The 72089-nt window shown below is 39.5% G+C and overlaps 1 protein-coding gene and 2 pseudogenes across 1 annotated transcript; 1 reads left to right on the top strand and 2 right to left on the bottom strand.

Moving 5' to 3' along the window:
• Nucleotides 1-13099: 13099 nt before the first annotated feature.
• LOC119542803 lies at nt 13100-14027 on the top strand (annotated as a pseudogene).
• Nucleotides 14028-35030: 21003 nt separating this feature from the next.
• On the bottom strand, nt 35031-46481 carry LOC119542802 (annotated as a pseudogene).
• Nucleotides 46482-57024: 10543 nt separating this feature from the next.
• Nucleotides 57025-57960, bottom strand: LOC119543129 (olfactory receptor 8S1-like). The gene has a single exon (XM_037847816.1). The coding sequence runs from the start codon at nt 57958-57960 to the stop codon at nt 57025-57027; it is 936 nt and encodes a 311-aa protein (XP_037703744.1).
• Nucleotides 57961-72089: the final 14129 nt, after the last annotated feature.

Here is a 72089-nt window from a genome sequence, read left to right as displayed (position 1 = left end):
CAGAACAGCTGAGCAATGCAGAACATCTGTTTGCCTTAACAATCTGTGCCCAAATTGATATCTGGAACTGATGATTGCTTGGGTCTTCACTGGAGAATGGAAATTCTGTTCAGAAATCTGCAATAAATTACAATATTGGGTCATGAGAATAAAAGGAATTTGTGTTGTTTACCAAAATATGAGGATACGGGGTGGTTTCCAACTAAGTGTAGAAGAGAAGAGATTGGAAGCCTTCTCTACTTTCTTGTACTTCCAATTTATTGATGCACCTTTTCCTACTAAGGCACCAATACCTTCAAATTGCCCTCTGGAGAATTCCTTTTTCACCACCTGTTATTTTCAGTAGCTTATCATATGACCAAAGAACAATTGAGCAAAAGAAATGTTTCTTAAAAGTCACTTGTAATATAACATTGCTTTTTTTCTGCATTCCTAAGATTTTCTCATATTTTAACACACATTTGTTAATTCTGTTGCCACAAAGACAATGTACATTACTTAATAGTGAGATTTTTTCCATCTTGCCTGTAGATGAAAGAACAAAATGTGTACACCAAAAAGTTTATAAATCTAGTTCACCTTATTTTTCAATGTACTTAATCATACCTACTGGTAATTGTAATGCTAATTAATAGGAATTTTTTTAGAAAAATTTGAATAGCATTTAAAATTATTAATATATTCCAACTTGAAAACATGAAAAATAAGAAAACAATTTCACACAACAAGGAAAATCATTATTAACTTTGGGAACATGGATTTACTCCCTTTTGTTTGTTTGTTTGTTTCCTTATACATAAGGTTTTAAATGCAATTGGTGTATTTAACAAACACATCATATCAGAATATAACTATGAATTGGTTTTGTGTCTTTACTCTTTTGAATATCTTTTTGTCTACATTGTTCACTTTTTACTTTGAGATTTGTTCTATTATTCAATTTTTGAAAAGCCCTTCATTTAAATATAAGGAAATCATCAGCATAGCTAACAGTTTTAGAATGCCGAGAAACTTATTTATTCCTGAAAACAATTATATCAGGTTGCCTGTATTACTCTCATTTTATCCTTCTGAAACTGAAGCTTAACATATCTTACTAAACTAGGCCTCAGTCACAGAGTTAGCATGTGCTAGAGCTGGAATCAAACACAGGCAAATCTAGATCCCGTACTTTAAAGCATAACACACAGTTGAAAGAACATGGAAATATTTTATAACTGATTCAGTTTACTAATGGCAGCTTATTTTGATCATAACCAATTGTATATTCTTTCTGTGATATTACCATCTTTGCCTGATACTCACATGATGGATGCCATGTATGAAAGGATATAGTAAGATTTTAAAGGTAGACAGTCGATTTGCTAATAGAGTCTTCATTTGGCTCTCAAGAAGGTTTTACTCCTTTGGCATCATGTTTCTCATATGAAATGATGTGAATGAGGCCATTTACCTTGCCTACCCAGTGATAAATTCTGCAGTCACTCGTAAGTACTTTCCAAAGGTCCTCTCTCTCCTGCTGAAAATAAAAAGACTGGAATAGGATAGAAGAAAAGAGTGAGCCCCTCTGTGACACAGGTATTCATAAGGTGATCAGTTACTGCTAAGTGATAGGGTCAACCCTTCTCTTTAACAAAGTAAATGCCTTGTGCCATCGAGGGAGGGGAAGCAAACTCTTTCACCCCAGGATGCAGGCAGAGATCCACTGCTGGGGGAGAAGCAGAAGCAAAAAATCTCTGCCCTTGGGAAAGTGCCAGAAAATATCTGAAGAATCAGGATTTTTCACCAATACTAGAAAATGGACAGTTACCCATTAGGGGAGGAAAGTAAAAAACAAGTACCCAATAACAACCACAGATACAAGGCAGAGTGCCAAATTTTCCCATTGGAAAAATTGAACAGGAAAATGAAGAAAGCCCCACCTGTGAGTCCCAGGCATATTTAGCCTGCCTAAGACTGAGGGTGCACTATGATAATCAAGGCCATCTCCTGCTGCTAACAGGAGACCTGAAGTTTATGGCAGCTTTATTCACAATTTGCAATGGGTGGAGGTGGCCTAAGGGTTCACGGATGGATGAACAGAGGGGTGATCTGTGGTATATACATACATCAGAATATTGAGTGGCTGCAAGAAGGACTGAAATCGTGAGGCACAAAACTAAAAGAATGAATCTTTATGGCATTACATGGAGGGAAATAAGCCAAAAATGAAGGGACAAATATTGTAAGTTGTGGAGAGCCGCTTCCCGGGTTGGGGCCTAGTGAACGAGCCGCGACCTGCTCTAGAGTTAGGGCCTGTTGGACACGCCGAGACCTGCTCTCGAGTTACCCCCGCCCATCGAGTGAGCCAAGATGGCGCCTGCATCCCGTTTCCGCATATGACGCTTAGGGCGGCGGCTGCCTGCTAGCCTATTGTACACGCTTACGTAGTGCCTGCACATTGGTTGTAACTATCGTATATAAGAAAGTGCCCGCGCTAGCCTCGGAGAGACAGCCCACAGGGAGCCGTGCCTGACGGCCGCATAGAGGTTGTTCTCCCACGGGGTGTAAAGCCTCGTGTGGAATATGTAACAGAGAAAGTTTTCTTCCTGGCTCCAGTAAAAGGCTTGCATTCACTGCCACTGTGTGCCTCAGGTGTCAGTTTGTCTGTGTCTCTCCCTCTTTCCCTCTGTTCTCCTTGCCGGCCGAGGACAGGACGCGTGGGACCGAGCGAGAGGGCGCCGGACAAGTGGTGGCCCGTACGGGGAATCGAATACTCGACCAAGCTCTGACCAGCTGAGCTGGTGGTGGACAGCGGACTTCCTGCGCCCGGCCAGCGCGAGAAGGTGAGTGCTCCTTTTACGTGAGAGTCAGGGCCCGTGGATTCTCAGGCGGTCCCGGGGACTCGGAAGAGCTCTCCGAGTGGTTGAAAGTACAGTGCCGACTGCAAGCATGGGGCAGTCTGAAAGTTTACCCTTGTTAGCTCCTTTAAAAGCCCTCCTGAAGCAGAGGGGTATTTCAGTTAGGAAAAGCTCCCTACAGAAGTTTCTTAATGATGTTGAAATTTTTGCCCCCTGGTTTCCCTCCTCCGGCAGCCTCGGTCTGCCTTCTTGGCTGAAGTTTGGTCACGATATAGATTGGGCGCGTCGGACTAACGTTTGTCTGAATCCACCTTTAGTCCCTATATGGGAGACCGTTCGCGCGATCCTTGAACTGGGGGTTGGCCGCGAGCCACCCGGGAGGCGAGAGTGTGTGCAGCCGTCCAGGCACTTAGAGGAGGAGAGAGCCGGCGAGAAAGGGTGGACTGGATGCAGATGGGAGCTCCCACCTGGGCAATGTTTCCTTAACATTGAGAACACACTGCTAAGGGCAGCCACATTCTTAGAATTGTGTTCCATGTGTTACTTGAGAAACTCTCCTTTCTTACAGTAGGCATTTCAATGCTGTTGACTGAAATGAATACATTCATGTTATAGTACTGCTTTGAGGAAAGACTACATAATTTTATTCTCAGGGAAACATAGTTCATGATGACAACCATATAGAAGAGGTGCTGAGTATATAAATTATATAAACAAAAATTTGATCTGGACAAAGGAGCCACGTCTTTCAGTTTGCTGTTGAATTGTACTATTAAGAAAATTTCCTATACTAGTAAATAAAACAGTATTTGTCTGCTCATACTTTTAACTCCATGTAAGACTGGTCGGGTGCGGTAGTGAGAAGGGGGGAGGGAGTGGAGCAGGGAGATCGGTCTGTGGCTAACTGTGAACAATCGATTGGGATGACTCACTGCCTTCGGACTGTCTATTTGCATAAGAGAAGGAAATGTCCTGATAAAGAGTTTGAGGTCTTGCTTTCCAGAGAGATGATTTAGAATTGTCTTTAAAACATAACATAAAACAAAACAAAAACCTCATTTTACTATCACAGTGCAAATCATTTCCATAACATGCACTGGAAAGTTTTTCCCTGATGGATTGTCTTTAGAGTTTAAAGGAATCTTATCATATAGCTGCATGCACTCTGTACTAAAATGGTGAACTCTTTTAATTTACAGATCTTTGTTTGATGATAATTTTATTTTGCAGCGGCATAAAAATTTAAGATTGTGGATTAAAAGAAACTCTATAAGGTGGAAAAGGAAAAATTTGCTCTGAAATAATATTAATTTGATTTAGAAGCATTTAAAATCTTTAGGAGACATAACAATTCGAATCAGGGCTCTGGTTCAAATATGATTTTGATATAAAGCACATGGTGAGCTTTCTGTTTGAAAACAACCCTGTGTTGCTCCACCATTACTTAGGTTTTAAAGCTATAATTAAAGGCCTTAGCCATGCCCCAGATTTTACGCTAGCCATCTTGTCCAAAATTAAGCTCCCCTTAATAATAACCTTTCCAGGGTAGAAGTCTCTCCCTGAGAAAAATGTTTTTCTTTTCTCTTCCAGCGCATCAATAACTCGTGCTATAACCCATCCGGAGACATCCAGTCCGCACACAACCGGAAGTGGAAAGCAGTCCTGCTTACAGCCTTATCCAGGCAGACTGCTCCGGAGGACCAGCCAATCCTCCGCGACCCCGTTGCCATCGGTCGGCTCGACGGCCACGAGGCTTTTCTCGGTCGCAAAAGCATCGCACCGACGCCGCGCTCCGGCTTCTCTGAACTGTTGGACTTTGAACCTCCCTCCGCCTGTGATTCCTTCACCTAGCCCGCAGCAGCTAAGCCATCGACAATCGACAAGACGCTTTGTCACTGCTGAGCCCCCGACTCGCTGAACTATCGTTGATTCCCTTTACTCCTCCCTCATATTGAACAGCAGGCTCTCGACTGATCGATCCCCTTCGGGGTGGGGCACTCTGGGGCAGGGTTCGCGGCAGAGTCCATAGCCATATCCCGGATTTAGCTGATAGTTCCAGCAGTCTCAAATTTTGTCTCAGGCGAGTCTCGTAGGCGGGAGCCCGGTGACGGCCGCACGGGGCTCTGGCCATTGCACAGAGATGCCTAGTGACGCCTTTGACGCTGGATGCCACTCTCCTGTCCCAACTATCACTACCCAGTTACAAGGCAAAGTCCGGTAGGGAGAGTCACGTCGTTTCCAGCTCACGGGCTCTCCGGTCTCTATATGAGGTAAGCATTCTGGTCGGTGCCAGAGGTTCTGCCGTGAAATGGCAGGGGCCTAGTCCAGACTCCCCAAAGCACCAAAACATGTAGTGGGTCACTCAAGCCCACGGGAGTACACTCATCAATGGAGACACTGGGTGAAATATATAAAAAAGGGGGAGATGTGGAGAGCCGCTTCCCGGGTTGGGGCCTAGTGAACGAGCCGCGACCTGCTCTAGAGTTAGGGCCTGTTGGACACGCCGAGACCTGCTCTCGAGTTACCCCCGCCCATCGAGTGAGCCAAGATGGCGCCTGCATCCCGTTTCCGCATATGACGCTTAGGGCGGCGGCTGCCTGCTAGCCTATTGTACACGCTTACGTAGTGCCTGCACATTGGTTGTAACTATCGTATATAAGAAAGTGCCCGCGCTAGCCTCGGAGAGACAGCCCACAGGGAGCCGTGCCTGACGGCCGCATAGAGGTTGTTCTCCCACGGGGTGTAAAGCCTCGTGTGGAATATGTAACAGAGAAAGTTTTCTTCCTGGCTCCAGTAAAAGGCTTGCATTCACTGCCACTGTGTGCCTCAGGTGTCAGTTTGTCTGTGTCTCTCCCTCTTTCCCTCTGTTCTCCTTGCCGGCCGAGGACAGGACGCGTGGGACCGAGCGAGAGGGCGCCGGACAGTAAGTCTTCACTATTATAAAATCAGTATAATGAGAAAACACTGAGAATTGAATTTGAGAGCACAGGTTATCTGAGGATAGAATGGGGGCAGAGATTGGGCAATCAATGATTAAGGGGTACAGAATGTTCAATAAGCCTTACTGTAAAGATTTCTAAATTATAAGCTTTTACAGCAATCACATCTATTCCTGAGTTTTAACTTTTATTTCTAAACTGTGATAGCGGAGCTGTATATAACTCAGTAGTTCCCTGGAAACTTGGGTATCTGTGTGACATCTAAGACTCAGAATTAGAGTTCTGCAGCTCTGAAACTCAGCATTGCACCATATAGCAACTGTTAAAGAAGCTAATATTTCTACAGTTAATCACAGACACTGTCCACCACAAGATTCACTGTTTTATACATTCCCATCTTTTAACCTCCAACTTTCCTTCTGGTGACATATGTGACTCTGAGGTTACCCTTTCCACCACATTTGCACACCATTCCACACTGTTAGTTACTCTCACAACATGCTATCATCACCTGTGTCCATTTCCAAGAATTTGAGTTCACCCTAGTTGAACATTCTGCTCATAATAAGCAACCGTTCCCCATTCTTTCGCCTCATTCTATATCCTGATAACATATTTCATATCTATGAGTTTACACATTAAAATTAGTTCATATCAGTGAGACCCTGCAATATTTGTCCTTATGTCTTATTTCACTCAGTATGGTGCCCTCAAGGTTTTCCCATCAACCCATTTTTTTAAGATGGTTTTCTTCACCTACCATGCATTCCATCTAAGCACCCAATTGTTGGTGCCTTGTATAGTCTCCATTTCTTCCACAAAGAAGGAGGAAGAGTCAAAGAAGGTAGAGTAAAAAAGAAAAAGAAAAAAAGAGAGAGAGAAAGAGAGAAAACATGACAACTAGAAAGGAACAAAAGGAAAGATTACATTAAACTAAAGCAGAATAAAAAGTCAGACAACATCACCAATGCCAGGAGTCCCATACCCTTCCCGTATGTCATCCCCCCACCCCGTATGAATTTAGATTTGATATATTGCCTTTGTTATATTAAAGGAAACATAATGCAATGTTTCTGCTAATTATAGTCTCTAGTTTGCATTGATTGTATTTCCCCCAATCCCAGCCTATTTTTAACACCTTGCAATGTTGACATTTATTTGTCCTACCCCATGTAAAAACATGTTTGTACCTTTTATTACAATTGTTGAGCACCTTAGGTTTCACTGAGTTTTACAGTCCCAGTCTTTATCTTTCATCTTTTGTTCTGGTGTCCCACATGGTCCTAACCTTCCTCTTTCAAACATGCTCACAGTCATCTTTGCTCAGTGTACTTACATTGCTGTGCTACTATCTCCCAAAATTGTTTTCCAAACCTCTCACTCCTATCTTTTCCTTTTTGTCTGCAGTGCTTCCTTTAGTGTTTCCTGTAGAGCAGGTATCTTGTTCACAAACTCTGTCATGGTCTGTCAGAGAATATTTTAAGTTCCCCCTCAAATTTGAAGAACAGTTTTGCTGGGTATAAGATTCTTTGTTGGTGGTTTTTCTCTTTCAGTATCTTAAATATATCACGCCACTTCCTTCTTGCCTCCATGGTTTCTATTGAGAAATCCATGCATAGTCTTATCAAGTTTCCTTTGTATGTGATGGATAACTTTTCTCTTGCTGCTTTCAGGATTCTCTCTTTATCTTTGATGTTTGATAATCTGATTATTAAGTGTCTTGGTGTAGGCCTATTCAGATCTATTCTGTTTGGGGTATGCTGCACTCCTTGAATGTGTAATTTTATGCCTTTCATAAGAGATGGGAAATTTTTCTTGATTATTTCCTCTATTCTGCTTCTGCCCCTTTTCCCTTCTCTTCTCCTTCTGGGAAACCAATGACACATACATTCCTGCATTTTGTTTTGTCCTTAAGTTCCCAGAGATATTGTTCATATTTCTCCATTCTTTTCTCTGTTCTTTTGTGTGGAGGCTTTCAGGTGCCTTGACCTCCAGTTCCTGAGTGTTTTCTTCTGCCTCTTGATATCTGCTGTTGTATGTCTCCATTGTGTTTTTCTTCTCTTGTGTTGTGCTTTTCATTTCCATCAATTCTGCCGGTTGTTTTTTTGAACTTTCAATTTCTACCTTCTGTACACCAGTGTTTTTGTTATATGCTTCATTATATGCTTCATTCCTATTGCCATATCTTCCCTAAACTTTTTCAGTTGATTTACTATTAGCTTTTTAAATTCTTGTATCTCAGTTGAAGTGTAAGTTTGTTCCTTTGACTGGGGCATAACTGCATTTTTCTTAGTGTAGATTGTAGTTTTCTGTTGTCTAGGCATCTGATTTCCTTGGTTACCCCAATCAGGTTTTCCAAGACCAGAATGGGCTCAGGTATTGGAAGGAAGCAATAGTGTCACATCTCCCCGAGGGTGTCTTAGAAGTTTGGTACACCCTGTGAGGCCTCAAGTCACTGTGTTTTCTGCCAAGCAAGTGGTGCCTGTCAGCCTGTAGCTCCAGACTGGTATAAGGAGGTGTGGCCCATGGCTGTTTTCCCCCAGGCTCTGGGGTCTGGTTCTGAATGAAGGCAGGTAGTAGAGCTTGCCACCAGCTTCTTCCTGTTACAGAAGATACACCACCTAGGGAGAGGTCATTTACATTTGAATAGTCTCTCTAACTGTGCTGTCTCCACCCTTGTCTGGGTCAGAGCACTGGGAATTGAGAATGGCTGAGGCTTTCTCCACTGAGCTGAAAAAGGGAAATAAAACCCCCTTCAGGGCCAGTCTGTGGCCACCCTCTGTCTCTCTGAGGTCAGTTGTCACCAAAAGCCTCTGTTTGCTTGTTGGGTTTTCATATCTTGTATTGAGCAGTCCACGCTTCTTAATTAAAAACCCAGTTGGAGCTCAGCTGAGCTATATTTTCTTGCTGGGTGAGTGCTGCTCTCTAGCACCATGAACTTTGCAGTTCAGGCCATGGGGGGAGGGGGCTCCTGGCTTGGATCTGCAATTTTTACTTACAGATTTTATGCTGCAATCCTGGGCATTCCTCCCAATTCAGGTTGGTGTCTGATGAGTGGACAGTCACATTTGTCCCCCCACCATTATTCCAGATTATTTACTAGTTGTTCCTGGTTGTTTATTAGCTGTTGCAGGGGGACAAAGTAGCTTCCACTCCTCTCTATGCCACCATCTTCTTCTGTCCCACTGTTACATTTTTGATACTGAGACTGGCAGTGCCCAATGACCACTTTGTCCAGCTGATTTCCTGGCATGATCATGAATTCACCTACATCAAATGGGTGGTGGGCATCATGGTTCACGTGGGCTCCAAGGAATAAAAGCCCCTGGACAGACAGCCCAGCAGCAGCAAGAGAGGAAAAGAGAGGCCATCCACTGCTGTGGAATCCTGGACCCAACTCAATTCCCCAACACTTAGAATCATCCATCCTCCACAGCTTGCATCCCAGAACCCCTGAAGGAGGGGGTGGAATCAGAAAGTCCTATTTTGTCATGAACCATCAATAAAGTACACTGTACCTCCCCCCAAATTGAAAGCAAAATAAAGAGTTTTTAATAGAAATAACAGCTGTGATAATTCATTTCCCTGAGACTGGAGCTACATTTCATGTTAAAAGAAGTTCTTCAGGCAGAAGAGGTATTCTACCAGGTGGAAATTTGAGTCAACCAAAAAAATACAATAATAATAATAAATAAAAGAGCTTGATAAATAGTAAAAATAAAGGGAAATTCAGAAAATGTGATTTTCTTCTTTTTAATTTTTTAAAAAGAGTGAACTGGCCAAAAAAAAAAAAAAATGTATTGTTGTTTACATGTTTATAACATATAGAGAGGTAAATTGTACAACTCTTCTGGTACAAACAATGGGAGTGGGGGAACGGAAGTACATTGTTGTAAGTTACTTAATATATAAATGAAATGGTATACTATTGGAAAGTAGATCATGATAAGTTAAATATATACATAGTAAAACTTACAGCAACCAACAAACAAATAAAGAAGAGAAATAACTAATAAGCCAATAGTGGAGCTAGACATAATCAACAAATAAAATTAATACAAAGGAAAGCAGGGAAAAATTTTTAAAATGAGCAAAGAAAATATAGATAAATAGTAAACAACCTGTAAGATGGTAGATTAAATTCAATCACTTTGTATTAACCAGGGTTCTCTAGGGTAACAGAACTGGTAGGAAATAACAATTTTGTAAGACTGTCTCATGCAACTATAAGGATACATGAGTCCAAATTCCATAGGGCAGGCTGCAAGCTGGAAACTCCAATGAAGGTTTTCAATGAATTCCCCCAGGAGAAGCTGCCCAGCTGAAGTAGAGATGGAAACTGTCTCTTCTGACTGCTAAAGTCATTTCTTCTCCTTTTAAAATCTTCAACTGATTGGATGAAATGTCTCTCACTGCTGAAGGCAATCTCCCCAATTGCTTGTGGATGTAATCAGCCACAGATGCAATCGACTTACTGATGATTTAAGTCTATAAAATGCCCTTATAGTAAAATTTAGGCCAGTGCTTCCTTGACCAAACACCTGGGCACCATTACATGGCCAAGTTGACACATAACCCCAATTGTCACACATATAAATACTTAAATTAAATTCAATGGGTAAACACCTGTGCTAGGTAGAATAATGGCCCATAAAGTATGCAGTTTCTAGTTCCTGAAACCCAAGAATGTTACTTTATGTGTCAAAAGGAACTTTACAGATGTGATTAAGTTAAGGATCTAGAGATGGGGAGATTATCTTGGATTATATAGGTAGGTCCTAAATGTAACACAAGTGCCTTATAAGAAGAAAAGAGGGAGATTGCAACACAGGAGAGAGAGATGGGTGTGTGTCAGAGATTAGAGTGATGTTCCTTGAAGATGGAGGAAGAGGCCACAAGCAAAGGAATACAGGTGACCTCCAGAAGGCGGAAAATGCAAAGGAATGGATGCTTTCCCAGAGCTTCCTGCAGGAACGAGCCCTGCTAAAATGGAAACTTTAGTCTAGTGAAACAGTGTTTGGAATTTTAGGCTCCAGAAGTGTCAGAGAATAAATTTGTGATAATTTGGTACAGAAGCCATAGGCAATTAATATAGATTTTGGCACTTGGAAGTGGGGTATTGTAAATTTTCTCTCTTTCACAAAGAGAAAATACAATCAGCTGGATTTAACCCCATCAGTTGAAGGTTTTAAGGGAGATGATGGAAAACTTTTTTTCTCCAGCTAACCGGCCCCTCCTGGAGAGTTCATCAAAGACCTTCATTGGAGTTGTCAGCTTGCAACAAACCTTATAGGATTTGTACTCATGCATCCTGCCCTATGGAATTTGAACTCATGCAACCCCACAGTTGCGTGAGATACTTTTATAAAATCTCGTATTTACAGATATCTCCTGTTGGTTCTGTTTCCCTAGCAAATCCAAACTAATACAATAATGAATAGATGAATAGACAAATGAACAAAGGATAAATGGTTGGTGACACATGCATTGTGTGGTGGTGGTAGATCACTACTATGGGTTTAGACACTCTTCTAGTATAGGCAAAAGTTGACTAGTGGGTGTGGGATGACTCCTTGGGTACAAGGATCTGGTAGTTGATGGTAGGTACATAAGTAAAATCCACTCACTAGCCCTCCATAAATGCAAAATTCAGACACCCTCCCTCCCAATCCACACACACTGTTTCTTTGCCTTCACTTTCCATTTATCCTTAGTGTTCAGTCTTTCTCAAATTTGTGGATTTGGAGGCTTTCCCCCAAAATATTAACCCCTCAGTCTGTTCTATTAACCTAACTATTTTCTTTTCTTCAGCAAATACTCACAGGAATTTCACTATATGCAATTTCCTTCACTGGGGCAAGTGTACTGGATGCAAAATATTATAGAGCACAATCACTCCCATTGAGAGATTATAATGTCATGGAAGGGGGGAAAATAAACACAGTACACAAAGGCTACACTAGATACCTGAATAAGAGACTGAGTCATCTGATATCATACAGAGAAAAGGCTTAGTTATTATGAGCAGATAGATTAGATCAGACTGGAAAGAAGCAAGAATGCCCAAGAAATCCTTAATAGAAAGATACTGGGCCAGGATAGAAATAACACATTCCTGAAATCAGAGAGGTGAGAGTGTGAACAATGGTGGTGAACAGTTAGTAAGATGCCCCAAAACTTCTGTTTTTGTATTTGAAAAATCTCAGTGCAGTGATTTGTGTCTATTTCGTTTTGGGGATTAAAAATATCAGTGTTGAGGAAGGTCAATCACATAGCAGGCAATCACTGAATAATAGCTGTCCAATTATTACACATAAGAGTATATTCAGAAAAGGATGTCACAGAGAAAATTCTCAGAAAGAAGTTGAAATTTTGGTGAGAGCTAAAATACAAATAAGATTTAGATGGAAAGATAGGGCATTCCATGTGGAGCACAAGCTTGAGAAAAGGGAAAGAGAATAATAAGCACATGTGGTGACCTGAAGAACACTAGTCTGCCCTCAGCATTAAGGCCCTCCCTAGGGCAGTGTCTGGACAATCACGAAAGTGAATAGATGTCAGATGATAGAGGACATGAAGGACCAAGACTGGATTGGAAGTCACTTAGTGGTAACATGACCTTTTGTCTTCAGTCCTATATAATGGAGTCAAATCTTACACATTGAAATTGTCAATTTAGAAAAGTTATATAACATCTTATATGCAATTTTCTCCATAGAAAAATGCATGCAAAAAGATTCTGCCTTTTTTCTTCTATCCCAATCTCCAAATAAAATACAAAATAATACTCAAATACACACACACACACACACACACACATGTACGTACACACTGTTTACATACTTCAGTATTATTCCGAAGATGAAATGGACAATTTATGTGTAAGTCCCCTATGGAAAAGCTAACAGAAGGCAAAACAATATCATCAAAATAGTATCATCATGACTGGGTTATGAATGGGAGTAAACATCTAACTAACAAAGAGGAGAAGACAAGTTTTGGGATATCCCCTCTAGGAAGCCCACTAGAATGTACACAGTGTAGGCAATATTCCTCAGTACAGTTACAGATAAAAAAGAGATTACTAGTCATAGTCCAGATTGAGAATATTTATAAATATGTTCACCAGTCTCTGAGATAAATTATCAGTCATGCGTTGATAGCAGCACAGGAAAAAGAATTCAAAGTAATCAATGAGAACATATAGGAATTCTAAGTTGGTTAAGAGGATCCTCAACTATCTGGTAATGGGGTGTGGGCAAAAGAGGTTTCAGGTTTGTCCATATTTTTATTTCTAGGGAGCAGCCTCTTTCAATGGACATGGGGAACCACAGCATCAACCTCGAGTTCATCCTCCTTGGACTCTCTGCTGACTCCCATGTCCAGGCTCTGCTCTTTGTGCTGTTCCTGGGAATTTACATCTTGACCCTGATGGGGAACCTGTTGATGCTGCTGGTTGTCAGGGCAGATTCTAACTTCCACACCCCCATGTACTTCTTCCTGAGTCACCGCTCCTTCCTGGATTTTTGCTTCTCTTCTGCCACAGTGCCAAGGCTGCTGGAGAATCTTCTTTCTGAGAGGAAAACCATCTCTGTTACAAGCTGCCTGGATCAGGTCTTCTTTGTGTTTCACTCTGGGGGCATGGAAGTCTTCCTGCTCTCAGTGATGTCCTATGACCACTATGTTGCCATCTGCCACCCCCTGTTCTATGGACAGATGATGAGCAACCAGCTCTGTAATAGGCTGGTGTGGGTGCCCTGGGGACTGGGCCTTCTGGATGCATTCATCAACATCCTTCTAGCTATGAAGTTGGACTTCTGTGGTGATAAGACCATCCCCCACTACTGCTGTGATCTGCCCTCTCTCTTCCCTCTTTCCTGTTCTGATGTTTCCACCAATTTTATAGTCTTACTCTGCTCCAGTATGCTGCATGGAATAGGAACCTGCTTCTTAATTTTGTATTCCTACATTCCTATTGTCTCCACCACCCTGAGCATCAGCTCCTCCTCAGGTAGAGCAAAGCCTTCTCCACTGCTCCTCCCACCTCATTGTAGTGCTCCTGTTCTGTGGTTCAGCCTCTCTTTGTTATCTAATGCCAGTCTTGGGCCCAGCATTCAATTTGATATTCTCTGTACAGTATAGTGTGTTGACTCCCTTAATGAATCCTCTCATCTATAACCTGAAAAACAATGAGGTGAAAGCAGCTGTGAGGAGGACCTTGAGAAAATATCTCCAATGTATTGGGTAGCTGACTTGAGGAGGATGAAGTGCAATTAGTTTATTATAGCAATATATCTCATGAGTGACAAGAAGAGTATCTCTTGATTTCCTTTTATATTAGATGTCAACAAATGTCTTAGAAATTCAGAAATTGAGGTAGGATGCTCTAGATTGTTTTTGGCTTAGAGGCACGCAAGTAGTCAAATAACATGTCAACCCATTCCTTTTCCATGGAAAGATTTTTGGCTGCATTGATGGGTCTTCAGCCTAGCTTGTTTTCTTTACTATGCTTTTCAGTGAACAATATACTCAAGTGCCCAGCACACCAGAGAAGGGAACACAGAGCAAGCCTGAGGATCTTGTGTCTATGGTAGTTGCAAGAATTGGGAGAGAGGTCATACAGTAATTCTTAAATTAGGCATTCCAATTTTGAGGGACTAGAGCTTAGAATAGGTGAAAGCACCGAGGGGAGGGAAGAAAATTCAGAGAAAGGGTGATGCACAAAAAGGGTATTTCTTAAATCTCTTATAAAGTAAATTTAAAGAAAGATAAAGCTATTATCTCATAAAGTAGGCAATTTAGCAGAAAGGCATGATATACAAGAGGACAGGATAGAAAAGGCAAGTTTCAGTAAGAAATAAAACAAAAGAGACAGAAAGGGGTAAAACAGGAATTTGGAGTTCAGGCCAGCTGAGCAATGCAGAACATCTAGATGCATTAAGTCAAGGCTGTGCCTGATCCAGATATTTGACAAATGGCTACTTGGGGCCACAGTGAAAGAGGGAAATTCTCCCCAGAATTACACTATACACACAACTCTGGGACCTGAAAAAGAAATTGATATGGCAGGGGGAGGGGTGTTAAAATTTGGTGGACACAAGCTGGGTTCCCAAATAAATGTCTAACAGACCAGATTGGTTGTCTTCTTCCATTCTCTGTCTGTCTGCTTCTTTTCTGTTGGCTTGTTTGTTTGTTTTGGGAATGAAACTACAGAAATTTATCCTCTCACAGTTCTGGAGGCTAGAATCATGAAATAATTGATTTATGTTTGCCTTTTCTTAATTTTGTTTATTTTTTATTGTGGTAACGTGTATTTTATATATATATATATAGTACACATGATGTGGTTAAAAGGAGGTATTTTGTGTTCTTTCTATATATATATATAATATAAAACAAAAAAATGCCTCATTTTAACCACATTATGTGTACAATTCAAGAGCATTAATTATATGCACTATGTGTGCAACCATCACCATCAGAACTCCCATTCCACCAAATACCTGAATTTTCACAACTTGGTCATTCACCTAGGATAAATGAAGAGGGAATTTTGAAAAATGTTATTATTGCATAATGATCAACTCCTTTAGAGTCATATTCATTTTTACTCTTCTGTTATAAGGTTTTCCAAATTCTTTATAATGGAAATAATTACTCCCAACAGCATATTTTCTGCTTCAGAGTATATGTTCCCATTTCAGAAAATTATAAATATTTTTAGTATATTGGTAAAAAAAAGTCTTCTTGGATTTCACACTTCAAAAATATTACATTCTGTGCTTTATATGCTTTCTAATAAAATTATATTTTATACACTTTGCCTGCTTTACAATTATTCTCATATTTGCTATTCTAATACGTAATTTCATTATTCAAATTTACACATACTAGTCAACTGAATATACATGGCTTTATACTGAGATTTTGCCATATTAAAGCAGAGTATAAAAACAAAAATGACACGCAAAAAATTTTAAAATCTTAATCACCTTATTTTTCAATGTACTTAATCATAACACAAAGGAACTTGTGGTACTTTTTAACTTACATATTTTGAACCATATATTGAGCATACTTTCAAATTAAAAATACTTACTGACTGATTAAATATGAATATAAAAAACATAATGTTTTTCTGGGAGAAGGATAAACTTAATTTACTTTTGGTACATGATCTTACTGGTCTCAAAGTTATTTCTACACGTAAAGTTTTTAATGTGACTGGCTTATTTAGCAGTCTCATCTCTGGAATGTAAAGAGTTTTATAAGCAAACTCTGTTGAATCTCCCTATTGCTATTCATTTATGATAAATTTGAACTCTGCTTATCTTCTGCATAGTTTTCAAACCACTACATAAACTCTTGTCTCAGAGGAAATCAATCTCTGAGGGAGACTCCCAAGCTCAAATCTCTTTTGTGTTTAATTTTGGAGGAACAAACGTCTGCCTGCTCTCAGCAGTGACGGTGATGCTACCAGGGGACACCCTGGGCTCTAGGACACAGTAATGAGTCATCACCTGCATCTGCAGCTTGTACAGGGCTCATGCAACTGAGGGTTCAAGACACTCTTTCACCTCCCCCTGACACTGAATTTGGACTTATGTGAAGCTAAAATTACCTTCCTTTGAAGCTGTGAGCTGTCATTCTCTTCCTTTTATCATGCTGTGATGTCACCACCAACCTCGTTGTCTTGGTCTCCCCGAGACTCCTGCATACTCTGTTACATTCTCCCTGATCATCTTCTACACAGGCACATCATCTCCACATCCTGAACATCAGCTCCTCCACAGGCAGAAGCAAGGCTTCTCTACCTGCTCCTTTCACCTCACTGCAGGGAGCTTCTTCTATGGCTCAACTTTATTCCCTCCTCTCGTTTCATCTCTGGAGTTGAACTTCTGAAAAAAATAGGATATGGTAACTTCCCTGGCATCCCCAGATCTATGGCCTGGAAAAAGAAGTTGGCAATTTCAGCTCTGAGAAGAAAATTGGGAAAATTATTTCTAATGTTACAAGTTGCACACTATGGCTATAGATTATGAAGAATTAGGTTATAGCTACAGGCAACTTGACATCTGCTATGTTCACATAAAGTAGAATTTCCTGATTTCTGATGACATGACATGTGGCAAGGTGCGCCCTGAAAATTAATGTACCCAAGAATTATGGTATATTTTCTTCTGATGATTCATATACATAGAGATGTTAATTAAGCATGTTTATTGATAAGACACAAGTTAATGGTGCATAAGCATGAATCATTTTTTTCAAATGAACCTTACCCATTCTAGGAGGGATTTTAAGATTTTGATCTCTATTCATTGAAGTATAACATACATAAAGGAAAGTACACAGCTCTTAGATATATAGCAGAATGAATTTTCTCAAAGGCAACATAATCAAGGTATCAATAACCTGAACTAGTGCCCCATTATCCTAGTCCCGAAATTAATCTCTGTTCTAACTTCTAATATAACAGATTACTCTTCCAGTTTTGTTCTTTTGTATAGTACATATTCCTTTGTGCATGACATCATTCAGTCAAGATACTTGGAGAATTAATACATGTGATGTGGTTTTTTTTTTCATTTTTATTGAGATTGTTCAGATACCATACAATTATCCAAAGATCCAAAGTGTACAATCACTTGCCCCTGGGTACCCTCAGACACTTAATTTTTGTTCAATTTTTAGAAACTTTTCATTACTCCAGAAAAGAAATAAAGTGAAAGATGAAAAAAGAAAAAAAGAAAAGGAAACTCTAATCCTCCCCTATCCCTAACAAACCCCCCTCAATTGTTGACTCCTAGTATTGATATAGTACATTTGTTACTGTTTATGAAAAAATGTTGAAATACTACTAACTGTAGTACATAGTTTGTAATAGGTATATAGTTCTTCCCTATATGCCCCTCTATTATTAACTTCTAATTGTATTGTCATACATTTGTTCTGGTTCATGGAAGCGATTTCTAGTATTTGTACAGTTGATCATGGACATTGCCCACCATAGGATTCAGTTTTATACTTTCCCATCTTTTGACCTCCAACTTTCCTTCTGGTGACATATATGACTCTGAGCTTCCCCTTTCCACTTCATTCACACACCATTCGGCACTGTTAGTTATTCTCACATCTTGCTACCAACACCCCTGTTCATTTCTAAACATTTAAGTTCATCCTAGTTGAACTTCTGCTCATACTAAGCAACCGCTCCTCATTCTTAAACCTCGTCCTATATCTTGGTACCTTATATTTCATGTCTATGGGTTTACATATTATAATTAATTCCTATCAGTGAGACTCTGCCATAATTGTCCTTATCTGTCTGGCTTATTTCACTCAGTATATTGTCCTCGAGGTTTTGTCATCAACCCATTTTTTTTTTTAATATGGTTTTGTTCACTCACCATACATTCCATCCCAGGTAAATAATCAATGGTTCTCTGCATAGTCATACATTTACGTGTTCACCACCTTCACCACTATCTACATAAGGCCATCTACATTTCTTCCACAAGGCAGGAGGGAGAGTCAAAGAAGGTAGAGAGGCAAAACAAAGAGGAAAAAAAAAAAATGACAGCTAGGAAGCAGCAAAAGGAAAAATAACCTTAAATCAAAGTAGAATAAAGAATCAGACAATACCACCAATGTCAAGTGTCTAACATGCCTCCCCTATCTCCCCCTCTTATCTGCATTCACCTTGGTATATCACCTTTGTTACATTAAAGGAAGCATGATACAATGATTCTATTAGTTACAGTCTCTAGTTTATGCTGATTGCATCCCTCCCCCAATGCCTCCCCATTTTTAACACCTTGCAAGGTTGACATTTGCTTGTTCTCCCTCGTAAAACAACATATTTGTACATTTTATCACAATTGTTGAATACTCTAGATTTCACCAAGTTACACAGTCCCATTCTTTATCTTTCCTCCTTTCTTGTGGTGTCTCACATGCTCCCCACCTTCCTCTCTCATCCATATTCATAGTTACCTTTGTTCAGTGTACTTACATTGTTGTGCTACCATCTCCCAAAATTGTGTTCCAAACCACGCACTCCTGTCTTCTATCACCCTGTAGTGCTCCCTTTAGTATTTCCTGTAGGACAGGTGTCTTGTTCACAAAGTCTCTCATTGTCCGTTTGTCAGAAAATATTTTGAGCTCTCCCTCATATTTGAAGGACAGCTTTGCTGGATATAGGATTCTTGGTTGGTGGTTTTTCTCTTTCATTATCTTAAATATATCACACCGCTTCCTTCTTGCCTCCATGGTTTCTGCTGAGATATCCGCACATAGTCTTATTAAGCTTCCTTTGTATGTAATGGATCACTTTTCTCTTGCTGCTTTTAGGATTCTCTCTTTGTCTGTGACATTTGATAATCTGATTATTAAGTGTCTTGGCGTAGGCCTATTCAGATCTCTTCTGTTTGGAGTATGCTGCGCTTCTTGGATCTGTAATTTTATGTCTTTCATAAGAGATGGAAAATTTTCATTAATTATTTCCTCTGTTATTGCTTCTGCCCCCTTTCCCTTCTCTTCTCCTTCTGGGACACCAATGATACGTACATTATTGTACTTTGTTTCATCCTTGAGCTCCCAGAGACGTTGCTCATATTTTTTCATTCTTTTCTCCATCTGCTCCTTTGCGTGTAGGCTTTCAGGTGTTTTGTTCTCCAGTTCCTGAGTGTTTGCTTCTGCCTCTTGAGATCTGCTGTTGTATGTTTCCATTGTGTCTTTCATCTCTTGTGTTGTGCCTTTCATTTCCATAGATTCTACTAGTTGTTTTTTTGAACTTTTGATTTCTGCCGTATATATGCCCAGTGTTTCCTTTACAGCCTCTATCTCTTTTGCAATATCTTCTCTAAACTTTTTGATTTGATTTAGCGTTAGTTTAAATTCCTGTATCTCAGTTGAAGTGTATGTTTGTTCCTTTGACTAGGTCATAACTTTATTTTTCTTAGTGTAGGTTGTAATTTTCTGTTGTCTAGGCATGGTTTCCTTGGTTATCCAAATCAGGTTTTCCCAGACCAGAACAGGCTCAGGTCCCAGAGGGAAGAAATATTCAGTATCTGGTTTCCCTGAGGGTGTGTCTTAGAAAATTGCTCCACCCTTTGATGCCTCGGGTCACTGTGCTTTTCTGCTCAGCAGGTGACGCCTGTTAGCCTATAATTCTTGACTGGTGTGAGGAGGTGTGGCCGTGTTCCCCCAGGCTCTGGGGTCTGGTTCTGAATGGAAAGGGCCCCACCCCTTTCCTGCTAGAGAAGACAGACCCCTCAGGTGGAGGTCATTAGCATTTCAATGGTCTCTCTCTCTGCTTGTGCTGTCTCCACCCTTCCCTAAGTCACAGCCCTGGAAACTGAATATGACTGGGGCTTTCTCCACTGAGCCGAAAAAGAAACAGATAGTCCCCTTCAGACCCAGTCCAACCGACCCTCCGCCTCTCCAAGGTCAGTCGTCACCCAAAGCCTCTATCTGTTTTTTGGGGATGCGTACCTGTAGTGAACAGTTCACACTCACTACTTAAAAGTCCAGTTGGAGCTCAGCTAAGCTATATTTGCTTGCTGGGAGAGAGCTTCTCTCTGGCACCACAAGGCTTTGCAGCTCAGGCTATGGGGGAGGGGGTTTCACGACTTGGATCCACAGGTTTTACTTACAGATTTTATGCTGTGTTCTCGGGCATTCCTCCTAATTCAGGTTGGTGTATGATGAGCGGATGGTCTCGTTTGTCCCCCCGCAGTTATTCTGGATTATTTACTAGTTGTTTCTGGTTTTTTGTAGTTGTTCCAGGGGGACTACTTAGCTTCCATTCCTCTCTATGCCGCCATCTTGCCCCACCTCCCATGTGATATGTTTTTGTTAATTTTTCATTTCCAATGCTGAATAGTTTCATAAAAATGTACAGTCTCCATGTATATTCACAGATCATGGTTCAAGTAGATATGAGGTTCAAGCTAAATATGAGGAAAAAGACAATGAAGGACCAAATGATCTGAATGATGGACAGGTATGAAACAAAATCTAAAAATAAAAAAACTAGTATTTATTTAACCATTGAGCAGCATTAAAAAAAAAAAGTCATTTTCCTCTGAATGCCTAGCATATTCTGGTATTTTCAGCTAATTTGTGAACTTTTTTTATGAATAAATGAGCATATGGGTGGATAGATGGTAGAAGAATAAAGAAATGGAAAGAAGGATTATGAATGGAATGTATGACTTACACAATGAATGAATGAGTAGACAAACGGTCCACGGATAAATGATTGAATAAATGAATAGATGACAAATGAATGGATGAATAGTTGTATATTGAACATGATGGGATTAAATAATTTTCAAATATAGTCACAATTGCCTACTGCATTGAGATGATGCCTCAGCTAGATAAGCTGAATGAGCACAAATAAAGTCCACTATCAGGACCTCCACACTTGCTACACACACACACACACACACACACACACACAGAGCATTTTTCTCTTTCCCTCAGAGTTCCCCTTACTGTACTGTCTTTATCAAACTTGTGTATGTGAAGCATTTCCCCTCAAATATTATCTAGACAGACTGTACTATTTACTTCATTATTTTCTTTTTCATTGGGATTCCACCATGGGCACTTCCCTCCACTGCTCCAAATGTTCTGGATGGGAAATATTATAGAGCAGAATCACTGTCATCAAGTAATTATAATGCCATTGGAGAGGGATCTTAACACTACGTACCAAACAAAAGAGTGGCTTACTGTGATAGCATACAGGGAGAGATTTACTTGTTATGAGTTGATGGGTTAGATCTATATTAGTTAGGGTCTAGGGAAACAGACTAACAAGAGGTATCTGTAAATATAAGATTTTATAAAAGTATCTTACACCACTGTGGGGATGCACTAGTCCGTATTCTGTAGGGCAGGATGCATGAGTCCAAATTCCATAACTCAAGCAACGAACTGGCAACTCCGATTAAGGTGTTCATTAAACTCATCAGGAGATGCTGGCTAGACAAAAAAGAAATGAGGGTTCTCTCTCCTTCTCCTTAAAAGTCTTCAACTGATTGGATTAAATCCAGCTGACTGAATCCTCTCATTGTGGAAGATACACCCTTCATTGATGTAATGAGTCACAGGTGCAGTCAATTGACTGATGATTTAATAAATGGTTTGTTAACCAGCCACAAATGTCCTTGCAGTAAAGGTTAGGCCAGTGCTTTCTTGACCAGACACCTGGATATCATTACCTGGCCAAGTTGACACATGAACCCTATCATCACAAGATCATTTTGTGGAAATAAACAGTAATTATTAAGAAATTATTAAGAAGGGAGTATAGGGTTCAGGATACAAAGAACAAAAATTTTGTAATCAGAGAGAGTAGAGAATTATGGTGTTTAAAGATTTGGGAAGTTATCCAAATACGATTGTTTCCCCATTTGAACAATCTCGATAGAATTATTTCCACAACATTTTTCATGAAGATTTTTAAAAAATGTGTTTAGGAGTGCCTAGCACTTATCAGACACTCAGTAAACAATATTTGTTCTATTATAACATATCTGGTGAGTTCAGATAAGTAATTTTTCAGGAATATATAAAAAAAGTAAAAGTTAAAATGAGTGTCAAAATAAAAAAAGGATTTGGATAGAAAGATAGGGTGTTCCAGACAGAGCAGAAGCTTGAATAAATGTAGAGAAAAAGGAATATCTATGGATGCTCAGGGGCATCAACAAGAGGATATCTTCACTGAAGAAAGGCTGATGGCATCCAGAATACCTCTGTCAGCTGGAAGTCACATAGCTGGCATCTGCTGGTCCTGGGTTGTGTCTCAGCTCCTCTCTCGCAGTTCCTGTGAATCCTTGCTTCTTTCTTCTAGGGAATTTCCTCTAAGCATCCATGGGTCCTCTCCTAATCTCTCTGTAATAAACTCTGGGCTTCATTTCTTAGCTTATCTCCAAACATCCTTCTGTGCACAACACCAACCATCTCTAAGTGTCAGTATCTGTCAGCACTTGAGCTCTCTTAAGTAGTCCAGTGAACTAATCAAGATGCACCCTGAATGGGTGAGGTCTGCACCTCCATGGAAAAAATTCAGAGTTCTCACCCACAGTTGGGTAAATCACATTTCCGTGGAAACATTCAGTCAAAAGATTCCACCCTAAGATTGGGTTAAAAGACTATGGCTCTTCCGGGGTTCAAAACAGTTTCAAAACAGAAGAGAGGGGATCCACAGAAAACCAGTTTCTAAAAGTCTCTTAGAAAGTAAAATATAAGGAAATATCAAGGGTATGATTTCATAAAATAGGCATTTTAACAGAAAGATTTTTATTCTCTTTGAGTCTGATATTAGCATAAATCAGGAAAATGCATAGCTTGAGGAGGAAAAGAGCAGATTTCAAAGAAGGACATGATCAGGGTGGGAAAGACAGGAATTAGAAGTCCAGACCGACCGAGCAATGCAGAACATCTGTTTGCCTTAACAATCTGTGCCTGAATTGGTCCCTAAACTGATGTTACATGGGTCTTCATTGGAGGATGGAAGTTCTATCCATAAATCTGCAGTAAAGTACAATATTGGGACTTGAGGATGAAAAGAATTTATGCTGTTTTCCAAAATATGAGCATCCAAGGTGGTTCCCAACTAAGTATGGAAGAGACCAGATTGGTGGCCTTCTCCACTTTCTTTGTACTTCCAATTTCTTGATGGCACATTTCCCACTGAGGCACTCAATACCTTCATATTGCCCTCTGGTGAATTCCATTTTCACTACCTCTGTGAATTTTCAGTAGCTTATCATATGACCAAAGAACAATTAAGCAAGAGTCACTTGTAGTATAACTTTGCCTTTTTTTATATTATCCTAAAATTTGCTTGTATTTTAACATGCATGTATATTAATCAAATTGCCATGAAGGCAAAGTGCATTACTTGACAGTGAGATTTTCCATTTGCCTGTAGATAAAAGAACACAATGGATACACAAAAACATTTATAAATCTAGTTCACCTTATTTTTCAATGTACTTAGTCATACATTCTGGTAATTGTAATGCTAATTAATAGGAATTTCCTAAGAAAAATTTAAATAGAATTTTAAATTATCAATATATTCTAGGTAAACATGAAAAATAACAAAACAGGAGAGGAGGGGCAAGATGGCGGCATAGAGAGGAGTGGAAGCTAAGCAGTCCCCCTGGAACAACTACAAAAAACCAGAAACAACTAGTAAATAATCCAGAATAACTGCGGGGGGACAAATGAGACCATCCACTCATCATACACCAACCTGAATTGGGAGGAATGCCCGAGAACACAGCATAAAATCTGTAAGTAAAACCTGCGGAACCAGGTCGGGAGACCCCCTCCCCCATAGCCTGAGCTGCGGAGCCGAGTGGTGCCAGAGAGAAGCTCTCTCCCAGCAAGCGAATACAGCTCAGCTGAGCTCCAACTGGGGCTTTCAGTAGCGTGAACTGCTCACTACAGGTACGCAGCCCCAAAAAACAGAGAGAGGCTTTGGGTGATGACTGACCTGGGAGAGCCGGAGGGTCGCCTTGACTGGGTCTGAAGGGGACTATCTGTTTCTTTTTCGGCTCAGTGGAGAAAGCCCCAGTCATTTTAAGTTTCCAGGGCTGTGACTCAGGGAAGGGCGGAGACAGCACAAGCAGAGAGCGAGACCATTGAAATGCTAATGACCTCCACCTGGGGGCTCTGTCTTCTCTAGAAGGAAAGGGGTGGGGCCCTTTCCATTCAGAACCAGACCCCAGAGCCTGGGGGAACACGGCCATACCTCCTCACACCAGTCAAGAATTATAGGCTAACAGGCATCACCTGCTGGGCAGAAAAGCACAGTGACCCGAGGCATCAAAGGGTGGAGCAATTTTCTAAGACACACCCTCAGGGAAACCAGATACTGAATATTTCTTCCCTCTGTTCTGGTCTGGGAAAACCTGATTTGGATAAACAAGGAAACCATGCCTAGACAACAGAAAATTACAACCTACACTAAGAAAAACAAAGTTATGGCCCAGTCAAAGGAACAAACGTACACTTCAACTGAGATACAGGAATTTAAACAACTAATGCTAAATAAATTCAAAAAGTTTAGAGAAGATATTGCAAAAGAGATAGAGGCTGTAAAGGAAGCACTGGACATGTATACGGCAGAAATCAAAAGTTCAAAAAACCTACTAGTAGAATCTATGGAAATGAAAGGCACAACACAAGAGATGAAAGACACAATGGAAACATAAAACAGCAGATCTCAAGTGGCAGAAGAAAACACTCAGGAACTGGAGAACAAAACACCTGAAAGCCTACACGCAAAGGAGCAGATGGAGAAAAGAATGAAAAAATATGAGCAACGCCTCTGGGAACTCAAAGATGAAACAAAGTACAATAATATATGTATCACTGGTGTCCCAGAAGGAGAAGAGAGGGGAAAGGGGGCAGAAGCAATAATAGAGGAAATAATTAATGAAAATTTCCCATCTCTTAAGAAAGACATAAAATTACAGATCCAAGAAGCGCAGCGTACGCCAAACAGAAGAGATATGAATAGGCCTACGCCAAGACACTTAATAATCAGATTATCAAATGTCAAAGACAAAGAGAGAATCCTGAAAGCAGCAAGAGAAAAGTGATCCATTACATACAAAGGAAGCTTAATAAGACTATGTGCGGATCTCTCAGTAGAAACCATGGAGGCAAGAAGGAAGTGGTGTGATATGTTTAAGATACTGAAAGAGAAAAACCACCAACCAAGAATCCTGTATCCAGCAAAGCTGTCCTTCAAATATGAGGGAGAGCTCAAAATATTTTCTGACAAACAGACAATGAGAGACTTTGTGAACAAGACACCTGCCCTACAGGAAATACTAAAGGGAGCACTACAGGGTGATAGAAGACAGGAGTGTGTGGTTTGGAACACAATTTTGGGAGATGGTAGCACAACAATGTAAGTACACTGAACAAAGGTAACTATGAATACGGTTGAGAGAGGAAGATGGGGAGCACGTGAGACACCACAAGAAAGGAGGAAAGATAATGACTGGGACTGTGTAACTTGGTGAAATCTAGAGTGTTCAACAATTGTGATAAAATGTACAAATATGTTCTTTTACAAGGGAGAACAAGCAAATGTCAACCTTGCAAGGTGTTAAAAATGGGGAGGCATTGGGGGAGGGATGCAATCAGCATAAACTAGAGACTGTAACTAATAGAATCATTGTATTATGCTTCCTTTAATGTAACAAAGGTGATATACTAAGGTAAATGCAGATAAGAGGGGGGCATAGGAGAGGCATGTTAGACACTTGACATTGGTGGTATTGTCTGATTCTTTATGGTGGGCAATGTCCATGATCAACTGTACAAATACTAGAAATCACTTCATGAACCAGAACAAATGTATGACAATACAATTAGAAATTAATAATAGAGGGGCATATAGGAAAGAACTATATACCTATTACAAACTATATACTACAGTTAGTAGTATTTCAACATTTTTTCATAAACAGTAACAAACGTACTATATCAATACTAGGAGTCAACAATTGAGGGGGGTTGGTTAGGGATAGGGGAGGATTAGAGTTTCCTTTTCTTTTTTTCTTTTTTCATCTTTCACTTTATTTCTTGTCTGGAGTAATGAAAAGTTTCTAAAAATTGAACAAAAATTAAGTGTGATGGATGCACAGCTGTATGAGGGTACCCAGGGGCAAGTGATTGTACACTTTGGATCTTTGGATAATTGTATGGTATCTGAACAATCTCAATAAAAATGAAAAAAAAAAAAAAAAAAAAAAAAAAAAAGAAAAATAACAAAACAATAATTTCACATAATCAGGAAACTCATTATTAACTTTGGGTACATGTACTTACTCCATTTTGTTTGTTTGTTTGTTTCCCTATACACAAGGTTTTAAATGCAATTGGTATATTTAACAGACACATCATATCAGAATACAGCTGTGAAATGGTTTTGTATCTTTAATATCCCTTTGTCTATATTATGCCCTTTTTATTTGTGATTTGCTCCATTATTCAAACTTTTGAAAACCCTTCATTTAAATATAAGGAAAACATTAGCATAGCTAAAAATTGTAGAATGCCTAGTACCTTATTTATTCCTGAAAATCATTATATGAAGTAGCTTTTATGATTCTCATTTTGCACTTGTGGAGACTTAGTTAACGAACCTCAGTAAACTTGGCCTCAGCACAGAGTTAGCATGGGCTAGAGCTGGAATTAAAACACAGGCAAATCTATGTCTCATATTTTAAAACACAAAACCAGTTTGAAAGAACATGGGAATATTTTATAGCTGATTCAGTTTACTAATGTCAACATATTTTGTTCATAACCAATTGTATATTCTCTCCCAGATATTACCATCTTTGCCTAATATTCAAATGATGGATGCCGTGTATGAGATGATATACTAAGACTTTAAAAGTAGACAGTTCATTTGCTAATAGAGTCTTCATTTGGCACTCAAGAAAATTTTGCTCCCTTTGCATCATGTTTCTCATGTGAAATTATGTTAATGAGGCCATTTGCCATGTCTACCCCAGTGATAAATTTTACAATTCACTCATAAGTACTTTCCCAAGCTCCTCTACCACTTGCTGAAAAAAAAAAGACTAGAATACAGCAGGAGGAAAGAGTGAGCCCTTCTCTAACACAGGTATTCATGGGTGATCAGTCACTGTTAATTGATAGGGTCATCCCTTCTCTTTAACAAGGAAAATGCCTTGTGCCATCCTGTGAATGCAGCAAACTCTCACCACGGGGCACAGGCAGAGACCCACTGCTGGGGGATGGGTAGATGCTAAGAACTTCTGCCCTTGGGTAAGGGCCATAAAATATATGGGGAATCAGGATTTTTCACCAATACCAAAAAGAGGACAGCTACCCATTGGGGGAGGACAGAAAATAATTTTACCCAATAACAACCACAGATACAAGGCAGAGTTTGGCTCCCATTGGACATATTGGGCAGGAAAGTGAAAAAGCCCAATATGCTGATTTAGATACATTCTGTCCCCCAAAATGCCATGTTCTTTAATGCAATCTTATGAGAGCAGATATATCAGTGCTGATTAGGTAGGAAACTTTTGATTGAATGTTTCAATGCAGATGTGACTCACCAAACTGTGAGAGACAACTTTGATTAGAGTGTGACCTCTTGATTAGATTATTTCCATGGAGGTATGGCCCCACCCATTCAGCCTGGGTCTTATTAGTTTATTGGAGTCCTTTAAAAATGCTGGCCAGAGCGAGATGATTGTTGGCTTATCTCAGAGAGGCTTGGAGTTGCGGACCCCTGACACTGGCTGATGCTGACACTTGGAGATACAAGCCCACAGTTTGCACAGAGAAACTAAGCCCAGAGACATTTTGGAGAATGCTGTTTTGAAATGCAACCTGGGAGCAAGCAGACTGCAGCCACATGCCTCCTGAGCTAACAGAGGTTTTCTGGGCGCCAACAGCCTTTCTTCAGTGAAGGTACCCTATTGTTGATGCCTTATTTGGACACTTTTACGGCCTCAGGACTGTAAATTTGTAACTTAATAAATCCCTTTTATAGAATACAATCCATTTCTGGTGTTTTGCATAATGGCAGCATTAGAAAACTGGAATACCCAACTTATGAGTCCTAGGCTTATATAGTTTGTCTAAGACTGAGGGTGGCCTATGATAACCAAGACCATCTCCAACTGCTAACATCAGACTTGAATACTGTAAAAACTAACATTGATCTACCACTGGGGAAGGGCAGAAAGCATGATGAGAGACTCTACACCACATAGTTAAGAGTGGAGCAGAAAGACTCAGAAAAACCCTCTGGCAGCTGAAGCCACCCTTTCAGCACAAGATTGTAGCAGTCTGTCAATGGAAGGATTTGAAGACTGCCATGCACTGTAAGTAAAGAAAGCAACAACAAAACCAAACTCACCTAATCTGGCTATATTGTCTCAATGGCCACACAGATATCCTGACAGAAAAAGAGCCAGGACCATTTCTAGGCACACCAATCATTAACTCAGTCTTTTCTATTCTTCAAAACCTGATGTCTGCATTCAAAAAAAAATTATAGATACACTAAGAAGCAAGGGAAAACATTGTAAGAGATACAGCATTCAACAAAACCACATTCAGAGATAAGGCAGAGATTCAACATATCACACATGGACTTTAAAATACCTGAGATTAACATCTTAAGGGATCTAGGGGAAAAGGTGGACAATATTCATGATAAAGGTGTAATTTCAACAGTGTTAGAGACTAAAAAAAGAGTCAAAAATAAATGCAAGGAAAGCACAATAATAGAAACGAAGAATTCTTTTAATGAACATGTCACCTGAGTAAACATAATTGAAGAAAGAATTGATGAACTTGAATATAAATGAATAGAAGTTATCCATTTAAAAGTATAAACAAAAATAGAATTAAAGAACAAAGAGGACAAGGATTTGAGAGAATTGGGGCACCATGAAGCAATTAAGATATAGGTATCTGGAAGTTTTTACATGAGGGAGAACAAATGAATGTCACCATTGCAAGGTGTTGAAAATGGGATTGCATGTGGAAAAAACATGATCAATGCAAACTAGGGGTTACAGTTATAAATAACAGTGTAATGTTCTTCCATTAATTGCAAGAAAGGCAGTATACCAAAACAAAATGTCAGTAAAAGGGAGATAATGGAGGGGTATGGGATTCTTGTTGTTGACTTAGTTGTCTCTCCTTTTTATTTTTTATTATTCTTTATTTTTAATTTTTTCCTTTTCTTCTTTCCTTGCAGAATAAAATGAAATGTTTTCATATCAATTGTGGTGGTGACTGCATAACTATGTAAATATACTGGAAGCCATTGATAGTTCACATAGGATGGCTTGTATAGTGTGTGAATAAAACTGTTTGCAAAATAAACAGAAAGATAAAAGTGCTGGAGAATGCCAGGAGAGAGGGATATACCTATTCATTTTTGATAGGGAAGTAGAATTGTGCATCGCTTCTGGTGAGCAGCGTAATGGTTCCACAGGAGGCTGGGTGTAGGGCAGCCATGTGATTCTGTGACCCCATTATGCAGTTTATACTTGGCAGAATTGAAAGCAGGGGCAAAAATAGACATGTGCACACTGATGTTTATGGCAGCATTATTCACAATTTGCAATGATGATGGTGGCCTAAAGGTACATCAATGGATGAGCAGAGAAGTGAACCATGGTGTATACATACAACAGAATATTGAACGGCCGCAAGAGGGACTGAAATTGTGAGGTATGAAACTAGGTGAATGAAACTTGAGACCACTATGTGGAGTGAAATAAGCCAAAAATGGAGGGACAAATATTGTAAGGCCTCACTAATATAAACTAACTATAATGAGCAAATGCTGAGAATTGAATTCAAGAGCATAGGTTATCTGGGGATAAAATGGGGGCAGAGACTGGGCAATCACTGATTAAGGAGTACAGAATATTCAATAAGGCTTATTGTAAAGGTTCCTAGATTGTAAATTCTTACAGCAGTCACATATATTGCTGTGTTTTAACTTTCTGATGGTTAGGTTTAGTGTCAACATGGCTAGGTGATGGTGACCAGGTATCTGGTCAAGCAACTACTGGCCTAACCGCTACTGCAAGGACATTTGTGGCTGGTTAATAAACCAGAATGCTGGTTTATTAAATCATTAGTCAATTGACTGCATCTGTGGCTGATTATGCCAATGAAGGGCATGTCTGTCACATTGTGAGAAGTCAATCAGCTGGATTTGATCCAGTAGGTTGAAGACCTTTAAGGGAGAAGAGAGAGAACCTTCACTTCTTATTTTGCTAACCAGTGTCCCCTGGCAAGTTCATTGAACACCTTCATCAGAGATGCCAGTTTGCTCCCTGCCCTACAGAGTTTAGACTCTTGCATCCTGCCCTATGGAATTTGAACTCATGCAGCCCCACAATTGAATGAGGCGCTTTTATAAAATCTTACATTTAAAGATATACCCAGCTGATTGTGTTTCCCTAGAGAACCCTAAGTAATATAGCTTGGTACTGGGACTGGTTCTTAGAAACAAAACCTTAAAATGGTCTTTTACAACTGGTTTTCTACTCTGATTAGATTCAAAGGCACTAATGATTCTATTTCCAATAATTAAGAAGGCACTGACAGCCCATGGAATGAGTTGGCAAGGCAGATGTGCAAAATATCACCTATTGATTCTCCTAATCATACTCTTGTATGAGGCAAGTCTCTGGGTGCCAGTGTTTTTGACACCTTTATAGAGATTTGTGGAATTAAGAGGTATAATGATGTTGGCAGGTTGTTCTTAGATACATTGGATAAAGTTATAAGAGAAAGAGATGAACTGAAGGCTTCAAATTTGAAACTTAAATGCTGTATGACAGATGTAAAGGCTTCTGGGTGTGCCTTAAAAGAAAATCTTATTTCCTGTGGCTGCAGACGCGAGATCTCTGAAAACCAGATTCAGAGTCTCATTGTGTGAGTAGCAGGTTTACAAAGAAAATTAAAATTTCAACCTCATAGGGTATCTGTTCTTAAAGTAAAGGCATTGATTGGAAAAAAAAAAAATGGATCCTGAAAATTGGAGTGGAGATGTCTGGATTGATAATAATGGCAGTGGGGACATTGAAACCCTAGATTCTGCTGAGTCTTTGCTAGACATACCTGTAATGTTCAGCCCTGAGGAAACAGTGCCCACAAATCCAGTCTGCCCTGAGGAGCCTGGCATCCAGCCTCCACCTAAAGAGATTAACCCTTCAATGCCTGCTAAACTGTAATCACCTTCCCTGAGGAACCAGCCCTCACCCCTCTATCTGGAGAGATTAATCCTGTTTCACCAGATGACACTACAATGGAATATTCTGAGGCAATTGTCTTGAAGGATACTTCTAATTCTTTTCATGACCCCTCACCACCACCACTTTTCTACAAGACCTATACCTAGACTAAAATCCCAATAGGCCCCAAAGAGTGAGGTACAAATTATGACCCATGAGGAAGTATGCTATTCTCCAAAAGAACTGCATGAATTTTCCAATTTATATAGACAGAAATCAGGGGAATATGTGTGGGAATGGATGTTAAGGGTGTGGAGTAATGGTGGAAGGAATGTAAAGTAGGATCAGGCTGAATTTATTGATATGGTCCCACTAAGCAGAGATTCTACATTCAGTGTTGTAGCTTGAGGGGTTAGAAAGGGAATTAACAGTTTGTTTGGGTGGCCGAATATAACATGGATCCAAAGGTGGCTGACATTACCTGAGATCTAAGTGCCAGAGCTGCCCCAGCATAATGAAGAGGAGGGGATCCAAAGGCTTAGAGAGATTGGAATATTAGAGTGGATTTATCATGGAAGATCTGCTCAGATGTTCAGAGGACACACCTTTTACCAGGACTGTGAGGAATAAATTTGTGAGACTAGCCCCATCATCCCAGAAGAGCTCTGTAGTCACTCTTCTCTGTAGATCAGATATTACTGTGGGAACTGCTGTCACTGAGCTGGAATCCTTAAATGCAATGTAGACAATTAGATCCCAAGTTGGCAGAAGCCACGTGGCAGCAGTTAATCACCAAAGACAAAGTGGGTGTGGCTAACAAAATGGACAGCATGCTCAAAGCAGCAGTCAAAATAATCTGATGCACAGAGACTTAGGGCCTTGGCTAGTAGATCATGGAGTACCTAGAAATAAAATAGATGGGCAGTCTACTAAATTCTTGTTTGATCTGTATAAGCAGAAGAATTCTAGGTTAAGTAAACAAAAGTCTTACTTGAATTAAAAAAACAGATAGTCACGGCCCCTAAATCAATTCCCAGACTTGAGACAGTTTACAGACCCAGAGCTCCTTGAATCAGGGGAAGGCCAGGTATCCTTGGGGAAGGACCCTATTACAGTACTGCCCAAAATTTATGCTGTTAATCTTCTTCCCAGACTTCCCCAAGAGGTCCTATGGTCTTTTATCAGGATACCTGAGCATTGGGGAAAATGAAATGACCAGATATTCCAGGGATTGTTAGACACTGGCTCAGAAGTGGCATTAATTCCAGGAGGCCCAAAATGTCACTCTGTTCCACCAGAGTAGGGGCTTATGGAGGTCAGGTGATGGATGGAGTTTTAGCTCAGGTCCATCTCACATTTAGTCCAGTTGGTCCCTGGACCCACTCTGTGGTTACTTCCCCAGTTCCAGAACAAGAATGCATAATTGGAATAGACATACTCAGCAACTGGCAAAATCCCCACATTGGTTTCCTGACTCATGAAGGGAGGGCTATTATGGTAGGAAAGGCCAAGTGAAAGCCTCTAGAACTGCCCCTGCCTAGAAAAATAGTAAACAAGAAGGAGTTTGCATTCACCTGCCAAGGCCAGCAGTTTATCTTCATTGTCCTACCTCAGGGATATATTGGTTTTCCAGCCCTATGTCATAATATTGTCTGTAGGCATCTTGATCATTTCTCCATCCCAGAAGACATCACACTTGTCCATTATATTGATGATCTCATGTTGATTGGATCTAATGAGCAAGAAGCAGCAACTACTGTAGACTTGTTGGTAAGACATTTGTGTGTCAGAGGATGGGATTAAATGCAACAAAAATACAGGGGTCTTCCACCTCAGCCAAATTTCTAGGTGTCCAATGGTGTGGCACATGTCTAGATATCCCCACTAAGGTGACAGATAAGTTATTGCATCTGCTCCTCCTACAATGAAAAAAAGAGGCATAAGTCCTAATTGGCCTCTTTGGATTTTGTAGACAACATATTCCTTATTTGAGGGTACTACTTGGAACCATTTACCAAGTGACCAGAGAAGCTTCTAGTTTAGAGTTGGAAACCTAGAATAGGGAATGAGTTCTTGTTATTTGGTACAGGCTAATGTATAACCCCAGTACATCCCGGAGTATTTGGGACAGAAATAAAAAATTATTCGCAACGTCCCCTTGAGGGATTAGGGTAAAATGTCAACTATTAAACTTCCCCACCTGGGGAATTCCTGCTATTATTTTAAGCAATATGGGCTCCCAATTTAATAAGCTAATCCCTTGATCTAGGGGCATGCCCTTATGAAGCTTATATCTCCAATAGTGAACCTAAGGTTACTTATAACTATGCCTAAGAGTCACCCCCAGAGAACCTCTTTCGTTGCACAGATGCTGCCACTATCTCTTAGTCAGCTCTGCAAATTAACTCACTACCCTCCCCTCTATGTGGGATATGACTCCCAGGGATTTAAGTCTCCCTGGAAATTTGGGACATGACTCCCAAAGATGAGCCTGGCTCTGGCATCATGGGTTTGAGAATGCTTTTTTTTGGCCAAAATGGGGAAAAGAAATGTAACAAAATAAAATTTCAGTGTCAAAGAAATTTCAAATAGATTCAAAAAATCATTCCAGAGGTTATTCTTATGCATTTTGTAGATATTCCTTTCGAGTTTCTAGTGAAATAAAATAGCTAGAAGTAAATACCTAAAACTGTTGAACTGTACTGTAGTAGCCTTGATTCCTGATGATGATTGTAATATAAGCACATTGCTTTTATTGCCTGACCATTTGATTGGGACAACCTTTTGAATAACACACTCTGGATCCAATGTATGGGCAAATGAGTAATAAAATAAAGACAATATATATATATAGATAAAAGTTGGGGGGGAGGGTTATGGGCTGTTTTGGGTATTCCTTTTTATTTTTGTAATTTTTTTGGTAGTAATGAAAATGTACTAAAATTGACGTATACACAACTCTTTGATTATACTGTGAGCCATTGGTAGTGTACTTTTGATGGATTATATGATGTGTGAATATATCTCAATAAAATTGCATTTAAAAAAAAGACATAGGTATCTGTAGTCTCATAAAAAGAAGAAAACCAGGAGAGAAAAATATTCAAGAGACAATGGCCAAAACTTAGAATATCAATGAAAGTTAACATACCGTGGATTAAAAAGCCCCAATAACACAAAGCAAGAAAATACCTAAAAAGAAAAAAAAGAAAAAGAAAAATCATTCACATAGCATAGTCAAATGGTTAAAAGGCAGAAAAAAATCTTACCGCAGAGAAAGAAAACAAGAATATCACATACAGAATAATGACAAAAAGAAATACATCAATCTTCTCCTCAAGGCCTGTGTAAGCCAAAAGAAGATAGGGTGACATCTTTAAAGTACTAAAAGAAGACACTCTCCACCCAGAATTCTACACCAGCAAAAAGTGAAAGCAGGCACTCTGCTCCTCCCTGCTCTACAAACAGCCACAGCTTTTTGTGCCATGCCAGCTACACCCTGAGACACGATGGTGAAGATTCAAATCAACAGATTTGTCTGTGTTGGGTGCCTGGTCTCCAGGGCTGCTGTACACTCCAGGAAAGTACAGGTCATGGCCTTCAATGACCCCTTCATTGACCTCAATTACATGGTCTACACACTCCAGTATGATTCCACCCTTGTCATGTTCAAAGGCACCATCAAGGCTGAGAAAAGGAAGTTTGTCATCAATGGGAATCCCATCAGTATCTTCCAGGGGTGAGATCCTGGCAGCATTTAATGGGGTGATCCTGGTGCTGGATATGCCGTGGAAGCCACTGGTGTCTTCACAACCTGGAGAAGGCTGATGTTCACCTGAAGGGTGGCACCAAAAGAGTCATCATCTCTTCCCTTCAGCTGATGCCCCCATATTTGTTATATGTGAACCATGAGGAGTAAGACAACTCCCTCAAGATTGTCAGCAATGCTTTCTGCACTACCAGCTAACTGGCCCCCCTGGCCAAGGTTTTCCATGACAACTTTGTGGAGGGACTCGTGACCACCATTCATACTATCACTGCCACACAAAAGACTGTGGAAAGCCCCTCCAGGCAAATGTGGCATGAAGGCCAGGTGGCTGCCCAGAACATCATCCCTGCATCTACCGGCTGCCAAGGCAGTGGGCAAGGTCATCCCAGAGCTGAGTGGGAAGCTCACTGGCATGGCCTTCCATGTTCCAATCCCCAGTGTGTCCATTGTGCATCTGACCTGCCATCTGGAGAAAGCAGCCAAAAACAGTATCATCAAGAAAGTGGTGAAGCAGCCAGCAGAAGGCCCCTAAAAGTCATCCCGGGCTGCACTGAGGACCAGGGTGTCCCCTGTGACTTTAACAGTGACACCCATTCTTCCACTTTTTTTCTTGCAATTTTATTGATACAGTCACATACCATACCATCATATAAAGTGTACAATCAATTGTTCACAGTATCATCATATAGTTGTGCATTCATCACCACAATCAATTTTTGAATATTTTCATTATTTCAAAAAATTAAAAAAATAAAAAGAATAAGAATAAAAATAAAAATAAAAATAAAAATAAAAATAAAAATAAAAAAGAACACTGAAAACAACCCATCCTTCCCATCCTCTCCTATTATTCATTTACTTTTTTGTTACCATTTTTCTACTCATTTATCCATACTCTGGATAAAGTGAGTGTGAGCAACAAGGTTTTCACAATCACATGATCATGTGATCATATAAGCTATGTAGCTATGTAGTTATTCAATTGCCTTCAAGAATTGAGGCGACTGGGTTGCAGTTCAACAGAGTAAACATTTCTTGATTTGTGAAACAATAGTATATGTATAGCTGTGTAACTGCATACAGATGTATAAAGGGGTAGAAAACTGAATATATCTAACTATATAGAAAGGGAGTGAAAAAATATGACAGTAAAAATGTCAAATTGAAATCAAGAGACAGGGATTTCAGTCCCTAGAATTAGCTCTTCCGCAATCTTGTGCAAATCATCTTTGGATCTATGAAATGGGGCGGTTGGATCAGATTATCTCCAAAGGGACTCCAATTTGAGTTTCCTAACATTCTGGGATAGTCACCACTTCAGCTGCAGACAGATAAGCCCATTTCTACAGGTAAGATGCATCACCTCCACCTTTGCAGTCCCAGCCTCCACTTGAGGAGCCCTTTAAAAGGCACATTCTCAGTGTATCTCACTCACTAGTGTGGATAGCAGACAGCCGTGAAGTGCAAGAAGAGCCTAGAAACACTTCCAGTAAGGCTGCTGCTACCTGAGAGGGGACTATACAGCCAGGTGAGGTTCCTGGTTTTGATTGTCCTTTCTTTCCAGGGTCTCTGGATGTTATTACCTGTCTCCAAGCTTCCAGCATTACAGATAACAATCCGGTGTATCTGTAACTCATCTGAGTTCTTCTACTTTGCAAGTACTTTATTCCTCTAGATGCTTGTAAAATTTTTTAGTTTAACAAATTCAATAGTTTTTAGGATAGCCTAGGTAAGTGCCATTGTCCGTAAATCTTGCATGCATCTCAGTGGGCCCTTTTAATCTGCAGAGTAAATTGTTCTTTTCCCATCTGTGGAAATTTTCCTTGTGTATATAAGAATTCCCTCTACTCCCTTTGCTTTTTCCTCCTAATATTCACAGATCTTCTTCTAAGCCTCCTATCTATACTCATGATTTCCATTTCTTTGTATCTTTGAGTTTTATATAGCTCTACTCTGATCTTCCAAGCCACAAATAGAGTTCTCAATAATTACCATTCCCTTTTTAAATTTTTCCATCAAATTTTCAGATTCAAAACACTCTACTTATGTCTTAACTGTTTTTGTGATTTTGATCTTTGTTATCAAAATTGTCTGTTTCCTCAGGCAGCTCACTTTCACCAGGAGCCACTTCTCCCTTCATTCATTCAAAAACAATTTGCTGGGCCCTATTCCAGATGCTGAGAATACTGAAAGGAACACAAAAGAGGGGAATCCTAGCTTCTCTGGAGCTGACGCCTACTACAGATATTGTCCTTTGCTTTCCTTGCCTTCCCTTGGCTCTGTCCACCTTGAGACATGGATGGCCCTCATGGAGAAGCAAACCCATGATTGGCAGGTGGCTCACAGACTGCATCTATGGGGCAGTATCGTGCTAATCAGTATGCTGCTAGTCTACTACTTGGGTTACTGTTAGAAATCTCAGTTCAACCAAACAGAAACACACACTCAGCACACCTCCCCAAGCCCTTAGCCTCCCTACTATTGTTCCTATTTCCATCTAGTTTAAAGGAGACAATCTCCTGCACCATCTTCTTTGGCGACGTAGGCAGAGTCTATGGCCTTGCAAACACTTTCAGACCTTACCTGTGTGCTGGTCTCAGCAGCCTTTCTGTTTAGGAGAGGGGGGTGAAGGGGAGTTGGAAGTTAAGAGGTTAAAGATGTGCTCAGGTGCCACCTTTGCCCTCCAGTGCCTTTGGTATGGCAGGCTTTAGATGGGCCCCACGGGCTTCCTTAGGGAGGTTTTCCTACAGATGACTCACATTGACAAGTGAGGTAGAAACTTGGGACTGATAATCCAGGCCTATTTCTGCACAGGCTGGCTGTGTGACCAAGACTTTCACTTCTGTGGGTCTATACTTCTGTAACTCTAAAATAAACAGAGCTGTACTTCATGGTTCCTTGGGTTCCTCTAGCAGTAAAATTCTATTTGCTTATTTTCTACAAAATGCCTGGAGTACTGGAAGAAGAGGCTGAGGGGACAGAGTTATCCCTTCTTAGTCTTATAGCTATTATGAGCAGGCTGTGTAGACTATTCCTGTTTTTCTCATTCAGACCACGGGCTAGACTACCCACAGCTCATGCTCAGTAACATTCATTGATTGAGAGCTAAACAACCTAATGCCACTTATAAAGCTGAAGAATAGCATCCCATAGTCCCTGAGACAGCCCAAGTTTTGTGACTTCAGAAAATGTGGGCAATTTCTTAGGCTGTCTGGGACTTTGCTTAGATGAGAGGACTACAACATGGGTGGCAACAAGAGCAGTGCCAGGCTCATTCTCAGGAAACATCAAAATCACTTGGGGCACCTGTAGAAATGCAGAACTTCCAGGCCTTACCTTGAATCTGCTGAAGCAGAATCTATGATAGTAGGGTCCAGGAATCTGCATTTTAAATAAGTGGCCAGGACCAGGTGATTCTGTGACTTCCCTAATCTTCCCCCAAGTTTCCTAGCAGGGGCCCTGATGACCTTCAGGAAGAGTAACCAGCACAGAACCAGCATCCTGTGAAGGAAGGACAGGGGTAGGTGACTCCCAGCGTGATCCTTGCACCAACAGCACCACCTGGGAATTTGCTAGAAATGCAAATTCTCAGCCCCACTCCAGACCTACCCAGACTCAGAGGGGTAGTGCCCAGCAACATTGTAACAAGCCCTCCAGGTGATTCTGATGTATGCAAAGTAAAGTGTGAGAACTGCTGACTTAGTCAATGTCCATTAAGCAAGCACTGGATCTCAGCCTATTACCACAGAGATGTCTCTCAGCCTCAGATCGCTGAGATTTCACAGATACCCCGGGAGATAACTATTCAGTTATAACTTCATCTCCTCCCAAGTAGCCCCAGGAGCCACACCCCTTCCTTTCCTCTGGCGTTATTCTTTGATAATTTCTCCTTCTCACAGGGGCAAATTCTCTGGAGTTACAGTACTGGAGACCTGAATTCCAAATAGATCTTCAGTGCTTCACTGCAATAGGGAACCTACTAAATATCAGAGAGAAATCCCAGGCTTTGGTCTGAGCCAGTACAGAGAGGAGTGGACAGTTAGGGATGGAAACAAATGGCAAGGATCCTCTTTTGACCTGTCTGCAGCTGCCAGTGAGTGAGATCCAGACAAGGAAGGGCAGCGAGTGAGCATTCAAATGTAACTGTCACTCTGGCCCTGCTCCAACAGGACTTGAATGTGCAGGGTGGTCACATCAAAATGTTCATCCAAACACTTAGATCCCCTCCCTCCAAAATGCTAAAATACTTCTTGCCTAAAATAAAGATATTAAAAATGGGGAAAATCTGTATTAGTACTAGAAAACAGGGAAAGGGCTATCAATACTCCAGAAACTTGGACGGATTTCTGTGAGAAATAGAGAATCTGGGACCAGAGTGAGGGGAGGGTGGCCTAATTGGTTATGTCACGTGGTGGAGGAAAGGAGGTGGATGGTCCCTGTTCAGAACTCAGTGAAGGCTGACTTCCCTCTGTCAGTGACAGTTGAGACAATTACGTGGGATCCTTAAGAATATCCTGAAATGGAACCTTAGTACCCTTGACACTGAGGTCCTTTTAAATATATTAAGGAACAGCCTATCCATATGTAATTCAAATAAGACCAAAAGAAGCTGTGACTGAGTTTCACCACAGGTCCACACTGCTGCCCAGGGAAATAAACGAGTCAGAACCCCTCTCCATCTGTCGAAATGGCAGTCAGACATTTGCTTCAGGGGCTCAGCTACAGTCACCCTCCCCTTCCCCATCTTGCTCCCTCTGGCAGGGGAGCAACAACAGTTCTAGGAACCAGGGCCATTTGGGCACCTGGACTATCGCTTTTTTTTTATTAAATTCAGTTTTATTGAAATATATTCACATACCATACAATCATCCATGGTACACAGTCAACCATTCACAGTACCATCATATAGTTATGCATTCATCACCACAATCTATTTCTGAACATTTTCCTTACATCAGAAAGAATCAGAATAAGAATAAAAAATAAAAGTAAAAAAGAACACCCTAACCATCCCCCACATCCCACCATATTTTTCATTTAGTTTTTGTCCCCATTTTTCTACTCATCCATCCATACACTAGATAAAGGGAGAGTGATCCAAAAGGTTTTCACAATCACACTGTCACCCCTTGTAATCTACATTACTATACAATTGTCTTCAGGAGTCCAGACTACTGGATTGGAGTTCGATAGTTTCAGGTATTTACTTCTAGCTATTCCAATACATTAAAACCTAAGAGGTGTTCTCTATATAGTGCATAAGAATGTCCACCAGAGTGACCTCTTGACTCCATTTGAAATCTCTCAGCCACTGAAACTATTTCGTCTCACTTTGCATCCCCCTTTTGGTCAAGAAGATATTCTCAATCCCAAGATGCCAGTTCCAGATTCATCCCCAGGAGTCATATACTGTGTAGCCAGGGAGATTTACACCCCTGAGAGTCGGGTCCCACGTAGGGGGGTGGGCAGTGAGTTCACCTACCGAGGTGGCTCAGTTAGAGAAAGAGAGAGGGTATTCAGGGGGAGACTCTTAGGCACAATTATATGCATGTTTAGCCTCTCCTTTGCAGTAACGAGCTTCATAACGGCAAGTCCCACGATAGAGGGCTCGGCGCATCAAATGACAATATCATCACCATGGACTATCATTTTTAAGCAGGAAGAAGAAAACAGCTAATGGATACTATGTGGGCATCACATTGGACAGAATAAAGAACACGAGAATTGTTTTACTAGTTTTAGCCTCTTGATGTCCTAACAGTTTTGTCTCACTGCAATGAAAAGAATCAAATAGTCTGATAGGATAGATCATCAAATGTGGAAGGCCCTAATGGACAGGACTGTAGTTGCCTAACAACCAGTCGCAATAGTAGAAACCTTGAAAATGAACTTACAGGTAACCAGGACGATGCCAGAGGCCTTCCAACACAGGCCTTGTGGAAAAATCCAAGGAATATTGAAGGATGCTTATTATTTCAAGCCAGTGAACTTCAGGAGACCATGTACCCTCAAGGCTCTCACAAGGCTTGAGAATACCAAGTAGACTCAAATAAGCTTCCCAAACAGCTTTTCTGTACTTCCAGTTGATTAGCTGCTGTTATTATGCCCTGACCCTCAATGATGATATCAGAACCTCATTTGCCAATAACTTCCTGCAGGCTGCTGTATTGTTGGCCAAGATTATCCCTTCCTGCTTCTAATTGAACTCCTGGAGTCAAGTGAAGAAATTCTGGTTTCATGCTTACTCGTGAGCCAGAAATAACACCAACTACGAATTCAGAATGCTCCTCAGCCATTCTAACCTCTGCTTCAGTGTAGCTTCCAGTGGCTACGGAGCCAGTGGAGCTCATTTCTGCAATGAGCAGGCACCCTTGATGCAAAGGCAAGCCCACTTCCTCAGGCCTTTCACAACTCTGAGCCTGGCACCATGTGAGCATTTACCAGATCAGCCCAGGAAGCTATTATAAAGACACCATCTTCATACTGTCTTTTTACTGTGTTTCCTATATCTGCAAATTTCTGATCTTCAACTATTAAGAAATCATGGAATTCTCCCAGTGCTCTTTCCTTTGGCGATAGCTTGAGGAGTGCCAGATGAGTGGCTACTGTTGCTTGGCTTCCCCAGGGCATGCCCAGCACCTGTCTGAGGGGAAGTCCTGCACAGGCCATGGCACCTGAGGAGTTGGTTAGCCATGGATGAGAGAAGGGTCTTGGTGTACACCCTTCCTCAGGACAACCTCACAGATTCCCACTCTTCCTGACTTAGGGTGGAGAGAGGGGCTGTGCCTTCCTGAGTCCATAACCAGGCAGCTGGAGAAAGTCATGGGAGGACCAAGTCACAGAGTACAAGAACCACCACCTCCAGCTGAGGCCGTCTTCAGCAGAAGATGCCAGCATATGAGGATGAACATCCAAGCAGGTGTGTGACAGCCCAGAAGAGAACAAGGTCAAAGGATGGCACACAACATAGATGGCACTACCAGGATGTCAAAACCATAAATGAGCCTCTTGCCAACTGTGCCAGTTTGTATGCATAATGTCCCCCAAGATGCCATGTTCTTTGGTGCAATCTTGTGGCAGCAGACATATTAGTGTTGATTAGGTTGGAATCCTTTTATTGAGTGTTTCCATGGAGATGTGATTCAATCAACTGTGGTGAGACATATGATTGGGTAATTTCCATGGAGGTGTTACCATACCCATTCAGGGTAGGTCTTAATTGAATCATGGAGTCTTATATAACAAGCTCACAAAGAAGGACCTCAGAGCAACTGAGAGTGACATTTTGGAGAGGAGCTACAGCCAACAGAGATATTTTGAAGATGGCCATAGAAAACGGATGCAGAGACACTTTGAAGAATACACAGGAGCTGAGCATGGAGCTGGAACACAACCTGGGATCAGCAGATGCCAGCCACGTGCCTTCCCAGTTAGCAGAGGTTTTCTGGGTCCCATTGGCCTTTCTTTGGTGAAGGTATACTTGTGTTGATGCCTTCATTTGGACATTTTCATGGCCTTCAGACTGTAGCTTTGTAACCAAATAAACTCCTATAAGAAGCCAATCCATTTCTGGTATTTTGCATAATGGCAGCATTAGCAAACTGGAACACCAACCAAATACAAAATCATTCTCAGAAGAAAGAAAGGGATAGGCAGAGAACCCTGATTTTGCAAATTTACCCAAAAGAGAATAAACTTAATACAGAAGTGACAGAAACTTCTTGAATTGCCAAGATCAGTTTTCCACAAACAGCAGAGGGCTTGAGAGCTCAGTTGATTTTGGTTTTGGACACTTAACCTGTTTGTATACCCGAGGTCTGTGACCATGAAATTCTTACCCAATGCACAGAGTTGCTTTACTAGAGCTACTGAAACTTTGAGCACCTTTGAGCAAACAGAAGGATAACTACTCCCTTTGTACACAAACAAAATTATATGTAGCATCCACAGCTTCCAGTCTGGGGGTAACTGCTGTCCAGAGAGCTGAAGTCTCTGCCTCAGGAAAGACAGTAGGCAAAAGCAGAAAATACAGGAGATGAGACTGATGCTTGATTCACAGTAAATGCCTCTTCACCTGCCAGCTAGGTTGTGGGAATCAGAGTTATTCATAGTGACTAGTGATGCTATCCCCAGCATGTGTTTTCAGCATTTTCCCTCCGCTTAACCTCTGTACACTGTTGGTACCGGAGTAAGCCTGCTAGGACCAGCACTCCTACTCACACACACCACATGGACTATCATCAAATAGTCTCACAAGCATTAATTTCTCTATCTCCTAGGATGGAGAATGAACCATTAAGTCTGAGTTTCTAGTGTTCGTCATGGAAGACCATGAACAACTTCAGTTCAGAGCTGCCAAGCCTTTATGAAGCAGCCCCACAGAAGCTCCCCAGCAATCAGAGTAAGAATAGAGCTCTCCTTGGGCAGGCCTTCCTGAGCATTTTTGAAACTTGGGAGCAAGCAGAACATTGAGAAGAAATGACTCAGTGTAGAGAGAAACAGAGCCCATGAACTTTTACACTGGGAACCCTGGCTTCAGAGGAATAATGCTCAATACTCAAGCATTTTGTGGTTGGCCATGGGTATGAAAAAGAGAAAAAGCCAGCTGTTTGGTTGTCAGTCTGCTTAATTTCATTAAAGCTGCAATGGTACAAAAATACAGTAGAATTATGCTAGTGTAGGGATTTTAAGTCACTTTAATGGGGTTGTTTGTCAGTTATTTTTAAGCTCTAATTTTTGCCTCATATGATTTGTTATGGTGTTTTTGTTGGATATTAGGCACACCAGATAGACTTCTGAATCCCAGTGGGAACTGCTGTAGGAATAACGCATCTTTTTATAGACTGGGCTTTTATCTGTTAGCAACTAGGGTAACAAAAGTTCACGTAGACACAATTCACTTCTCTGGGCATTAAAATGGACAGATGACTGAAATTAAGACCAACTGAATGGCATTGCAGACCACACTGCTGATAACACTCATTCCATGTACGGCTTTTTTATTGGCTTCTAGAGCACCCACTGAGGAGCATCCGGGGCCATGCCTGAGCTAGTGTATATTGGGATCATCTATTTCCCACAAAGACCTTTCTGTACATGCACTTATAGCCTATCTTTCAGGCTGAACACCAGAGATAGTCAAGAGCTCTTTCCCTTCATAGAGTTAAAAATGTCATACTGTTTTGTCTGTCATTTTGTCAAACTCGGCTTTTGAAATATCCTGTTTGTAGTTCTAAATGGGCTAAATAAATGGCTATTGGTTTTTCCTGTCTGCCATCCATCCCCAGCACACCCTGAATTTCCTTTTGGAAATCACCTCTTCCCCACTGAGTCCATGTAATTCCACGGGGCGCTGACCAGACATCCCCAGCCCCAGGGGTTGGATATGAGCCAGTCACTCCATAGTGACAGATTTCAGGGATGGGCACATGAATCAAGCCCAGTCATGGAGCTTCAAGCCTGGCACTTTTACTGGAAGAGGAAAGTGTCTTTTCACTGGACTTGCTGAATTGGCAGGATATGAGTCTAGAACTGCTGGCCGCCATCTAATCACCACTCAGAGAAAACTTACACAAAGCAAAAGACAGCAAAGCTGAGACACAGAGAGGTGCATGTTCTGGGTGCCACTGAGTACCTGAAACTAGAGCTACCTATAGATGTGTTTGTAATTTGAACCAACAAAATTCCATTTTTTATTAAACCAGTCCATGTTTAGATTCTATTGCTTGCAACCAAGAGTCAGATATAGGTACAGAACCAGGGTCCTTTTGAATTGTTATGGAGCAGCTTCTGAATAAGCTATGGAAAACAGGTAAGTATGAGCAGAGTCTAGTGTCCAGTATTTCTGCAGACATTCCTAACCAAGGTTCATGTAAACCAACCACAAGCCAGAGTTAGAACAAGGGGTACAGGTCAACAACCATTCAACACACAACTCCAAGCACATAGAAACACACTGGTAAAAGTCCAGTGTAAACTTGGACTAATTTAACTAGCTCCAAGTCTGATCCTGCTACAAAATAGAGAAAATTACAGTACCTTCTTATCCGTAAGATTGCTGTGAGTTTAAATGTAACCATGTATGTTAATCGTTTACTCTCAACCTGGCATATAATAAATGCTTGATATCATCATCATCATTATTCACAAAACTCACAGTGCCTGCTATTGGCATCTAGCACAGTTCTTTGTATTGTTACAGTCACTCACTATTATTTAAATGAATATTAAGCAGTATTTATGTGAAAAAAAGAAATTATGGCATTTTGCCAGAGTTGTCATCTCCTTCATCACACATCCAGAGTAAAATCCTTCAAGATATCTACATGGTACTTGAGCATGCAGATGCTGGGTCCTAACACATCTGCTAGCTGCAAGAGCTTCCTGGACTCTGAAACATCAGCAGACAAAAACTGGTCTCCTTCTTTTGCATAAGCTTCAGAAGTTTCAGTGCAACCGTGGGCATCTCAGACAGCTCTGCCCATGCCCCAAATCTGAGTTCTTGGGTACTTTCTTTACAGAAGGGAGAGAACCATTTTGATTAGCAGCCACAAAAACAGTCTCCTGAATAAATCTCTTCACTCTCTCAACCATCTTGGCATCAATTTTTTTTTTTCTGCTGCTCAAGAATCACCAGCATTTTGGACAATGTACACACAGAGTGGAGACGAATTCCATGCCCCTGTAGCTTCTCCTTGCTTCCCTGCTCTCTGTCCAGTAGCACTACGGCATCAATGACCTTCAACCCCTCCTTCTGAAGAACCTCAACAGTTTCCAAAGCACTAGATCCACTGGTAGCAACATTTTCAATTATCAAACAAGTTTCTCTTGGATTAATACCTACTACAAGATGTTTGGTACCATAATCCTCTGATTCTTTCCTTCTAAGAAGCATTGGAATTTGGTTGGTTGAACAAGTAACTGTAGTCAAGGGTAAAGCTGCATAAGGTACTCCACACACGGTGTCAAAATTGATCCCCACATTTTGGGTAGTTTGCAATGAAATATCCACAGCCTGACCCAGAAGACGTGGTTGAGAACCGATGCCACTCAGATCAATGTAGATGGGGGAGGAGATCCTGCTCTTCAGCATGAAATTTCCAAACTTGAAAGCCTCCACAACCTACAGCCCAGTTACTAATGGACCCTACACTGCACTGGCAGTGCCATTGTCATTGTGCTCCCAGTTCACCCCAACTCCCACCCTTCCACTTTTAATGCTGGGGCTGGCAGTGCCCTCAATGACCACTTCATCAGCTCCGTCCCTGGTATGGCAATGAATTTGGCTACAACAAACGGGTGATTGGTCTTATGACCCACATGGGCTCCAAGGAGTAAAAGCCCCTTGAACACCAGCCCCAGCAACAGCAAGAGAGGAAAAGAGACACTGTCAGCTGCTGGGGAGTCCTGGCCACAAATTGATCTCTCAAAACTGAGAATCACCCATCCTCCATGGCTTCCATCCCAGAGCCCCTAAACCAGGAGAGGGGCCCAGAGAGACTTACCTTGTCATATACCATCAATAAAGTGCACTGTACCCCCCAAAAAGTAAAAGTAAGATAAAGACTTTTTAATAGAAATCATAGCTGTGCTGATTCATTTTCCTGGGACTGGAGCTACATTAAGTGTTAAAGGAAGTTCTTCAGGAAGAAGAGGTATTATGCAGGGTGGAAATACAAAGCAACCAGAAAATGAAGGGCTTGAGAAATGGTCAGAATAAAGGGAAAGACAGAAAACAGTTTTTTTCTTGTTTTTAATTGTTGAAAAATAATGAACTGGACAAAATAAAAATGTATTATTGGGTTTATAACATATAGAGAGGTAAATTGTATGACTTATTGAACAAACAATGGGAGAAGGAAAATGGAAGTATATTGTTGTAAGTTACTTACATTATACATGAAATGGTACACTATTGGGAGGTAGATCTAATAAGTTAAATATATACATAATAAACCTTATAGCAACCAACAAATTAAAAAAAAAAAAGAGACATAACTATTAAGTCAATGGTGGAGCTAAAATAAAATCACAAAATAAAATTAATACAAAGGAAGACAGGAAAAAAGAAAAAAATGAGCAAAGTAATAATGACAAATAGAAAACAACTAGAAGATGGTAGGTTGAATTCAACTATATTGTATTACTCAGGTATTTCTAGGGTAACAAAACTGACAGGAGATATCTGCAAATATTATGAGAATTTATAAAACTGTCACAGATAACTGTGGAGATTGGTAAGTATAAATTTTCCATAGGGCAGACTGCAAGCTAGAAATGCTAATGAACGCTTTCAATGAATTTCCCAGGAAAAACTGACCAGCTAAAGTAGAGATGGAAATTCTCTCTTTTGACTGCTGAAGTCGTAACTTCTCCTTTTAAAGCCTTCAATTGATTAGATGAAATGTCTCTCATTGCTGAAGGCAATCTCTTCAGTTGCTTGTAGATGTGATCAGCCATAGATGCAATCAATTTACTGATGATTAAAGTCCCTGAAATGTCCTCACAGTAACAATTAGGCCAGTACTTGCTTGACCAAACAACTGGACATCATTAGCTGGCCAAGTTGACACATAAGCCTAAGCATTACACGTATTAATATTTATATTAAACTCAATGGGCTAAACACCTGTGCTATGCAGAATAATGGTCCTTAAAGGTATCCAGGTCCTAATTCCTGAAACCTGAGAATGTTACCTTATATGTCAAACAGGGATTTACAGGTGTGCTTAAGTTAAGGATCTAGAGATGGGGAGATCATCTTGGATTACACAGGTAGGCCCTAAATGTAACACACAGTGCCTTATAAGAGGAAAAGAGGGAGATTGCACCACAGGAGAGAGACATGGCATGTGTCAGAGATTAGAGTGATGCTCTTTCAAGATGTAGAAAGAAGCCACAAGTAAAGGAATTCAGGTGACCTCCGGAAGATGGAAAAGTCAAAGGAATGGATCTTTTCCTAGAGCTTCCTGCAGGAATCAGCACTGTTAACACTAACTTTAGTCCAGTGAAAGTGATTTTGGACACTTAGCCTCCAGAAGTATCAGAAAATAAATTTTTATCATTTAAAGATACTAAGTTTGTGGTAATTTGGTATGGGAACCATAGGCAATTAACACAGATTTTGGAACTTGGAAGTGGAGTATTGCATAACATACACCTACAGATGTGAAGTGGCTATAGAATTGAGTTATAGGTAGATGCTGGAAGAAATTGAAGAGCATGGTAGAAAAAGGCTACATTGTCTTCAGTGGACATAAGGGTGATAGTGGTACTGCCAAGAAAAAGGAACACAAGTAAAAATTCTATTTTGACTTAGAGAGTACCTGAATTGTCTTAAACTGGTAAAACATGAACATTAAATGTGCTGCTGTGGGTGGGAGTTGGGTCAGAAGGAAATGAGGAACATGGAATCAGAAACTACAGGAAAGGGGATCCTTGTTAGATACTGGCAGAGAGCTTGGAGGAATTGTTCTTTAAAGATGGAGGAAGAGACCACAAGCAAAGGAATACAGGTGACTTATGTGGAAAGCAGAAGCTTTAAGCAATGAACTTGGATATTTAGTGGAGGCAATTGCCAAGCAAAGCATTTAAGTTTTGAATGATGTTGAATAGGAGTAGTGATAAGAGACACGCTTGCCTTGTTCCCCAATGTTTGGGGGAAAGCGTGAATTTTCTCTTGATTATGTTTGATGTTAGATGTTGACTTTTTTGACAGTTTTATCAGATGAAGGAATTGACCCTCTACCCCTAGTTTTCTGAGAGTTTGTACCATGAAAGGTGCTGGATTGTGTCAAATGCTTTACCTGCATCTTGTGGTATTATCATGTTATTTTTCTTCTGTAGCTTGTTGATATGATGTATTAGATTAATTAATTTTCAAATACCCAGCCAGCCTTACATACCTGAAATAAACCGAGGTGTTCTGAATGTTTATTTCTTTTTATACTTTGGTGGATATGATTTGCTTGAATTTTCTTGTGGATGTTTCATCTTTGTTCATGAGAGATATTAGTATGTATACGTCATTCCTTGTTAAGTCTTTACATGGTTTTGGTATTAGTGTAACTGGACTCATAAGTATGTGTTAAGAAGTGTTATTGCTGGTTCTCTTTTCTAAAAGAGATTGTAGAGAATTGGTATTATTTACTCCTTAAATGTTTGGAAGAATCCACCAGTGAAACTATCTGGGCCTGGTACTTTCTCCTTCAAAATGTTATTAATTATTGATTCAATTTCTATAATACATATAAGCATATTCATATAATCTATTTCTCTTTGTGTAAGTTTTAATAGACTGTATCTTTAAAGAATTGGTCAATTTCATGTAAGTTATCATATTTGCGGTCATAGAATTTTAATCATATTCCTTTCTTATCCTACTCATATTCATGGAATCCATAGTAATGGCCCCACTTCATTTCAGATATTAGTTATCTTGCCTTCTCTCTCTCTCTCTCTCTCTCTCTTTCTCTCTTTCTCTGTTAGTTTTTCTAGCATTTTATTAATTTTATTGACCTTTTCAAATAGTAGCTTTTGGTTTCACTGATTTTATTTATTGATATACTGTTTTCAATTTTATTTATTTATGTTTTAATTTCTATTATTTCTAATATTCTGCTTCATTTCCATTTAATTCAACAACTTGAACTTTTTGGTACTTTTCACAAATGAACTGATCTATATCAGATACAATATTGATTGTCCTGGACGATGAGGTTGGATATGGAAAGGATAATTTTTATCATAGTAAAATATATTGAACATCAAATTTACCATTTTAAACATTTAAAAATACACAGTTGATTGTCATTAAATAATTCACAATATTGTGCAATCAACAACATTTTCTACTCCCAAACTTTTTATCACCCAAATGGAAGACCTCTACCTGTTAAGCACTTATGCCCCATTTCTCCCCACCCTCAGGCCCTTGCAAATGCTAATCTGCTTTCTGTCTCTATGGATTTGCCTATTCTGCATATTTCATATAAACCAAATCATGTAATATTTGATCTTTGGTCACTGGCTTATTTCCTAAACATCATAATTTTATGGTCCATCCCTATAGTATGTAGCATATAAGAATACTTCATTCCTTCGTATAGCTGACTAATATTCCATACCATGGGTACACTGCTTTTGTTTATCCTTTCATCTGTGTACAAGTTTATTTGGAGCAACAGTTTCAACTTTGGGGACATACATCTATGAGTGAATATGCCAGTGTTATGGTAAATCTATGTTTAACATCCTGAGAAATGAATAAATAGTTTTTTACATCATTTTCACCATTTTACATCCCCAGCAGCATGCATGGGTGTTACAATTTCTCCATATAACACTAATACTAGATTTTCCTTTTTTATAAATTCTTTAACATCTTAATAGGTCAAAGTGGCATGTCATTGTGGTTTTATTTTCATTCCCCTAATAACTATTGATGTTGAGTATCTTTTCATGTACTTTTTTGCCATTTGTAAGAGAATATTTTTTAAGTAAAGCTTTTATTTTAGAATAGTTTTAGGTTGACAAAAAAATTGTGCATACAATATAGCATTTCCATATAACGTACACCCAGATATTAACATTTTATATCAGCATGGTGTATTTGTAACAATTAATGAACTGATATTGAAATATTTTTATTAACTAAAGTCTGTGCCATATTCAAATGTCTTTGCTTTTACCTTAGAAAATGTAAGTGTCCCTTTTCTATTCCACAATTCATTTAGTTGCCATGTCTCCTTGGCTCCTCTGGCTATGACAATTCTTAGACATTCTTTGTTTTTGATGACCTTGACAATTTTGAGGAGTCCTTGAAGTTATTTTGCAGAATGTCCCTCAATTTGACTTTGTCTGATATTGTTTTCAGGTTAACCAGAGTTTGGGTGTGGGGTTGGAGAAGACCAGAGAGGTGAAATGCCATTCCCATCACGTCCTATCAAGGGTACATACTAGTATCATGACTTATCACTGTTGATGTTAACCTTGATCATCTGGTTGAGAAGGTGTTTGTCAGGTTTCATCACTGTAAAGTAACTCCTTTTCTCCCTTTTCATATTATACTTTCGGAAGGAAATTACTATGTGCGGTCCACATTTAAAGAGTGGGGAGCTGTATTCCACCTCCATGAAGGTGCAGTATCTACATCAATCATTTGGAATACTTCTGTACAGAGATTTGTCTATTCTCCACCATTTATCTAATATTCAATCATTTATTTTGTCACTATGAACACACTAGTAATTATTTTATACTTTTTTTTATAATATAATACTACTTAATTTATTTAGTTGCTCAAACTGTCCCAGTGTTGGGCAGGGAGAGCTCTTTAATTTGGTTTCTGTGCTCATTTGTGGGTTTCTCAAACACTTCTTTACTTTCTGGCAGTTCAGAATGCTTCAGGCTTATCTCATATGTTCCCTGCTCCAGCCCTAGAATCAGTCATTTGTCCAAGCATCCTGGGTTCCTTTCACTGGAAGATGGTATTAGAAACCAGATCTTGGTGCTTATGTGCTCATTGCTCCTGGGATGTTATTACTTCTAGGCTCCCTCAGCTGACAGAGCAAGGAAGTATACCAACCAATGTACACACAGATATCTATAAATATTTCTTTATTTATCCAGGAAAAACAATATTTTAATTTTCCTTCCTTGGATTACAAAAGAAAAGGTGACAGACAAAATATTAAAATTATAGGTAATCTTGACTGTCTTATTGTGTATTCTTCATATTTTTAGACATAAAAGTGCATTTTGTTTATAATTGAAGAAACAATAATGTTAAATACCATTAAATAATTGACAAATTATCATACCATTGAGTTACTTATCAAAATTCTGGAAGCATATCTGTCATATAGGTATAAATTGTATAAATTGACTAGCATCATTATTGGCACATATTAACAGTTCAGCTAATCATAGTCTCCTAATTTCTTTATTATAATGACAAAGAACAGCATAATAATAAAATACATAAATAAGAAGATCTGTGAATTAAAAACCTATTTTCTCTTTAGCTCACTCGATCCCAGGAAAAAGAGAAACCACCTGTTTCTAAAAACATTACATCTCTTTATACTCATATCCCCCGTATTCACCCCAACTAACCTTGGGGCTTCAGGTTGCAGTGGGAAGGAGTATCTTTTTTAAGGTCCAGTATGATCAAGAATGGGGAAATGGAGTCAATTTGGTGGGTGCAGGCCATGGAAGCACCAGGGAATATGGGGAGACTACTTGAGGCTTAGAAGGTGAACACCGTTTTTGAAGACAATGCAGGAGGTGGAGGCCTGACCCAAGTGTACATTGTGTGCATCCTGACTCATAAAGGAAGTTTCCTGGTGATGCCAGCAGAGTGTGTGCATAATGCACTTATTTCTGGAGGAGGATCGGGGGCAAGTCTGTGGTCAGTGCGATGGTCCATTATTAAGATCATCCATGTGTCTTCTTTGAGCAGAGTGTCTTTTCTAGGATAGAGACCCAGGCAGCATCAAGCAGCAGAAGGAACAACAGCAATGATGAGGGAAAACAGGAAATCAGCATCCAGGCTTTTCTTGGTTTTCTAGAACCACAAAACCACAGAATTCATGCATAACCCCATGGATGGTTGTAGAGACCTACAGTTGGAGTGAAAGTAAATTTTCTTCACTCATAGGACAGGAAGCTTTGAGAGGACAAATAGAGGACAATAACATTTCATGAAGGATGGACAATGAATCTTTACCACCACATGGGCAAATTAAGAAGTAACTTGACAAGGAATTTCTATCCACATGGGTGAAAGAGAGTTACTGCAGGAGGCTGGAGCAATGTCTCAACACAACAATATCCAGAACCTCCGGAATAAATATTCACTGCTTGGTTAGTATTTGACAGTTAAGAAACAAGGGGAATAGTCAAGGCACAACAGATCTGAGCTCCAAGTCAGATTCCTAGTTTAGAACATGTAGGAAGTTACCTTCCATTCAATAGCAAAATGGTGACAAGACACTGTCACCATTCAATGTGAGGGGACATTATGGAAAAGCATCTGAGAGATGGATATTCCTGATCAAGGAATAAAGGTGACATGAGAAATTAAAGCATCTGTGGCTACAGAGCTTCCTCATGTCTAAGCACTCACGAGATCTGGCTGCCCATGCAGAATTAATGGAATCACAAACAGTGGAAGTTAGTTTTTAGAATATATTGTAAATCACTGTTTACACAATTAAAAATTTTTAAAGAATATAAATATAAAAAAATTAAGAGAAAATTGATGTATTATACATTACAATATTCACAACCAATATGCATGTAATGGTTAATGTCTTCTTATATAAAGAACTCTATCAAATTTGTAAGAAAATCATTAAATGCTTATTTTCTAAAAGGATGAAGAATGAGTCAAACTACTTACACAAATAATTCAATTAAGACATCATAATAAGTACAAATTATGATTAGTAAAAATATAAGAAACTACTCTGCTTCACAAGTAAAGGAATGCAAATTAATTCCACAGATATGTATTTTCTCACTGTATAATATTGCGATTTTTAAACACAAGTGAAAGAAAACTTAATGGGCATGAAGGGCACAAGGTAATATCATAGATTGCTATTACAGTGTAATTTGCTATCACCCCTGTTGGAAAACCTTGGCTAAGATGTCTTAAGAGTTTTCATGCACTTTGACATATTAATTTCTGTCTAGAAGATTTACAAATTACAGAAAAGTCTAAAATGTTTAAATATATTATTTATAATTGTGAGATTCTAATGTTTATTTTTTATAATCAAGGTGAGAAGCAAAGGATTAACTGAAGAACTTCAGAAGGTGCTTACCATCAGGGACTAAGATACGATTTTTAAAGCAACAGGAGAGAAGAGATAGCCCCTAAATGATTGTTGGAATGACAGTAGAGGGGTCAGCACAGTCACAACAGAAGGCAGAACACCAAGAAATCATATCTCAAATTAAAAAAAAAACCATCCATGTAAAATTATGTATACATCAAGAATATCTTTCATGAATGAGACAAATAAAAATATTCACATAAACAAAATTGGAAAATTTTTACAATCTAGTTACATGCTCTGAAAGAATTTTTAAAGAATGCATTGAGGAAGAAGGAAAATAATCCCAAAAGAATGTTTAGTTATAAGAAGTAATGGTTAAAGGATAAAACGGCTAAATTTAGATAAAATATAACTATTGCTAACATATAATTAGTTTTAATGTATTGTTAATAAAACAAGTGAAATATTTGCCAACAATATTGTTTGGGATGGGGAGAAGTCCAAGATGGATATATCTTACGAGCAGTATTTTAGTTTTTAGGCCAAGTGGTGGTATCATGGAGAGTTTATAAAATTATTAAAAACAAGCAAACATTATTAAAAAAAGGTGAAATAAAATAAAAGATACACATATATAGACCAATGATAAATGAAATTTTGACTAATTTAATTCTGTGACATGAGGTCCTAAGGGGGGAGATAAAAGCAAATAAGGCAATTGAAGGAAGTAAGGGACAAACAAAGACAGGAGGGAATGAAGGAAGACAGAACTTCTGACCTTAAATGTTTTGAGCACTTGCTTGGTGAATAACATAGGTCTTCGGAAAAACATTTAATACTAGGTGAGTTATTAAAAATGGAATGGCCTATGTTGTTAATGAAATATAAGAAAACTTAAAAATTATGTTTTAAAATGTGGATATATTTAACTATGATTGTGATTATGTAGAATGATGCATATTACAGTTTCTTCCAAGAGAAGAAAAATGGAAGAAAGATATTAGCAATAATTTTCATTGAGAGGTGGACTTTTTTTTTTCTTCAAAATTTTAAGTTGAAAAACTTTTAGAGATTAGGTAAAGATGAGTATTGCTTAGTATTATACAGAAATCAATATGGTTTTAAAAATTAAAGTAGAGAAGAAAACAAAATGGAAATTAAAATGCTAGCAAATTCATTACATATTTTCCTTATTATGGTGGGAAATAGAAACAAAATTTGACCACACGCTAAATTGCTTCATATACCCTCAGTGTAAAAATGCTTGCAGATGAGATATTGGCAAAAATAAGGCCAGTATCCTCAAAATGGGTAACTAGGTTGAATCACATATAAATAATTGAATATTTCATAAACATTTATTTAAATAATGCCATTAAAGAGAAATGTTTTGGCTGAAAACTCTCAAAATTTTCAAAGTAGGTGAAAGAGGAAAATAGATATGTAAAATGGAAAAATGGGGGAAAGTCCTAAATCAGCCTTTTGGGTATGAAATTCTGAGATTAGGTAATAAATATTTTCAATAAATGTTTTCCTGGATTAACAGATAAAGATGTTTCATTCCAAACCTCCTTTAGGAAAAGAATTTAGATGAATTTGGAGATCTGCCGAGGGCAGTGCCTGATGAGAGCAAACACTCGTGAAAGTGAGGGGCACAAAACGGGAAGGAGGAGGCCACCAAGTGAGCCTGATTGTCAAGGCTGCTTGGAAATTTCTGAGAATTTTTGAGTTTGAAGAAAGACTACCTACCCTTAGGGCCCAATATTTTGCCTTAGCACAAGGAAATAATTGAGGAATTACGTTCACCCTTAATCTCCCCTCTGCATTCACTGAGGAATCCAGCACATACACAGACCTGCATCTCCAAGTCCAGTTATCTCAAGGACGTCACCCTTTCTCTCTCTTCTGACCCTCATTGACTTCTTCTTTCTTAGTTCCCTCTTCTTCCTCCCATTCTGCCTTACATACTTTTTTTTCATAACTGGTCTTATCTTTACTAATTTCTTTTTCTTGCCAGAAGAGTGTCTTACATCCATGATTATCGTTAAGGCCAGTTAGTTTTCTGTTGGCCACCAACCACAAGCTTTTCTAGCTGCTTAGTTTTGTACTTCTTGGACTGGGTCCCTGCAGAGAACGCACGTATGCCAACTGGCTTCTCATTATACCCAGTCTCTGGAAAGCATGATGGGGAAGAAAAAGTAGCAGCTAATCTGGTTCTAGCAGAGTTTAGGCAGTATGTCTTCAGCAGCTGAGCATCGGCTGAAATTTTCCTTCCCTGGCCTCAGCACCTCCTCATCAGTCCCACAGTGGTGTTTCCTGTGGGGGCCTGCAGACCTCCCCTTTTCTGGCTTCCAGATGAAGGCGCCAGCAGAGACAAAGTCTATGGAATGATTCTGAGAGTCTGGTCTTTACCCTAACAGGATGACTCCCTCTCTCAGCCACTCTTACCTCCTTCTACCTTTTCCCCACCCACCCTCCTGTCTGAGCTCAAAACCTCTGAGTCTCAAGTTATGTCTATTTATTGTTAGAGGCTCTGACTTTTTGATTTCTGAGAAAATTTGTCCCCTAAATCTCAGACCACCTTCAAATCCAAATAAGAACTTAAATCATAGACAATGTTCTCACTGCTAAACCTAATGAGCATTTATACCAATAAATGGGAGAATAAGTCAGTAATTGCATTTTCTGTGTTCTAATTACCTGACCCATTGCTATGCAACTGAACACATTAACTATGACCAGGTAGCTTTGGTTTTACTTAGCATTTCCAAGGAAAGAGGCTCTTACAAGGCACTATGTCATATCTTCCATGAGCAAAGAATATTTGCTCAATGTCTGTTTTCAACTACCTTGATGTAATTCAGCCATGTATCACAAAAATCCTCCGTCTGGTCTATACTATCTGAAATGTTGTAAACCTTTTTGCAATATTCTATTCAGAGCTGATTTTACCTCGTTGTTCTTCAAGCTGTAGACAAGGGGATTCGCTAGAGGAGTGACCACACTGTACTGCAGGGAGAAAACAAATTCAAATGGAGAACCTGAGGTTGGCATGTAATAGCGAAGGAAAGCAGAACCATAGAACAAGCTCACTGCAGTGAGGTGTGAGGAGCAGGTGGAGAAGGCCTTGCTTCTGCCGGTTGTGGAGGTGATGTTCAGAATGGTGGAGACAATGCGGGAGTAAGAGAATAAGATCAGGAGCAATGTTGCAGAGGCATGCAGAAGGGCAGAGCCGATCAGAACTGCAAAGTTGGTGGAGACATCAGAGCAGGACAGAGGGAACAGAGAGGGCAGCTCACAGCTGAAGTGAGACATAATATGAGCCTCACAGAAGTCCAGATTCCAAGCCAGGAGGGTGTTGATGAGAGCGTCCAGAAAGGCCAGTCCCCACGAGGCCCACACCAGACCCTCACACAGCTGCTCTCCCATCACCTGGCCATAGAGCAGAGGGTGGCAGATGGCGGCATAGCGGTCATAGGCCATCACTGCGAGCAGGCAGACTTCCGTCCCAGCCGTGGCGAACACAAAGAAGACCTGAGCCAGGCAGCCCTCTACTGAGATGGATTTCCCCTGAGAAAGAAGGTTCTCCAGCATTTTGGGCTCAGTGACTGAGGAGTAGCAGAGGTCCAGGAAGGAGAGGCGACTCAGGAAGAAGTACATGGGGGTGTGGAGGTGGGAATCCGTCCTGATCACCAGCAGCAGCATCAGGTTCCCCATCAGGGTTAGGAGGTAAATCCCCAGGAAGAGCACAAAGAGCACAGCCTCAGTGTGGGGGTTGTCAGACAGCCGGAGGAAGATGAACTCGGTGACGGTGCTGTGATTCCCTAAGGCCATTATGGAAGATGCTCCTCTGGAATAAACACAGAGTCAGAGCTGAAGAATTCACCTTCGCTCCTGCCACCTCAGGGTTCCCTTATCATTATATGTAAACAGAGCTCTGTCCTCAGCTGCTCATTTTTTTCTCCTGGGTTTCTTTTGTATTCCTTCCCTCCCTGGATCCTTCCCTGACCTGATGGCTGACTGCACAACACCCAACCCTGAATCAACCCATTTTTTATCTTCCCCTTGGGGCTCCTCCAGTACAAATGACACACTTTTTCTGGCTAGTCATGACTAACTGGTTCCATTTCCTTGAACTGGCCCCTGCTTTTATCTTGCAACACCTCTGGTCGACTTTGCATGTGGCACACTTCCTTGAGAACCAGTTTTAATCGTTTGCTTTCCTCAATCATAGTTTTATGCTCCTCTTGGGAAAACCTGCCATGGTTCCATACTAGTTAACTACAACATGCTGTATTTGTTATACTTTTATTGTTTATGTGATATATTCAATTATTCAATGCAATGGACAGTTAATATATGCATGAGGAGTGGGAATAAGAAAGGAGATTGATAAATATATTTTTAACTTTATAAAAAAACTGAGCCTTAAATTGATAATACTTCTTCTGTATTCCAGTTTGAACATCCAAGATTTGTATCCAGTATATATGAGCCTAAAGCAGTTTTATTAATCCATGTGCTGTTTCCACAACTCCTACTGAATAAAGATGAACTTCTCTTGTGGCATTTAAGAATTAACTAACCATCTTTTATAGTAACTCCTTCTCCCGCAGTGTTTCTGATTTGCATGGTCTTGTGTGGGTCCTAGTGGTAGATGGTTTAAATGGTTTCCCAGGTGGTTTAAATGTGCCTTCAGGCTGGAGAATGAAGTGGTTTTGATGCACCAATTAAGTGGTCAGGCCAGTCTTGTCCTTGTGCCCTCATGACTTTCCTGTCACTTTGCTTTTACTTCAGCTAATGCTCTGCTGAGATTTTCTGCCATCCAATACTCTCTGATGTCATTTACTTTTCAGCACTCACCCTATTTTCTGCCTCCTCCATTGTGCTATCATAATATCATAACAGCTTCCTTCTCTATACTCACAGATAATGGAAAAGACTGACACCCCTCATTACTTTGGTGCCAATTTATTACAAGTTATCATTAATCATTTCACTTTTCCTCTACTTAATGATCACAGCAAAACTATTAAGGCTGCATTTTGCCAAACTTTAGAATGAGGAAATGAAGGTGACGTTGTTGCAGTAACTTTCATCTGTTGAGAGAATAAATGGATGTGTAAGATTTAAACCATCCCAGGTCTATGTAGTTACATTCTTTCTATTTTTCATTGCACCCTCATTGGCTGACATGCATTTTCTAAGCATGTCTGCTTCTCTCCACTCTGTGTTCCATGTGAGTCCTCACCCCCTGAACTCTTTTGTGCCTCCACTTGGAGATTTAAATTGCTCTAGCATTTAGTATGAAATCTGAAAGGCAATTTTATTTTCTCTAATCAAATTGCCTGTTTCTGGAGTGTAGGGTTCGGGTTACATTTCTGAAGACACAGCAGAATGACAGGAACATGATGGGTTCTAATCAGTATTGGTTGAAGAAGAAAGAACAATAAGATGACACAATGGGACTGACCATAAAATCCTCTTCTTGATTATTGTTGCCAACTGGAAAATTCAGCTTCAGAAATTAACAAAGCATGATGAAAACTGGGAAGGGGAAGAGAACGGAAAGAAATGTACAGACGAGGGCTAGTTTTGTAGTAGCTGTGAAACTCATTTTCAGCCAACTGTGTAAGTCTGGAAAAAGACTTATCTTCTCCTATACTAGCTAGCACCTGAAGATTTCTTTACAACAAGAAGAAGCTTACACTTAGTAATTCATTTCTGGCCACATCTGGAGGGTTGGCTATAACCGTAGCACTTACGCATCTCTCCATTTGATAACTGATCTATTATTTCATCAATTTAATTTGACTGCTAATCTTTCTTTACCCACTTCCATTATCCTTCCTGTCTATTAATTCAGTTATCTATCCATGTATGTCTCCAACCATTCATTCATTCATTCTTTAGCCATTCTTTCATTTATCTAATTATTCAGATATTTATATTTTTGCTCTCTATAATAGATTGGGCAAACAAATGTGCATAAAATTTAAAATTTGTGTAAACATTTATGAAATGTTCTGTTCATACATTTATTTGTTCTGTTTTCCACATTGGACTGTCCTACATCCAGGGCTGAATCCCCTTACAATTTACTCCTTTTCATACTCAACTTGAAATCTGAGCCATCTTTATTTATTCAGTCTCTATTCCTTCTTTTGTCCTCTTGCCTGTCTTGGTAACTTCTTACAGTAATCTTGACCTGCCCACTGAATTCAGAATCATGCCTGGATCTTCCAATTTACACCCGACAACAGAGACTCTTACACTGTTTCTGTGCACAGGACTCACCATAACAATTTTGATTCCTACTGATCTAGCCTATAACTCAGTTCCTGCTCTTCCTGGCTTTCCCAAGTTTCTCCTTAGTATCTAGGCAAGTTTCTATACTACAAACCCTAGCAGATCCAAATTCAAGTTACCTTTCAGTTTGGTCTTCTGAGTTCCATTCAGCACAGAGTAGTGGCCAAAAATCAGTTCAGATTCTGCTTTTGGATGAATGAGCAGATGGAGAAGTCTAATTTTCTTGTCTTGAGATTTTAAAATCTGTTTATATAACAATATCTCTGTTTTGTTTTCAGTAGTAAAATAACATATTGAATTTAATCGATTGACTTTAACTGAAAATTTCTCAGCCTTTGGAATTTACTGTCTGATTTTGTACAGATACTTGCTCCAGTTTTTCAATATATACTCTGTATAAAGACCTGAATATGACTTATTTTTGATCATGGTAATAAGCCTGAGAAAATTTCAGTATTTCCAAAGGCTCTTTGGAAAAGCTAAGCATTAAGATCCAATATTTCAGTCACTATCCCATGCTAAAGCACACAAGTCATCAGCAAGGGAAGTAGAAACCCATTTTGTGGGATTCCGTGATCTGCTCATCCTGATCCTCATCATGGACACTCTGATCCTGGCCAAGTGAAGACAGGGACTCATTTCAACCTTGCAACAAATGGGAAACCTAAATTTCAAATTCTATTTACTTACCTTCCAAGGGGGTACATAGTGGCTTCACTTCACACTGAATTTGAATGCCTATTTTGAAGTTCAGAAAAAGGGGAAGAGAAGGGAAGTTTGCTTTCCTGTAGAAGAATAAAGGTAAATGAAGATGAGCACAAGTTGATCCTCTTAGTAAGGTCTGCACTTCACTACTTTGCCTGGGTAGCTGTATTTGAGACTTTCTCAAACAGATTGTATTTAGATATCCTGTATATGTCGATGTCAGACATCATTGTGAAGAGAAGTGGAGAAAGAGATTGCATTATTTTTTTGGTCACTAAAAATAGTCACAGAAATAATCATCTTCTATCCTATGGTTTATGGCTGAAATATAAACTACTGAAAATTCCTTACTCTTTAAATAATGCTCCTACATTTAAAATCCAATCAATCATAAGAAGCAAAGAAAATTAATTTCATTATAAAGTATTAACTCAGTCACATCTAATGAACACATATATTCCATATGTTCATTAGATGCTAATGAACTAAGGGATGCTCAAGGAGAAATGTCTCCCATTTATCTGTTCAATGTAGTCACAAAGATAATGTTAGCTAACTGCCTAAATGACTGGATAGGTACACTAATGAAGATAGAATGAGAGATATGTCTAGTGCTGGAAGGAACAGAAGGTCTCTGAAACTCATAAGGGGAATGCAAGAAACTCAGACAAGTATTAAGACCTTGGGGGACCCCAGCAACACCTAAGATGGGGAGAAGGGTCACAATGATTAAAGTCTGTGTGTATGGAAATCAAACTTCAGCTACCTCAGTATTTTCCCTAGACATTTCTCTGGGTCCTACTCTTCTCGCTTCTCCTTTTACCACTAATGTTTTTGGTGACCAGACTTGATGGCATTGTTAGTTATATCAGAAAAATACAAAATCTCTAGTATGTTCATTTAGGGTCTAGAATAGGAGATTTCTGTATCTCATGAACTGAATTTGAATCCTGTCTGTACCACTACATTATTGTGTGAACTTGGGCCACTGCCTCAGTTTTCTGATTTGTAAAATGGGGATCATAAAAGCTTCTAACTCTGAGAATTGTTGTGTTGAATAAGTTAAGACAACGAAAGCAATAGATCAAGACCTGACATTTGGTAAGTAATTAATAAATATTGACTATGGATTTTGTTGTTCTGTTCACATTCTCCTTGAAAACTTTGAAAACATACTAAGCATTAGTCCACATCTAAATCTTCTTCAATCTGGCTAATGAACCAACCATTCCTTATTGACAAAAATTAGACCCCACTTCCATAATCCAGGGGTATTTTTCAATTCTCCATCTTCAAGATCAAACTATGTCATTTGTTACTATTTATCACTCAGTTGTATAGCTTTATATCCTCATGGCTTTCGACACCTGTGATCAAGAGTTTCTCTAAAATCTTACCTAATCACTGATACAATGAGAACTAAATTATTCTTCAGAAAGATGTTTTTAAAATCTGTTGCTTTGGGAGAGGAAATAAACTGCAGGACAGTTAAGATCAATGCACAGCCTTCCTGTGCTTTCCCAAATGAGGTTACAGACAGAAGTATGCTGTCACTCACATGCCTTCCTCAAAGCCCAATAGTTTCCATCCAAGTTCATAGCTTCAACCTAGTACTTTCAAAAGACTATTCCCAATGGAATCCCCTGAGACCAATACAAATTTCTGCTTCTTGTCTTAATGAGTCCAGACTAGGGTTTTAGGTGGTGACTCCAGAGATTAAAAGATATCAGTTCCTCTGTCTCCTGGGCTGACAGGCTAAACCATCCAATTACTGACTGCCTAATCATATACCTGCCCTTCTGAAGGCTTATATGTGTGAATCACTCACTTCACAGATTCTCCTAGGACAGTATTTAGAAAAAGAGAATGAACTAAATCTGGTGATGCCCCTGTGTTGTTTAAGCCTATAGGTATAACTATTGCATAGATGCACATAGACACATAGATGTTCCTCCCATGTTTCTTCTTTCCTGTTTTGTTTTTTGTTTTTTTCTTAAGGAATTAGAGGACTAGCAGCTAGTGGAAGAGAAAACAGGATGTGAGCCCTGAAGCCTGAAGCTTTGGAGAAATGCATGGCGATGCCTTTGCTGTGATTTCTCAAGACAGAGAAAAAATCATCTGAAATCCCTGTAATTGGGCTGTAAAACAATTGGTCCTTATGACCATAGACGTGCCTGGCCCTGGGAAAAAAACAGAGCAGCAGGAATTCTTCAGAGCTCGAAGAACCCTGAATTCAGTAATGTCCTTTATGATTCACTGAAGTTTCCTCCCCTCTTTCTTTCCTGAGCACTTCCTTCCCTTTCCTCAGATGATCTCTCTTTCTGGCACTCTGGGATGCAGGTTTTCACACTGAGAATTCTGATAGACTTTCTATGTGCTAGAGAATAAGCCCCCAAATCAATGCAGACTCCCACATTTTCTGTGCGGTGTGATCTGTGTATTCATTTACTCTGAGCAGCTACCTGGGAAAAATCTTCAGCATCAGTGACTAATGATGGGCAATAGGAGTGGGGATTTCATGCATTCTGACTTCAAACTCAACATTAGTTTCCATGCTCTAAGAGTATAATACAGGCAGTTTACACCAGTTGCAGCATAACAGTCAGGAAAGGGGTGGATAGTTGATTTTTGGTACTTTTCTGGGGTCCAATTACATGTGCAATAGAAAGTTAATTTTTGGCCATGACTAATTCCTTTCATGTTTAAAATTTATCAAACAAATGTGGGTGCTTAAACAACTAGGAGTAGGGGTTAAAGCTAAGATATATTAAAGAAAATAGTTGTATTTGTTAATGCTATTTTTCCATGCCGACTTATTTTCACTACTCCCTAGTCTAAGGGTTGCCCAAAGTCCAAAGTCCCCCAATGTTTGTCAGGTAAATTACTTTTCCATGCTTAGCGCCTAAGTGAATCATTGGACCTTATTCTCTTTACCTTCTCAATAACTCATCAATTCCAGAATTTGTGAAATTAATTAACATTTTTAAATTAAATTCATTTGAGACTGACAAAATGTTAAGAATCCTATGTTATATGTCTCTGGACAAGGAATGTTTCTGTGGTACCTATATCCATGGAAAGGATGTGATAAGTTACATGCCAAACTGCCAGGCTCAAATTCTGACTCCACTACTTGCTAACTCTGTGAATATGGGCACGTTTCCTACCAGCTTTTTGCCTCAGTTCCTCGTCTGTGTAAAACAAGAATGCAAAAGATACAAACAGTCACTATCTCATATTATTGGTGTGAGAAATAAGTGTCTCACTTAATACATGTAAAGCTGGGAATAGTGTTTAGCATTATCTTCTTCATTATCATTAGCATGATAATTATTATTCCTTAAGAATGAAAGTGTTCATGTTTGGGAATGGTTTTGAAGGGCTATCATATGTTTAAACATGGCATAAAGGGTAGAATTGGATGATTCTTAGTACACCCCCAAAGTTCAATAACCAATTAACCTTTAAAGTGGTATTTTACTGAATGTTCTCATATTGCCATCACACGCAAATTGGTAAACTCAGGTTCCCATTGAAGAACACAGCAGCTCTGAAGCGTAGCTAAACCAGAGAATTCTATAAATGGCTGAGACAGTTTACTTAGAAAAATAGAGGAAAAAATAAAAAGATGACAGAGCAATGTTGTTCGAAACCATTTGAAAGACGGAACTGCCCTGGTGCCATTTCACTTTCATAGTGAAAAATCCAAGAGAACATCTCTTTATCAATAGAGTACTATAATCTCAACCATAAAACCAAGTGTAGGAAATATCTTCTCCAGGTCGTTTTTGTTTTTAGTAGTTGAATCCAACACAAGTTCCCGCAGCCACCTCAGGGAGCATATTGTCTTTTGAATGGGAGGTACAGGTAATGTGTATTTGCATTTGGTGAAGGGAATAGGGATGTGTTTACGGCTGAACACCTAAAAAGTAAGAACTCAGAAATTCCCCTTTGTCAGGTAGCAAAGAATGGCCACGACCAGGAAATGGACTTGGCCGACATGACCAGTCATGTGCATGACACAAAGGTCCTAGTCTAGCACATCCAGACCAAAGCTGGATGTGATGGATAATACTCTGTGTTCAGACAGCCAGAGCATTTTTATAAAGGACACCTAAAGTTTTTAAAAAAATCAATATCAAATGCACAGATAGGCCTTGATACTTGAATACTGAAAAAATGTATCAGTATGAAGCTGAAAGGGGAAATCTAAATATCTGTACTATTAAGATAAACAGGCCCAAATTCTCTTGGATGTTCTTGAATATTTGAATGTTGAATATTTCTTGGATGGGTGGAGAGTAGTTCTTTATTAATGACCTCTTTCAATGGGACACAGAAGAGCAACTACTGATGATTCCTAAGTCATTTAAGGTTCTGCAGAGTTCTTAAAGTTCTTGGAACATGGAAGTTTGAAATTCTGTTCCTCCATCCTACCATCCTTGGAAAAGTGGTCCGTGCTATGGACCCTGGAATGGAACTCCCTCAAATCACCTTTTCCTTTTTGTCTACTCCTTCTGTCACCTCTTTATTCTTTGCCCAGAGGCCTGGTGCTTCACAGGATGCACCCCCATCCCAGAAAGTTATTTCAAGAGTGAGGGTCCAGCTTCCCTTTTCCTTGCCCTCTCTGGACTCGGGCTGTCTTGTCTTCCTGAGTTGCATTTTACCATCAATAACTTCAAGTTCCTTAATCCCTTTAAAGGAGAGTTTACAATGTGATTCTAAATGCTAAACTTCCTTTCAACTTTGAATGTGGAAAAAGGAGAGTAGCTATCCTTAGTGTTTTCAAAATGACTTTATTATAGCCATTTCAGTAAAGGGAATCATCTCATATTAAGATTTATTTGTCTTACTACATTTATAACCTCAAATAACAATAATGGTGATGAGAATTTACACAGAGCAATATTGCACTGATTTTTTTAAATCCACTTTGTATCATATTTAATTCTCCTAACAACTTTAATAGGGTAGTATATTTTCATTTCATTTTTCAGGATAGAAACAAAGGCCCAGAGAAGTTAGGTAATGTGCATATGGAAAAGCTGGTCTTTGATCCCAGTCTGATGTAAGAGCCTCTCTTGTTAGTCATTGCACTAAGTTGTCTACCCACATTCCAGGCTCCAGCTATGAAGAAATATTCAAGTTTTCTCAAACATGCTTTGCTACTTCTCAAGCCTATTCCTTTAATGGCAACCTCAATCTAAACATCCTTCTATTCCATGACTCCACTGAGAAATAATACTTAACACTTAAAAATTTGACTCAAATATCTTCAATATGATGACAGTACTATCTTTTTTCTAAATCAAATATAGAGCTCCTATTGCAGTTAATCACACTGTGATTTAATTGCTTTATTTTGTGTTCTTTTGGGAGCTGTGATATTTTATGATGCAACTGACAGAAACAAAATCCTGCCCACAGTTTCTGTAAGATTGTGATATTAAAAGAGAACCAATATGACTGTATGACACAGTGAATCTTGTGGTGGATAATGACTGTGATTAACGGTACAAATATAAAAAAAGGTCTCTCATGAACTAGAACAAATATATGACACTATTACAAGGAGTTAATAACAGAGTGTTATATGAGGTAATAAGCTTATTGCAAACTATGGGCTATAGTTAACAGAAATATCTAAATATTCTTTCAACAATAGTAACAAATGTACCATACCAATTATAGGGGTCAATAATAGGTGGTGCAGATAAACGACATGGGATACTTTGGATTTTCATTTTTCTTTTGTTTTTTCTTGGAGTAATTAAAATGTTCTAAAATTGATTGTGGTGATGAATGCACAGCTATGTGATGATACTATGAGCCACTGATGTATACTTTGGAGGGATTGTATGGTGTGTGAATATATCTCAATAAAATTGCATTCAAGAAAAGGGAACCAACACAATGTGAAACTTCTTTGGAGGTCTATATTACTTCACTGACCATGTTTTCCTATATCAATTTCATGGATCAACTATCTAAATGGCCTTTGTGAACCATAGCACTATGACAGAATTCATCTTCCTTGGACTATCTGCTGACCCCCACATCCAGGCTCTGCTCTTTGTGCTGTTCCTGGTAATTTACCTCCTGACCCTGATGGGGAGCCTTATGATGTTGTTGGTGACAAGGACTGATTCTCACCTCCACACACCCAGGTACTTCTTTCTGAGTCACCTCTCTTTCATTGATCTCTGTTGTTGAAGAACCTTCTGTCCAAGAAGAAAACCATTTCAGTAGAGGGCTGCCTGGCTCAGATTTTCCTTGTGTTTGTCACTGCAGGGACTGAAGCCTGTCTGCTCTCAGTGATGGCCTATGACCACTATGCTGCCATCTGCCACCTGCTGGTCTATGGCCAGGTGATGAGGAAAGAGCAGGATGTGCCACTTGTGTGGGTCTCATGAAGCTTGGGTATTCTGGACACACTCATCAATATCCCCTTGGCAACCATCCCACATTACAGCTGTGAGCTGCCCTTTCTCTTCTCTATGTCCTGCTCTGATGTCTCCACCAACCTCATTGTCATGTTCTGCTCCATCATCCCACATGGATTTGCCACTTTCCTCTCAATCTTCTACTCTTATGACTGCATTGTCTCCACGATCCTGAGCATCAGCTCCACCTTGGGCAGAAGCAAGGCCTTCTCCACCTGATCCTCTCACCTCATTGCAGTGAGCTTATTTTATGGCTCAGCTTTTCTTCACTATCTTATGCCAACCTCAGGATGACCCTGGTTTTGATATTCTCCCTGCAGTACAATGTGATCACACCCATGCTGAATCCCTTCGTCTACATCCTGAAGAACAAGGAGGCAAAGGTATCTCTGAAAAGAACAGTAGGAAAGTATTTACAATGTTTTAGTTGACAGCATAAAAAGAAGGAATGACAGCCAATTAATAAAGAAATGCCTGTAGAAGGACACTGGTGAGTTGTCATTGAGAAGACTTCCTAATTGGTCATGACATGAAATTTGGTAAAATCAATAAAAAATGCGGAAGAAAGAAGCAAAGAGCTATTATGGAGTAGATCATAAAGTTCAATCCCACCCAGAAGCAAGAGACTGGATTTAACATTCATCTCAAACCATAAAATTTATTCTGAATATATTAATTAATTGTTCTCATTTCTTGTCACATATATACATTAAGATTAGTTTGGGCAAATTATATGTCACTCTTTGTAGTTGAGTTTGGGAAAGACCCTGAAAGTCATATTTTGTCCTATGTAGAAAAGTGCCTGAGTCCTTGGAGCAGAAAGGTCACAAGTTAGAGCTCATGGGGACATTGAATAATGAGTTCTAGTTAGAGCTGTCAGGAGAGCAATGAGCAAGTCACCACAACGAGCCAAAGCCTTTCTCTTTCAGAGATTTTAATCTGGGAAGTGGCTTGTGGAGAATTGACTCTTAGAAAGCACTCCAGACCTACTTCTTCCCTTTTCCTGGGTTTAAGTGATGATCTGGATTTGCAGCTAAGGACAAAGTTCTTTTCAGGACTCCCCCATAAGGCTCAGAAATGGGGCTTGGGGTGGAAGGAATATATGGTGATCTCTCCAAAATAAGCAGATACAGGTTCGGTTTGGGGGACAATTGTAAAACAGGACATGTTTGGTCAGTCTTCCATGGTTTCATGAATTCCTGTATTATGAGCAATGTTCTTGGAGTCTCCTTACTTGGCTTCAGAGAAAGGAGTCATCCATCTCTTTCCTTGCTATGAAGGAGAAAGAAAATGTTTGCCCATCAAAGGCACAGCAATTCCCAACAAAGAGAAAGGCACCAAGAACCAACCCCCCCGTCCTATTTTCACTCTCCCAATAAATATCGTTAAGAATCTGTCCAATAAAATATTTATTCTAATCTTTGTTAGTAAAACAAGGGGTAAGTGCCTGACCACAGGTGGCAGTTCTATTTAAAATTAGGAAACTTAGCATCAGTTCCACCCTGAGACATAGCACCAATTACAGCCCAGCAGGAAATTTCCCATTGACATGTATTATATTGTCTTACATCTACAATCATACAACCTGTACAATTTAAATCCAGAGTTTTTACTTAAATTATATCATAAGTAATTTTTGTTAATGCAAGCCCTTTCTAAATAAATTTAAATTGTTTTAATAATCTATTCCACATATATTCCAAGGTATGCTTACTAATTTTCCATCATTAGGAATATTTCACTATTGCAATTCATTTCCTCATTTTTGAATAGTGTTCAAGGTAACATTTTAGTTCTAAAAACAATGTATTGAGTAACCTGGTAAACAAAAAAGATGGTTTTGATATTGATAATGATTCATAGCATTGGAATTACTGGATCAATACATAAATATTTCTTAAGCCATATGACTTATTCTGGCAGATTCTTCTGCAAAGTGTTTTTTAAATCACATTCTGTGAAGCCAGCAATATATGTGCATCTCTCTACAGTAACCTTTATTAGATAAACTGCTTTCAAAATATTTTACTGATATGCTAGGCAGAGATGACATTTTTATATCAATTTGTATATCTTTTGGAACTACTGACTTTGAGCAATGTTCCATATTTGTTAACCAATGATCTTTTCTCTTGTCTATTTTATTCATCTTTTTTTCCTATTATTTATTACATTCAGTGGTTTTGTTCTCAATTTAACTGAAATAACTAACACAAAAAATATATTGAATCCAGTCTGTCTCCAACTTTCAGGCTTCCTTGGGATGTCTTTTAATTTTATTGGTTTTCTTTTTTGAGGAACAGAAATGTTGATTTTATTTAATAAAACAAACTCACCTTTCCTTATGAAGATTATTTTTCCTCTAATCTTAGAAAATCCTTTTGCTAACAGGAGGCAAATAATAATGTCAAATGAGTTAAGAATTCTTAATTTGTCTAAGGACTTAGTTCAATACTTCACATTTACTGTAGCATTAAATGTTGACACTATGTATCATTATGTATAAGGTAAGTTCGATCAATCTAATTACATGACTGAGGAAACAGGCAAATAGAGGCTGATAAAAATGATGCAAGGACCCATATTAAATGGTGCAACTGGAATTCAAACTGGGCAACTAAGAATCTAGAGACCGTGATCTTAACTATTGCAAAATAGAAAAATTGAAATGAATTTGGATTCCAGTTATTGATGTGAATAATTCCTTACTCTTGGTTTCTACATAGACACACACAGAAACACACACACAAACTTAGAGGGAACTCATCATTGTCTACACACACAGGTGAACAGCTTTTCAGTCAGAGAGGCTACAAACAGGCATTCAGGCATTGTAATTTAACTTTAATTTTTCATATAATCTTCATTGTCTGATCAGGAAAACTTCCTTTCCTTCAATCCCTTTATATATTCTTTCCTGTGAAAGCGTAAGTGTGCTTTCTTTTGTAGAACACAGTTTACGTAGCATGCTCCAGACTAACCATCTGTTTTTGATCAACTTTTTGGAGTTTTTTTGGTCAAACAGCAACTGGTGAATGTGTAAAAGCTGCCCTGTTTGCTAGTTCAAAGGCCGTTACTTATGTCTCTAATGATAACTCATATTTTTGTAAAAATTACAAATGCATGTTAACATGGCTGTAAATATTTCATTTATATTTAAAATTATTTTATTCACTGGCATGAAGTGAAAACGGGAAAAGGGAATAAGAATTTTCAGATAATCTATATTAACTCACATGCTTCTCCTGCCTCTTTTGTGAGTTTGCCTCTAACTACGGTGCTTCTTGCTCTTCTGGTAGTTGACATCTCTTAAGGCAAGGATGCTCTCAATTCCTACTACTAACGATGGGACCTGGGATACCTTTTATCACACTGAGTGCTGACTGACAGAAAGTTGCCAACAGACTCATGATTTTCCCTTTGTGTAATAACAATGTGAGAGAGCAGCTGCAGAAAGCAGATACACTCCCAACCTCAGTGGTGCTCTTCACATTGGAGGGGCTTCTCCACCCCTTTGTGCTTCCATGCCTCACAGGAGCCTTCCACTGCCCACTATTCTTCCTCACCTTGTGAGGTTCTCACGTGACCCCTAGAGAGGTGGCCACATGGTGGACTTCCCATTAGCACATAAAACTGGAAATAACCCCAGTTCATATGTGAATGCCAATAAGGGTCAATTCGTGATGAATTTCCAAGCTACTGTATCCCAAGAGTAAAATCCCCTAGTGACAGCTGCAATATAATTGACAAAGGGGCAAGAAAGACTGCCTGACAGGAAGCCATGTAATGTAATTGGTTCAGATGATTATTAAAATTTAACCATAGGTATGCTATCTGTACATAAATATATACAGGCAATTTTATTGAGTTATATTCATATACCGTACCGTCATCCAAATGACACAATCAATTGTTCATGGTATCATCAAATAGCTGTGCATTCATCACCACAATCAATTTTTGAACATTTTCATTACTCAAAAAAGAAAAAGAAAAAGAAAATTAAAAAATAACACCCAAAAAATCCCCTACCCCTCCTGTGCTGGTTTGTGTATATTACATCCCTCAGAAAAAGCCATATTCTTTGATGCAGTCTTGTGGAGGCAGACATATTAGTGTTGAATAGATTGGAATCCTTTGATTGAGTGTTTTCATGGAGATGTGACTCAATCAACTGTGAGTGAAATGTTTGATTGGATAATTCCCATGGAGGTGTTACCCCACCCATTCAGGGTAGGTCTTAATTAAATCACTGGAGCCATATAAATGAGCTGACAAACAGAAGGAGCTCAGAGCAGCTAAGAGTGATATTTTGGAGAGCAACTGAGAGTGACATTTTGGAGCAACTTCAGCTGAGAAAGGACAAAAGGCCCCCAGAGCAACACTTTGGAGAAGCCATTTTGTAACACAACCTGGGAGCAAGTAGATGCCAGCCACATGCCTTCCAAGCAAACAGAGGTTTTCTAGATACCAATGGACATCTAGATAATGCCATTAGCTATCCTG

This window comes from Choloepus didactylus, chromosome 8 (genome assembly GCF_015220235.1).
Source record: "Choloepus didactylus isolate mChoDid1 chromosome 8, mChoDid1.pri, whole genome shotgun sequence".
NCBI classification, from domain to species: Eukaryota; Metazoa; Chordata; class Mammalia; order Pilosa; family Megalonychidae; genus Choloepus; species Choloepus didactylus.
The sequence above is the reverse complement of the archived record's forward strand: the minus strand, read 5'-3'. Positions and strand labels throughout refer to the sequence as shown.

What these genes read in the sequence shown, in the direction of transcription:
- LOC119543129 (XM_037847816.1), bottom strand. Translation starts at nt 57,960, where the DNA reads ATGGCCTTAGGGAATCACAGCACCGTCACCGAGTTCATCTTCCTCCGG.